A 72,089-nucleotide genomic window follows, 5' to 3' on the forward strand; every position below is an offset into this window, starting at 1 on the left:
TCCCCAAAAAGCTTGTTGGTGCCATATGTGCCCCCAAACAGCTTGTCTGCAATATATGCGAGATTCAGCTTTTATGGTCGACAGAATGATCACCAAATACTTCTTCTCTAAATGTTGTCCCTGTTTAGACATTTTGTTTAAAGTCCTACCAAGATCATTCCTCTTGAGTTTTGATAAATCCAGCAAGTAACCATTTACTTGATGATGGTCCAAGGATGGTCTGTCTATATCAAGTTCACCTCCTTAAAAATGGCTCTTCATTCCTCCATTTTAGCTTAATTTAAGCAGCCACCATCCACTTGGATCCACAGTTGGCTGGTTTAGCTTTTGGCACACAAGATCTGTTGTCTTCTGATTTGCATTATTATTGATAGAGCACCAGCAAGATTCAGTTTACTGTTACAATGAGGGAAATTACAAAATAAACAATAATATTAAGGCTGACAACATACAAAACTAACAATATGAGAATACTGTACATAAGACATACTGGCACGGTAGGAGAAGAGTTCTCTGCTCAGTCTATTAGAAGATAATATATCAGGAATTTTAGTCAACAGTTGCTTTCATCTGTAACTACAAATCTGGCTTCATAGAGTAGTTGTAGCCAAATACATCCCGATTTAGGCATTTCTCTTACAGTGTCATCCTGTTTATGGCCCTACTTTAGGTGTGGCACACGTCACAGCCTTAGGTTAACTGCTTATTGTTTGTTTGACACTATGCAATATGCATTAAGTTGGAACAAATCACTTAGAGTTGGGTTTAACACACGATTGAGGGTGATGGACAGAGTAATCGGATTCGGATCAGGCAGTGGTCTAAAATGACCTGGAAATGGCTTCTACACCAACGTGTTCCAGTGAATTATGCCAAAGTGCATGGACTTCTGCAGGTACAACAAACTCATGATCTAGAAGACAACTGTCCATGTTGTGGCATGCCAAATAATGAAAATATGGCAAATCAGGAAATTGCCGGGACAGTCAGAAGAATGACTCTCCTGTCCATTGCCCGGGTGGAGCTAGGGACCATGGTAAATAACCATGGTAAATATGACATCTAACGATTTAGAAATGTTGATATTTAACTAGTTAAAAAAGGAAGTAAGAACCTGGCCAAAATAGGCAAAACAAGGGTCAGGCTGATCCCTGCTCAAATGTATAGTGCTGCTGAGTATGCGGATGCTCTGCAAAAATGCTAAGAACAGCAACCCTATCTAGCCGTGTTTGCTGGAACACAAGCATTTTTGTGGTACTAACTCACTCTTAGACAATGAATGGCTTACGCTTAAAACTCATAAGCCCTGACAGGGTTTATCATCATCACATATTGGAGCAATTGTTTTATTTTCGTATTTATTTAATTTCATACACACAACATATTTTTGAAATGGAGAATGATGTGTTTGGGACATTTTGTTTTTTTTTTCTTGAGTCATGTGATGGAACATCTTATTGTGTTTGAAACAATGTCTATTAATCTTTCTGACTTGTATTATTTTAACCATAAATAGCCCTGGGTGTAAGGTTTTTAAAAGTATGTTCTTTTAATAAACCAAAGTCAATCATTTTAAGTAAGGCAGTAACCGACTGTTATATAGGAATAGCTATTCTCTGTATTTCACAATATACCACTGGTCTATAGAATCATTATATCCAGGGGCATTATTCAGATTAATAATGGGGCAAAGGGGACAATTGCCCCAAGGCCTCTGTGGGCAAGGGCCCCCACTTGCTGTGCAACTTACGTATTTGACGTCATTGAAGAATAGGAATAGTTATGCTGGCTGGTGTGGGATCCACTAGGTGACCCCTCTTCTTCAGCAGATGTGTTTGTAGAGAGTTAGACTCAACTTCTCAAGTACGATCAGAGTTGGCTTCCTACTTCATGTCATGTGACAGGATCAGCCAGTAAGAAGCTCCTCTTGTAGTCACAGGTCACAGTTAGTAAAATTGGAGACCACATGGCTCTTTGCTGGTAAAGCCATCTAATTATGCATTACACAGCGTCAACTCTGCCCTATTGCTGGAGAAACCTGCCAGATACCGTTAAGTATCAATACTCCAATATCAAGTTAAGGTCAATACTCCAATAACACATGTTCATCAATAGTTTTGTTTTTATCTATATTAGAAGTTTGAATTGCCTGTGGCCTTATTTTGTCTTCAAGATTGGTTTATTCTAATGTTCATTCTAATTACATAATTATACATTACTATTATATTATTATATAGCAATAATATACATTATTATTATTTAGGGGTTTTTTGGTGGTAGCAATACTCTAAATGAGGCTTTACTTAAAATGTCTTTATATAAGTTAAGGCATTGGAAAACTAGTGTGTGATTGCAGGACATCCACTGTATGAACAATATTCCATATCCGATACAGTCAGCAGGAAATTTTAGTGCGGAAACAGGGCAGCAGCAGGGATGGTGTCCCTGGTGCCAGTACACAGCAGAACAATGGATTTTATTAACGAAACTGGTGGAATGACTCAATCTCAGACGTCGTTTCCCACTGTATAAAATTATGCAATACTTATGTGAAAATCTCAGAAAACTGATGAGACCACATTGTGTCAGATTAGACTTTTTATCTCCTGTTATTGGAGAAGTTACCTCAAATGGGTTGACTCAACCTCTAGTATTAAGACACTTAAATCAATCATACAAAGGTTCAGCAAAACAAAATGTGTTATTGTACCAGTACATGTTCCAAATTCATTCTGGGAGGGTTCAAGAACCCCCAAAACAATCCCGGCAGGGGTTCTTTCTGCTCACAGGCAGTCTGGAATAGTCTTTTTCAAGTATTTACACAGCTGTTGAGAACTAGTGTAGCTACTGTTAAGCTTTCCCTTAAAACACCAGAAAAAGTTTTTGCCTTTTATTTATTTGGTACAGTCTGCCCACTTCCCGTTTAACCAAACCTTCCCATAACACAGAAAACACAATTTCTGGCATTTTCTTGTACTAAACATTTTTTGCTTATTTAAAATGTTAGCACAATATTCACATATTGCCAGCTGATGACATATTGTATATACCTCAATACCACTCAGTGAAAAATATAAATGGTCATACAGAGCAATTGGATTTTGAAGTAGAATGTCTGGTGTTAACCGCTCAGTAAAATATTGATGAAATCACAATGCAGCCGATAAACTGACATTTGCTCTAGGACCAGTGACTGCACGGAGAACCAATTCTGAGCTTGTGAAGCCTATCCATTTCTAAATGACAATAAGTGTCATAGAATTGAAAAACAGCAAAGAGAATTGTGATCAAGAAGTTAAATAGAAATAGAATAAATAAACACACACACACAATATGGACGAAAGTATTGGGACAACTGACCATTACACCTACAGGGACTTATATGACATTGCATTCTAAATACATGGACATTAATATGTAGTTGGTCCCCCCTTTGTAGCTATAACAGCTTCCACTCTTCCGGGAACAAGTATTTGGAGAGTTTCTGTGGATTTTCATCCAGTACAGCATTTGTGAGGTCGGGCACTGATGTTGATGAAGGGGGCATACCAAGACATTGCTTCCAACCTTGTGGGAACAGTTTGGGGAAGGCTCTTTTTCTATTCCAGCATGACTGTGTCCCAGTGCACAAAGTAAGGTCCTTAAATACATGGTTGGATGAGTTTGGTGTGGAAGAACTTGACTCGCCGGTACAGAGCCCTGACCTCAACCCCATCGAACACCTGTGGGATGAACTGGAACGGAACCAGGCCATCTCGTCCAACATCAGTGCCTGACCTTATAACTGCTCTACTGGATGAATGGGCTAAAAAATCCCACAGAAAAAATCCAAAATATTGTGGAAAGTCTTCCCAGAAGAGTTGAAGCTGCAAGGGGGGGACACTACATATTAATGCCTTTGTATTTAGAATGCAATGTCATACAAGTTTCCCAATATATATTATACACACACGCATATACTAACATCTGATAAAAAGTTCAAAGTTTGGTAATTCAGGTACATCACACTCAGGATTATGTAACACCAAGCAACGCTCAGTTAATGCAACACAATTTCCAATGTTTCAAAAAAAATACTTAAAATATATTGCTGCTGGACAATATCATCACAACACTTTGGAATCTATTTATTAATCCGCTCTTGCCTCACGTATGGACTGTTCTAGGAAATCAGTGTGTACAAGCTACGTTTTAATACTGGCGCTCCAGTATCACTGCACAATTTGGCCAGTGGTGGGGTAACTGCTCCATTGCCAGGGGTAGTGGTACCATATAGTCAGGTGCAGCAACTGCTTAGGGCCCCAATTGTCTAGGTGGTGAGGGAGGTCATGTGAAGATGTGATGCACGCACGGCAAGTGACAGAACCACTGGGTTCCTGTATCCAGGGGCCGTTCTACCAATGTGCAAAATCAGTGATTCACCTCTTGTAATGTCCGATTCATAGCGCACATGAATAAGAAAACTTCAATACCATGCACATCAGTGATTCCCCAAGTGATGTCAGGCAATGCTGAGAGTTTGTGCGTGTTTTATGGATATGGTGGATTGCCTGTTTATAGTGATAGCCAGCGGACAGGTGGTTTCCTGCTGAGTTTTAGTTGGAATAACTGCCGTAAAAATGCAGGATACATTTAACATTTTAAAAGGAGGGACAGATTTGTGTTATTTTTTTTTGTTTTTAACTAGCCATACCTTACATTAATAGTAAATGGCTCTTATGCTTTGCATCAGACTAGCCAATTAAATCTGAGTATTAGAACCCTACCTGGCCTGCCGAGAAATGTACTGAGCAAAGATCATTCTGAAGACAAATAGGCAAATTGTCCTCTACATTATAAAATGACATATAAACAAAATTAATCAGGCGGCACCTACTGGGAGAGAGCAGGGCCCTCTTCTCCGTCTTTACCAGTATGCCTTAAGGTGTTGATATTATTGTCTATTTTGTATATCGTCAGTTTTAATGTTATTGTTAGTTTTCTATTGTAATAAATAAAATATACTGTCAGACACTGCAGTGTGACAGAGTCTTGGCTTTACACCATAGAAAACCAAAAGAGGAGGTCTAGTCAGGGAGTGATCTTCAATAGAAAACATTTTATCTGTGCATGTAAGACAGGCTGTGTTTTAATACAGCAGCTTCCTCAACACTGATAAAGATTTTGCCACCTTAAAACACTGCCTGTTTCACAGAAGATTGCAGCTCCAGTTTCCATTTGGGAATAAAACTACATACACCATACTGTAATGTACTGACCTAAAACACTCCATGGGTTCATCTGGTGACAACCATCAGGCAAGCAATTGTCAAGTGAAATCATGAAAACACTTTATATTTAGGCAATGAATATAGTTTTCTGGTGGCTTCCCTTTCACCCAAATCCATCTTTTTACAAAACACGGTTACACGTAAATGCCAGTGTCACGTCTTTATTGAAATGACATCAGCAGAGGACAGCATAGCTAGACTATGCACAATGCAATAGATATTAGTATAGAACATTCAGTAGTACAAAATACAAAGTTTATACATTACTGGTCACATCAACATTAACAGCTCAATAGATTCAGTTACAACAAATTAGTAACCAGGACTGGTCACATGAAAAACACATGACACATGTCATGGTTTACTCCAGAACATGAGAAATCTCTCCAGGACACGGGAATCATGAGAGAACATGGCAACAACGTCAACTCTTCAGCAATGAGACAACAAAAAAAGCTCCATCTCTCCTCTAAAATGGAAACAAAATACCAGCCGTTGGCATCACACAACATTAGACAAGTCGTTTCCTCTGAAAGAGTGATTAAAACATAAGACAAATCTGCTGGTAACATTCAGAACTGCTGTTTTGTACAGTATACGGTCAATTACATCCACTGTGAGAATTCCTTCCACATCAATACCACTTGTAACCTGGGCTTTCCTTTAGCATCTGCTAAACCAATTCAACTCCCTCTACACATCTGATAAGACATTCACTCGCCCCATTAGTTGCATGCGCCATTCACTTATATGATGCTTTTATACTTTGAGTTAGTGTTGAAAGTTAAAATTATTTTGTAATTTACAGTTAGCCCAACTGTTGGCAACATAAAGGTCTTAATACTATACATTGATTAAAGAGAGAAATAAAAGTCACAAAAGTCTGCCTTCCATTAACAATTAACTTTGGCACATGAAGCTTCTGGGCAATGATCTAGCTTTCCAGACGGTTTCTTTCCAGCAGAGTTGCAAATGTATTCATAAATACGGCACAGGATTCCCATTGAGCCCACAGGAAAACAAGTCATAGTTGTCACCATTTTACGATTACAAAGCTGATATAAGTGACACAGAGAAGGAGACTGAGCTTCACGAGATGTTACTCAGAAAATGGGGGAAACATCCCCAGGTCAGCAAAGTCTTCAATGTTGTAATTACCGGTGCCCTGGGTTGGATCTCCAGACATGGGCAGCATGTCCTGTACAGGAAATAAATGTTAAGCATGAGTTAATTAAGCCATTTCCCAAACACCAATTCTCCGACATACATATTTCCCTAGTGGGCTACGTGTACACAAACACTGGCTCTTATATGCAGACACTTGCTATACATTGGTTTATACAGCTACACTGCTAATGAGATATAAATTCCTTCACTGCCAGAATTTATGTTGAGAGATTTGTTTAAACCTAAATCTACATTGATCTGCAAATACATTACACGTGCATACGTGACAAAATGTTTTAGTCAGTGTGAAAAAAGAAAAATCTAAACCCAATCAATATTTGGTGTGACCACCCTTTGCCTTTAAAACATCATCAATGGGATAACATGATGAGAGAGAAGCAACTGAGGCTGCCTAAATCTACAGAAGAACTGTGGTTAGTTCTCCAAGATGCTTGAACAACCTACATGCCGTGTTCCTTAAAAATGTGTGTGCGAGTGTATTTCCTGGGCAGATGCCCTTTTGTTAAAGAGAGTCTGGGCACAGTTAATGTGTCATGCGCGCTGGATATTTATGCAACAAAATGGACTGTTTACCTGGAACACTTCTGCCTGTCCTGGCTGCTGATGAGAATGCTGCTCGCTGCTCTGCTGGTTATGATGCTGGCTCTGCCACTGGGACCACACTTCAGATGCACGGCCCTGGAACTGACCACTGCTTTGTCCTGTTTCAGCTGCAAGATTTAGAAAATATTAGTAAAGTAGAAGAAAACAAAGATGAATTAAAAAAGGGAATGAAAAAATAAGAAAGATAAAAAGGATAAGAAATATACGTCGGGACATGGATGAAATCTTACAGCTGGTAGAGATGCTTTATGTACTGAAGAACTTGCAGTGGTCCTTTTTACCAAAAGCATGGCTTATACCATTTTAGCTTCTAATGGTTGTACGGAAAAATGCCAAATGCAATAGCTTCCCCTATCTGCAAATCTAGCAGTCGGCAATATAAAGCCATTTGTAAAACAAAATGGGTAGGCAGTTTTTGACACAGCACAAGGCATGGATGACCACCATGATGGAAATGGATAGGTATCAGTGAAGAAGCATGTTTTAAGAAAATTATATATTATATGCATGAACTCATTCTCACTAAATGCGGCGCTTCTCCCTCCTAAGCTGGAGTATGCATTGCCACTTGGTGACGAAGTGGTGGGGCTGGATAGCGGGCTGTATGTAGAGGGGTCCGATGTATACGTGTGGCTTGTTCCAATCCCAAAAGGAGAAGTCTGAGCTTTACTGGATTGTGAAGTGATTTGCTGAAATATTAAAGAACATGTACTTTTAATTAAGCACCATACACGTGTTCCCTTCACTGTCATTACCAACAATTCAGTGATGCAACTCTTATTGGCAAATGGTGGTCACTGTACCTGACCCTGAAAGGGTGGTCGGCTTCCTGTCCAGACCTGTCCAGCGTTAATCTGACGGGATATCTGAGACAAATTTTGTGCTGTACCTGTTGGTGACTGGATCTCATTAACTCCAGTAACATGGACCACTGAAGAGCTGCGAACATACAAACTCTAGATGTCATACAGCATAGCTAACATTACTTTCATTCTTCAATACAGGTTGTACGGCAGTCTAAGTACCTGAACGACTTGCCACTGTGTCCAGGCTGAAAGGGGCTGCCTGTTGAGTACAGCTGCTGAGTTCCACTGCCTGACGCCGACAACATTTTCTTTTCGGCTAAAAGATGACAGTAGTAGAGAGTGGACAAGAAACATAGGTGGGTATTTATGGTACCAAAAATCTTCCTTAAAACATAGTATTTTAGCTAACCAAATTGTACAACTGTCTTGGTATAACTAAATACCCATACCTTGCCAAGATATATAATGGTTTATTCATTTCGCACACATTCTGATGTTTTTTTCAGTGAATACTAAAACCATAGTATAATATGGTATGTGATGCAAAAAGAGGGCATTGATACGTTGGCAACAGAACAAAAACGTCTTCCTAGTTTTTATTGTTATTGTGCTTAAGCATTGTGAGGAAACAATAGAAATGACAGTTATTTTAATATTTTGTCCTTCACCTTTACCCAATATGTAGCATTCTAAAACCCAACCGTAAAAGGATGCAGACATGCAGACATTCTTATGGATGCTAAGAATCCTGTTAAAAAATAAATTAGATTTCCCCATAACTGTAACCTGAGATCACACCGATCGATATATTTTTAAGTTCTATAAATTCTGACTCTCCACCACATAGAATTCCAGGTTTATCAAAGTCCAAAGACCCCTCCTTACCCCTCCCCCCCAGCTATGTGTTATGGCGACAGGCAGACTCGCAGAAGGCACTTTAAATCAGTTAACGTTAAATTCCTTTTCAATGAAGACTATGCAGTTGACCCTCTCCCTACATTTACAAACATACCCAAGTTCTTATTGAAAACACACATAACCAGGTTCCCTGGGGCTCTTGAATTCAGCTCAGTGCTCTGACCTGTCCTGATCTGAACTTGGTCAAACATGTAGTGCCTCATCAGACACAATACATATGCTTTACTTGGAAAATGAAGAATGGCATTTGTAGTGTTAATATATGAATGAATACTGATGCTTAGCAGTACACGGGGATTAAGGCGAGAAATTGTTTCCTTATTGCAATGCACTGCATTTTCCAGTAATGAAGGTTTTGGGGCTATTCTGTTTTTTGCATTATGTTTGCTCCCAATAAAGATGAACAGATACACAACATACAGGCTGTGATTCCAGCAAACATCTCAGCGAAGCGTGGGTCCCGGTCTTGAGAAAAAATGGGATCTGGCTTATCAACCACGGTTTTCCCCCCTTCGTGAACGGTCCCTGCAAGGTTTGGTACCGGAACCTGTAACGACACAAGTTGTATAGTGCAGCAGAGGCTGAAGGGGGTGCTGAAAGATAACGCAGAAAGAGTACCGCAATACCCACCTGTGACAGGTCATAGGAGGACAGGCTGTCCCTTGGATGAACTTCCAGCTCGGCCTGCTGCTGCTGCACTTGCCTAGGAAGACAGAAACAGCTGAGGAAATACTCTAGGCTATGAGGGTCTGTGTGCGGTATGTGGCACCATCCCACCGTGACTGCAACACATAGGGTGAAATGATTTTAAATGTGGAGAACTTTCACAAATAAAAATGCCATGAGGCTTAGATTGTGTATCATTGCACATAGTTTCTTTAGCGGAAGTCAGTTATCGTTTATATAAGAATATATATAACCACTGAATGCTATCCAACGTGACACGGTGAACTATTAAGCTAAGGTTTCATTATTTACCCCTTAAGGACAATGGGCGGTCCCTAAACCCATTGAAAACAATGAATTTTGAGCCCGTACATGTACGGGCTTTGTCATTAAGGAGTTAAGTAAGCAGGTGAAAATGTCTTTAACATGGAGTTACAAAAATGTCCTTCTTAAATGGACGAAGCTATGGGCTATGTGCTGCTGGATGCAACTGCACTTACTTTACATTGGTGTTGGTACATATAATGTATTCGATCTCATCAGAATATGGGTTCTGGAAGGTAAAACTGCTGGTGCGAAGCAACATCCAGTCCCGTGTCTTTGTGTGAAATCGATACATCACTGATAACACCTGTCCTTTTAACTTCACCACCTGATGAGAGGAAGTACAAATGGCGGGATTCATCATAAACAAAGTTAAGTGAGGACTTGGCAATGAGGCCAAAAAATCACAGATCTCCATTATTAAGAATTAAATAGAAAATACAGCTTCTCTTCCTTCCTACATACATTTGTCCATCTTTGCTTGAAGCATCTCACTAAGCCACTAAAAGGTACACTGTTAGAAAGGGCTTCCACTGGGCTTTTGGCTAGGCACTCACATATACACACACACAAAGTCACACTAGAACAACTAGACACTCAACACTGACACACGCGCACCTAGACACCCACTAACAAGCCGACTCACACCAACACAACTATACATTCACACTAACAGACGCACATCCAGACACTAAGACACACTTAGACTATCATACATGCTCACAGGCTAACATACCCACAAACCCCAGACACACATACCCAAACACTGACCCCCCTCCACCCCGGATCCGACCATGGGGGGTGACTGTGTGCATATGGCATTCAAAGGCATTCGCAGTGAGTGACGAAGCAGGTTAGGTATAAAAAAGTGATTCTGGAGAAAAGGTTGAAAAGAATGGTCCTATCCCCATAGCAACCAATGAAAAATCACTGCTGATTGGACTACTATGGTGCTCTGCTATGATTAAAATTTTTAACTACAATCATATTTTATACATAACGTCCTGATAAAGGTTAGCAAGGAAATTTATGTGAAATAGTATAATCTAATCCAACCAATATTAATCCATAAAAGAAAACGTTGATTTTACCTGCTGGAAACTTTCCCGAAGATGACTCTGATCTTCAGGGTGACAAAATTCAATTATGTCCTTTCCCAAGAGGTCCTAGAAAAACACACAACACCGATACTACAATGGTGCAATCTAAAATAAGATCTGTACAGACTATTTAATTGATAAATTATTTGTTTATGACACCTCACAGTTACATGCCTGAAAGTTACATTCACTGAAATGCTCTTCTTACTGTGTAAAAAAAAAGGCCACAACCAAATAGCACCCCCGGCAAGAAGACCCTATGTCACTGCCCCTAAAAAACCCACATTTTCTTTTTTATATATTTAGAATGTCATCTGAGCACAGATCTTTTATGCTCGTCCCCCATGCATTGTCGATGCCTCTATTGTACCCCCGTCAGGTACCAGACTGACCACTGCACATCGGGGGTCATTTACTAGGGTAAGTTGAGGGTTTCTAGTGATTTATGAATGAGTACATAATGTTTTTCACAAAGCAACACTAAAAAATAAATTAAAATTCTAGGGGGTCCAGCTCAAAACCCAAAAAACAGCCCCAGACTATTACCCCCCTCCACCAAACCTTACAGTAGGAACTATACATTCTGGTAGGTAGCGTTCTCCTGGCATCCGCCAAACCCAGATTCATCCACTAGACTCCCAGATCTGGTCATATAGTTTATAATAACAAATATACAAAGAGAGCTGTTGCATTGAGCAAGGGGATGCTATTGCTCTCCAAAATATCCACCGGTATCTGCAGTTAATAAAGTGCACCTAGTCTTACTCTGTTAGATGCCTTTGTTTAAATGCTGTCTTGATCAAAGACATGTTCAGTTTTCATTAGACTAACAAGCACGTAACAATTATATATGTAATGTGATATTAAATGCTCCAAGAGAACCTGAGTTGTAATCTCAGCCACTTCAATCATAGGACAAGTAGGCCATGACAATAAAAACAAAGTCACATGAAACAAACAGACCATAAAATCTTAAACAGACATACTTCAGGAAGTCAACTCAGTCCAAGCACAATATATTCTGTATTGCTGGAATGAAGTCTTTACCACACAACATAAATATAACTCCTGGCCTCTGCCATAACACAGATGCTGGCCACCATTGAGCACTAACCTGTGGTTGGTACCCAATCACGCTGATGCACCGTGGATCCACAAAAGTGATGACTCCGTCAGTGCTGTGTCGTGATAAGAATTCGGTTGGAAGAGACATTCCGTTCATGTCCAAGCACCCAGGGGAACTTGTGACCTAAGGCAGAGCTTGTATTTTATTTTTAGTTTATTTATATTATAAACAGGGAGAGTGAATCAGTCCATGTGTGTAATGTATAAGGACAGCAGGAGAGTGATTGCCTGCAGTGGAAGCAATTGTTTGGGCAACTGTCAGGAAAGCAGGGTCAAAAGAACAATAAGAATTGAGTTGTAGAGTAATATGTTTCTTGAGAACATGACAGTATGTTTAATGAACAGGATTGGACACAATGGGAGACAGTGCTGCATATGCATATCTACAAACGAGGCTGGTTACTTGATGGATGACCACAAAATTCCACTAAGCTACATGGACCAATACAATGTGAGGCCAATGAAGGTTAATAAAATCCAAAATGTTTTTGGTGTACAGTATCAAAGTCAAAGATGATAATGTGACCCTACACATAGCAATTCCACAATAATATTTGTATTCAGACCTGTAGCCTCCCAATAGCAACCAAACAGTATTTGCTCCCTTGGCCCACCTCTGCATCTTCTTCGGGGATAGTCATACCTATAAAAAATGGATAAAGTCTGTATGTATAGATGCACAAAACACCATTACTTTGTCTCAAAATGTGCGCTTTTGTATGATAAATGAAACATGTTTCTCAACAAACTTCCAGACATTAATAAAGTTAGAATAAAGCTATTGTGTCTTGAAACAAGTAACAAAGAAGAAGACTCTATCATCTTGGCCTGGATGAGAACCTGCAACTGCCCGCTGGACCAATTCACTGAGGTTCCAATTCACGTGTCTATCCAAGACCATATACTCAAATAATCATAGGCTTTTTTAATAACTTACTAGTAAACATAGCAAAGCAATAAATGCAAGTCTAGTGACTACAACTAGAATTTCCCCCCTGAAAAATTTATGTAGAGTTGATGGGCAGACAAAATATTTGATTTGATCTTGAAGAACACTTTGGAAAGGGATTGGTTAACAAGCTGCATTTCCTTACTTTGTGCCATTTACTTACAACCCCGTAGATCAGACATGTATGTATCTGGAGGTTACATATGGCAAAAGGTATGGATGGGTGTTAAAACCATTAACAAAGATGTTTTGTCATCAAGGGAACCTTGATCAACATATTTAGTAAATGGACATGGTCAAAACACAAGGACTTCTTTTGCATACCCAGCCCTTATCCTTTTTACATTTTTGTTCCAGAGATTAGCAATCAGACAAAATGCCCATTTTAGGCACTCTTTAACTTCCCGTAATCACTTGCACTAACGGCTGGGTCAAATTATTCCTCACCACCATGTACTTTTGCCCTACTGTAATGTTGATGCCGTTGTAATAAATGAAAAATGAAGTGGGGATTGGATTGTCATGACATCAGTGGTTCTAAAATTAACTCTTAAAAACCACAGGAATGTCTAAACATGTGCTTGTTATGCGATCTGTATATGACATCACGCTGCTACATGGAAGTCAAGTGATGCATAAACTCTCTCTGCCTAGTCAACACTGAATAAGGTGAGAAAACAAGCTCGAGTATGTGTGCGGCACTCATGTGGTTAATACAGCCTCTGTTATGGATATTTGAGATGCTGCTGTCCCTGGTTCCCCCTGCTCTGCAGACACACAACACAGGAATGTTGTTTACTGGTAGCAAATCAGAGGCGATGGAGCACATTTGGGTCTCATTAGAGGTATTTTTATCGCATGCAATTCCGCACTCCTTGGAGCCATCCGAACTTCCTGTTATGGATTTGGAAAAAATGCGGCCGGTCTTGTGCAGAGCTGGTTTCGGCATTTTCCAAGATCATTTCACAAGGCTGGGTTTTATGTGACGACATTGTGAGTCACAGACAAGCCATCTTATTTATGACCCAAGTTCTACAATTCCAAACAACAGTAGCCATTCTATGTGACATCGGATTATGCACATCCCCGAAATTCATTCGCTAACTCATTCATAGCTGAATTATACGTAGCTGTTCCCATCATTACTGTGCTTCACTCTTTAACTCTCAGAAGGTGGCTTTTTGATTTATGTACCTGGAGAATTGTCACCTACAGCACTTTCAACATTTATTAAAACTGTGCATAGCTTGTGTTTTTGTGTAGTTCGATCAGTATAGATTTTTGGAAATAATTAAAGGTAAGAGACTATGTGGCACCCAGTGAAGCTGAGAAGTGCATAGCTAACATAAATCCCAAACTTTGGTGAAACAGTCCTGGCAACTGGACTAACACCCCAGCGGCCAGTCATGCAGAGTGCCTGAATCATTGATTGGGCAGAAAAGTACTAATTGGCCCATCTAGTCTGCCTTTTTTAATCACTTTTTTAGTTTTTCATTTTTAGGATAGATTTAAACACATCTGTGTTGCTGCCTGAACTACTTTCAATGGTATCCAAAGGGTATCTGTGGGTCACTTTAAAGACTAGCCCCCCCCCTGAAATAATCCTTTACTGGAGCAATTCTATAATTTCTTCTGGAGACACTTAATTGTCATGTGACACAAAAGCATGCTTGGGTAGGTTGTTGCATAGTGTCAGTCATGTATATTGTGTGGAACGATACATTTAAGGACTGTGTACATGGGATTATGATAATTGTGGTAACCGTCTAAATCTAACTAGAATGTTAAGGTTCACATCTTGAACAATATCTGCCGCTCTCAAGTATACCACAAATCAGGTATCAGGGCTATAAATATAATAATAATTTTTCCCCCTGATGGCAGAATTCGAAGTAGCTTAATTAGGGTTTTTTTGCCTTCTTTTGGATCAAGAATAGGAAGGTTAGGTAGAAGGGTTCAACTTAATGGACTTTTTTCAACCTTGTGAAGTATGTAACTATGTAACATAAATCATGTCTTATGCTTAATCATAGTGCTCAGCGTAAGAGTTTGGATCCTTCCATCTATAAATAACCCCAATCTGCATCGACCTCTACATCCACTTCTTGAGTTCGCACCCACACAGCCAAGTGCAAAGGGGTCCACGCTAGCCAAGCCACTGTCCTGCCATGTCTGTACTGTAATAAACACTGGGCAGCTTATGTATGAGCCAAATGCATGCTGGCCCCATCCATGACATATTGTTTCTCCATTCTGCTTATTGCAACCAAATGTTTTAAGCGACAAGGATTTGGCATTGAAATCTGCTCCCCCTAAAAGCAATAGATCATGATTTGAAATTCCCGACGTGATGGACTACAAGGAATCCAAATGAGAAGAAAACGGAATGATCCGAATAACAGAATAACAAATGAACAATACAGCATGCCGTCGTCTTAAAGCGGAAAAGTTCTGGGAAGAACTAAGGGAATTTTATTGGACTCTTTGCTGTTATTTGACCCCGTGCGGCTGCTAAACAAGGGACCAAAATTCACAGAAATGTTAACACCGTATTCTAGATCAGTACGCTGCTTTCTGGGTCTTGATATGAAAAGGTTAAAGCGTAAGGGGTTAATTAAGAATAGCAGCTAGGCCTTTGTTGAGTCTGCCAGACGTGATTTTAGCTATACTTCCCTTTTAAGGGACTTTCTTCACGCTACTGCTGAACAAATACAGGGCATTTACAGAGCCGCTTGGAAGCCGAGTCGTTGGCAGGACGGCCTCTGCTCACAATGTGGAATTTAGGGTAAAGCCATGGAAAATGTACAGCTCGCTGCCTGGAGCATGTAGCAAACAGGGCCAGCCAGATACGTATGATTATCGTAGTGCAAAGATGGACACAACGCAATCAGACATATTAAAAGGTTGTTGAGCGGTCGGCCTGCAAATGAGAACTTGTTTCCAGTAAACGGCAAACCGGAGAGTTAACTGGAAATCATAAAAATAACTGCCCGGTATTTGTGAAGCACACGTTCTCTCAGCTCCGTCCTTTGCTGAAAGGGTTACCGAGAGGTTGGAGTCTCTGGGGTGCGTCTGCTAAACAGGGCTGGAGGAACTGCTAGACACGGCACGAACTATGCATCTGAAATACACAAGGAAAACACAAACGCCGGGATAAAAGATGGCGTAGGGCTTCCCAAATATTAAGCCAAGCTTTACGGATATCGCTAAACAGAATCTGTTCCAAAGAGCTTGTAATCTGTATATCCGGGTACCCACCCGAGGTCTGCCCAAAGCCCGGCTTTAATGAATATCTACTAATAGTAACTAGTGTACCAAGTGGAGCCAAACCGTGCTTTCTTTGTAGCTGCATTGTAAGGCAGTCCCAAGTACGAAAGCCTGGAAACAAAAAAAGCTCTGATATTAACCTCAATGCATGCGATTAAACTGATGGGAATTAAGGCTTCTTGCCCCTGACTATATAGAGTCTGGCCAACAACTTTATTACACTCGCAGGCTGCGGCTTTCTGCAATTTCAAGAGAAAGTCCCTACAGTGAATGCTGCACCCAAAGGTTGAGTATGAAGGCCCTAAACGTTGCTCTGATTGTTCAGGGGACGTGTCCCCCTTTTTACAGCAAGATCTTTGAGGTTGCGCTGATTTGCCAAAAGGCTTTGATCACGTCCCTGTACATGGCGTGTGTAGCTAAGCTTCAATCCTATAACATTCATCTCCCCCTGCTAGGGCATGTTAAGAGTAGCTGCATATTACACATGTCCAAAAATAACATGTTTATCATTTTACGCAGTTATTATGGACTTTCACGTAATACGCCTTCCTGTATGGAAATCAGGAAATCTACGCACATGAAAAAGAAATGGCTTAATGCGTAAAGAACACAAAACTGAATGAATTCTGCATTTGGCATTTTGGAATTGCTTTGCTTACGTTTGGCTAGATTGTTTCCATTATACAATATTTAATTTGTTCCTTACAGTTTGAGCTGCTCGGTCAGGGGGTTTCAATCTTCGTAACCTCCAGTCAGTGGGCTTCTAAACACACAAACAAGCGGGAATAGCGGACCCATTGCGTGTGCTGGGATGCCGAATTCCCACCTGCCATACATTAGCCGAGGGTCTGCTCGCTGCGGGCTAAACAACTCTATATATAGAATTTATGTGCAAGATGACCAGTCCCACAGGACAAAACAACCTACGCCTGAGCCCAGGAATCTGCACAGGTTACTAAGAGGCAACGACGTTACTTAATCACCTCTGTTTCTGCATTTTCCTAACTGAAAGACTGTCCTCCTTTACTGTTATCCCACCTTAACCAGAGGGTGCTAGATAGAGTTATTTGCTTCTATACAGAGGTCCTTAAAAGCCCTCACTACTCTCATCAGGAAGCACGTCTGGACAGTTATAATACGCCAGAATTGTCATGTCATCCACACGTGTAATGTAACAGCGGCATACTGCGGTCAGAAGCAAAAAGACACAAGCACTAGCCACATGAGTGGACAAACACATCCAAACTAGTCCACCTTAAATCAACGGCCGTATTACAAATGTATCCCCATAAAACTAAACTAAGGCTCGAGAATGACCGTTATGATAAACCAAAATAAGCAGGTAATAAAGATATTTTCATACTTTTGGGCCAAGACAGACCTTGCTATGCCCTTGGGTATACATTAAAGCATATACGACAGATCAACTTCTCATCCTTATGACATCAAACAGCTCATCCTTATTATAACCCCTGTATTATGATAGCATCACATACTAGTTCCATTGACACAATAATAATCTTTTCAGATTGCGTTGATAAATAATGGTTTGTGTGGTTCTATGGCAAGATAACGCTCAGCAGGTGAACCAGAAAGCACTGAACGACTTTAGAAACTTAAAGCAATCTGTGGCCAGGTGTACGCAATGTCTGTAACTTTCCACCTTTGCAACTGAACGCATCATTAAAGAGAAGGATTTTGTCAAGTAAAATTTTGCCACGATGATATTGTCGGTCTGGGACAGTTAATTGTCACAAGCAGGGTAATGATAGGCTGCTGCCGTGGAAATATTTTTGCAATGATTTTATGTGATTACACCTCCAGAGGAAAGAATAAAACAAAGAAACTTAGCATACTAGTTCAATGATTGCTCTGACTAAGTGGAACATCACTTTTAAGTACTTATCACCAACGTACAGCAATAAAAAAATCATCAAACCACCAAAGCCAGCCCTTGCTAAGTGTCCCAATCTTGTAGCTGTACAACGTTGCCAAGGAGTCCGCGCTCCCGACGGCACTTCGCATTTACCATACTTCTTCCGTTCTTTCCATGTGACCCCTATTAGAAGGGAATTCTGAAACGCCTGTTTGGCAGCATCTGGCAATCAGTTTCCACATCCTTTATTGAGATCCTAAATGCCAGATTTTTTATTTTTTCAGGAAAAAGTCACATTTCTGTGAAGAACAGCCTATTCCGAACGGCCAAACACACCAATACTTCTAATACTAAACATATAACTTTTTTGAAAAGCAGTGAAATATTCTTTACATTGCTTCAGTGTTAACAGCTATAAAAAAAAATCCCTATTCATACTTTATAAGTGCTGGTTCTAAGCTCCATTATACCATTATTAAACAGAGGCACACTTCTCTTACCTGCAGGTGGCCAGGCTTTAATGTACCCGGTACAGTGAACCACAGAATACTGTGCTTCCCCTTCCTTCACTGGACCTAAGCCATTCCTGAAAGAGATGAGAGAGGAAGGGATAATATACATTATATATATATATATATATATATATATATATATATATATATATGCACAAATGAACATGGATTTTGGACAAAGGTAGAAAAAACACACAGAAAGGTTAAATGTGAAAGGATTACTATCTATATACTATATGATACTATATATTACTTATATACTATATATATATATAAAAAGAATATTTCTACACTTACCTGTATCTTTTGCGCATCGTACTTATTCTGTTAAGAGGTAAATGATCCAAGGGGGCATTACCACACCTGCAGTAAACCACAAACATGTCATCGTGTCATCCATTTATAGACAGTGGGAAGGCAGACATATACATTAATACGAGAAAAAGAACCTCATAATTAAAAACTAAAATGTGTCATTTAAGTTGTAATCTGGTAACAAAGCTGTACTCCTAGCCAGCATCAGTAACAAAGTCCCTTGAACGGTTCCCATTGTAAAAGTCTAGAGATAAACAAACTGTTGGTACGCAGGTAAATTACTACATAAAATAATAGAACTATTTAAATATATAAAGTGCTTCAACAAAGTGGGTAAGGGAAGAACATTTCACAGAAGAAGAAATGTTCAGACAAGAGGCCACAGCCATAAACTTGAGAGTCACAGGCTTTGACGTCATGTAAGGATGTTTTACTGAGAGGTTGGTAGGTAAATGCAATGGCCATCCAGCAGATGTGGTAGAGGTTAATACAGACATGTGATCTGGAAAGGCTGCAGGTTAACTTGAAGTAAAGTAGCAATTCTAGTGTACCGATGATTACAAGCTTTCACTTTAAGCAGTGGTCAATTGGCACTGATGAGATACGCACTCATTCAAGAACACAAACAGATATGAAGATCCTGGCAACAATGAAAGAAAGTACACATATGGTTAGGGGTAAAGGGAAACTCCTTTTGCTGTTAGCAAAGTTTAGTCTCTTAATGTAAGGCAAGTGCGACTTATCAAAACAACATGATTTTTTATGTTTTTTTTCACGCACAATGGCTGGGATTCCAGTGGCCGATGGAGTCCTTTGTAGTCACAAAATAGGAGCAAATAAGCTACAGAGTTGCTTTCAAATTGAAGCAGAGTTAAGGCTTAAGAACACTCTGAACAGTCACTCGTACGATGCGCTCATCAGTTAAAAGCAACGTATGGGCCCAAATAACACTGACCCTGCATGCCTATACCCAAATAATAACTACAGAGTCACGTATCACTGCTAACCCTCAAATCAGATGACTAGCAAACTCCGGGTTATAATAGCAGATAACCATGCTTTGCTGCCTTTCCTATCCATCAGAATAGAGTTATATTAGAAAATCATTTATCATTATTATTATGTATTGCTCGATATGGTGCCAGCATATTCCAGAGCACTGTACAATGGATAAAGATGACATAACAAGCAGTGCCTGTTAGATGAAGATCACTAGATGAGTGGAGCCGGTGTGTATTCAGAGATCAATGAGAAGATGCAGGAAGGGAACTGCTATGACGAGCTTTGTATTTTGAATCGAATCCTGGGGTGTACAGACTGTTGCATCTTGTGAAATATGTTTTTTACAATTAGCACCTTTCCTTTACCTTTTGGAGTGCCTGTTGGTTCACAAAAAGGCCCATGACCTTGAGCAATCAAAGGGTTAATGTGGAGTTATGAAACAAAATAAAAGTTTGACATAATTTATATTAGGGAATCAAAGAGAAATTAGAAGGGTTTACCTCATCCTGCATATGAATGAGCGTCTGGAGCCCATGCACATGCGCATCGAAGACTGCTGGCCCTCCTTCTTCACTGTCCCAGTTTTCAAATCCAGAATACGGCCTGGGCACAGAAAGATCACATGAGAATAGTATAATCCTAAACTCCTTCAAAGGGATTTATGCAGAACATTTTAACTTTCTAAAAATAAGTGTTGCAAAACCAATGATTGAACAATTTGTCCAGAGTAATATAAATATTTACGCGTTTGATTAACACTCCTTTGTTTGTCTCGGTGAGAAGGTTTCATTTAAATAATAATAATAAAAAACATACAGTGTTTTGCTGTAATCATTCTTGAGACTTTTGAGATGTGGACAAATCCGCACTTTTAAACAGCTCTGTAAAGACAGCATCATCCAGCACAGAATAGAGGAGGAAAACAAATAACAATAAAAGGAGACCATTCCTTGTGTGCATCATATGAAACAAAATGTGCACTCTGAACACATCTAGCATGCATTCTAATTAGACCTATATATAGGCTTGAGAAAGGGAGAAGAGCTCCCGAAAGCCTGTCATTCCAAAATTCTGTTAGTCCAATAAAAAAGGTATTATCACAAGATACTTATTCCATCTGTTATTTGATATTGACACCGCTGGACTAATACGGCTACAACCTCTACTCTACTATATATATATAGTATATGTATTCTGATTTGTGACTGGAAGATAAGCATTGATTTTCCCCCCCAAAACTTCCAAAACAGAAGCAAAAAAAAACAAGGCTTCAGGATTTGCAGTGTGGATCTGCAAGTTGCCGTTCCCACCAAGGTAACTATTGTCAGAAACACTCCATTTGTGTATACGTTAGTAACTAGATGGATGAGCGGCCCCGGTTCTAGTGCCAAGCAAGTTCATATTGCTGACATTGAGAGGCGAAGCATGTACATGCCTTTATTTGGTTGTCCCCTTTCTCTCCTTTCTGTGCCGGCTTTGAAATACACAAGTTGACGTGATCTCTGCCTTTCATTCAGAGTCATGGTACATAAATCATATCACAGTGAACTGATAAATCATATTACACTGAACTGATAAATCATATTACACTGAACTGATAAATCATATCACACTGAACTGATAAATCATATCACACTGAACTCATAAATCATATCACACTGAACTGATAAATCATATCACACTGAACTGATAAATCATATTACACTGAACTGATAAATCATATCACACTGAACTGATAAATCATATCACACTGAACTGATAAATCATATCACACTGAACTGATAAATCATATCACACTGAACTGATAAATCATATCACACTGAACTGATAAATCATATGACACTGAACTCATAAATCATATGACACTGAACTGATAAATCATATCACACTGAACTGATAAATCATATGACACTGAACTGATAAATCATATGACACTGAACTGATAAATCATATCACACTGAACTGATAAATCATATCACACTGAACTGATAAATCATATCACACTGAACTGATAAATCATATCACACTGAACTGATAAATCATATGACACTGAACTGATAAATCATATGACACTGAACTGATAAATCATATCACACTGAACTGATAAATCATATGACACTGAACTGATAAATCATATCACACTGAACTGATAAATCATATGACACTGAACTGATAAATCATATCACACTGAACTGATAAATCATATGACACTGAACTGATAAATCATATCACACTGAACTGATAAATCATATCACACTGAACTGATAAATCATATCACACTGAACTCATAAATCATATCACACTGAACTCATAAATCATATGACACTGAACTGATAAATCATATCACACTGAACTGATAAATCATATCACACTGAACTGATAAATCATATCACACTGAACTCATAAATCATATGACACTGAACTCATAAATCATATCACACTGAACTCATAAATCATATGACACTGGACTCATAAATCATATCACACTGAACTGATAAATCATATCACACTGAACTCATAAATCATATCACACTGAACTGATAAATCATATCACACTGAACTGATAAATCATATGACACTGAACTGATAAATCATATGACACTGAACTCATAAATCATATCACACTGAACTCATAAATCATATCACACTGAACTGATAAATCATATGACACTGAACTCATAAATCATATCACACTGAACTGATAAATCATATCACACTGAACTGCCTATCAGACTGTAAAGGGTGTTCTGCCCATTCCTCTTTCCTCTTAAGACTGTATCGCCTCAAATTGTATTCATTTTAAATGCACAGTCACCAGTATATTAACCCCCTTGGGGTAGATGATTGCTGATACATACATCTGATTCAAATAGCAGAACAGTAAGAGCTGTCAATACAAAAGGTTATAATTATTTCTATATTTTTGTATAAAATGTTTTCAGACAGTTGCATATTAGTATGTGTTATAGCTCTTTAAACTTAACCCGATCTACTAAACAAACACTCAGACTCCTGATCATACTGTCTCAATATCAATCACCCACCCGGACTCTCTGATGAATGAAAGTCTGGGGAGCGGCTGACTTCATTAGCATTGCCATAAAGCATCAGCTCAGTGTGGTGTTTGAGGAGCTAAAGTCACCCGAAATATGACTGCCGACAGCTTCCATGTCTGTAGATAAAGGGTGTTTATTGGAGCAAAATGAGATGAAACCAGGTTTTTCTCAAAGCTAAGATACATTTCTGTATACGGCACTTTATGCTCAGTGAGAAAACTATTTAGACTTTAATGCCAACTCCAGTGCTTCCCAGTCAGAATGTATGCACCTGCCCGCTGAGGAACAGGTTATTTTTCTTTTTTTAAAGAAAGTAATGGCGATTTTGTTGTTATCAGTGAAGCAAATTGCATAATACTTAGTGACAGCACTCATTTGATTAAGTGGTGGCTTCTGCCGGTCTCGGGGTCAGGCAGTACCGCCAGGTGAACAGATCGTGCCCTTCCTCCATCCCTCTTACTGCAATCACTCTCACACATCTGAATCCATTTGGACTTTCAGTAGCTGAAGACGTATGAGATTTCAGCTACATGCTTTGCCAATTAATTAGCAACTGGTCATAAAACCGGTGTGAGCCGGGCGCTTTTCCCGTTATGCGCTGTGCTTGTCAGAACATGTGTGTCTGGAACACATGCGTCCCATTATGAAAGTTCAGTCACTTCAAACTTTTATTTCAAATAACTCTGCTACTAACCTAATGTTTTGTACAGAAAAGAATGAGGCTCTACTTTGCCTGGCTCTGCTAGGAGTTGTGTGAAAACGCTGTCCAACTTTCAGAGATTCCACCTGTCAGCAAGTCAATCCCTGGACAGATCTAAGGATACTTTAACATCATCCAGCATGTGTGTATTCACTTGTACATAGTTAATCAATTTATTTATCCCTCGATTTATTAACAGTTCTCGGTCCTCTGGGCTGAAATCTCCTTGAAATTCTGAGATCAGTGAAATGCAGCTCAAGGTATGCTTTCACTGCTCTCTGACTGCTGGGAGTTGTAGTCCACTGGGGCTCAGTTGCCTATCCCTTGCCAGGAATATATATACCGTATTGGCTCGGATATAGGCCGCACCCTAAAAGTTTGGTGCTTTTTTTAAAGAAAAAGTTTTGTAAGGCTAGGTTTCCACTTGGGTTTTTGTCCTGCGTTTTTTTTCTTGATGAAAAACGCCAAGAAAACTGCCACTGCATTTTTCTGCGTTTTGGCGTTTTTTCTGGAGTTTTTTCTGGCGTTTTAGCCTTTCTGTGGAAATTGCTTTTTTTGACCTTAGGCAGTTTTTCCAGCCTTTACAAGTTAGAAGTTTCACCCAGCTAAAAGGGATTAGGATAAATGGCAAGTATCTGCCCCCGATGTCATTTACTTGGTAGAGTTCTACTTAAACGCCCCGGCGGACCCTTTTGTCACTTTTCTGTGGTTTGTAAGGCATGCTTTATTCCGAATGTCTGCTCCTCTAGGAAGATTGGCCCCAAATGATGGTGCAAATTGTTTGCTGTTGCTTTTGGCACGCAGGATCCAGTTGGGTATGTTTGTTTGTTTGTAATGGCATGTTTGTTCCAAATGGTGTAAAATTCAATATGAACTTTGTTTTGTGTGAAACTGTTTGTTTCCAGCCTATTTCTCGTAGGACACACAGATACTGGGTCCATCCTCTGCATTGTAACTGTGGAAAAAACGCCATAAAAAACGCCAAGGCAATAAACCCACATGGCTTTTTCATGGCGTTTTTTCTCTCCCATAGACTTCTATTGGAGAAAAACGCCAAGATTTCATTGCAAAAAACGCCAGAGTGTCAACATGCTGCGATTTTGAAAAACTGCCACAGAGCCCAAAAAAGCAGAAAAACGCCAAAGAGGACTGAAAAAACGCCAAACAGAAAAACGCCAAGTGGATATGGCATTGTGCGATTTCCTATTGAAGAACAGCTAACATCTGGCCGCAGCGTTTTTTCACTAAAAAAACGCCAGGTGGCGCTATTGGCGTTTTTATGGGCGTTTTTAGCTAAAAAAAACCAAGTGGAAACCTAGCCTAATAGATATGCTGCCACTCTGTCGTCCCCCCCCGAGATATGCTGCCACTCGGCCCCCCCCCCCGACTTACCAGAGCAGACTCCCGGGTGTCTTGCGGGGCCGGCGGGGGACTACCGGGAGTCTGCTATGGTAAGTCTTGGTGGCAGAGGTAAAATGCATCGTGCGGACGTTCATCGGCTGTGGCGATGAGCATAAACAACCTCCGCTGCCGGCACGTCTGCACGATGTGCTTTAACAATCTTCCTTGCCGGGACTCCCCTCGTGGGAATTCCCGGCAAGGGAGATTGTTAAAGCACATCGAGCAGCGGAGGTTGTTTACGCTCATCGCCACAGCCGGTGAATGTCTGCACGGGGATCTGTATCCTAACCCCGCTGCCTGCCCGGCGCCCGAAACTGCATGTCCTGAGCGTCGGGCACTAGACCCCGAATATAAGCCGCACCCCCACTTTAAAGACTTAAAGTGGGGGGGGGAGTGCGGCCTATATTCGGGCCAATACGGTATGTTGATACTAAGAAATAGAAAGGTATTCTATGTGTTTATCAGTAAGATAAAGCTTGTATGTTTTATCTGGAGGGCTGAGAAAATATGGTTCTAACAACTACAAAAAAAAAAAATGGAGTAGTTATAAAAACATGTCAGTACATAACCGAGCCAACCCTTAAAATGCTTTAGCCCATAAGTGCTTAAGGCTGACCGGTCCCTTTTCTTCATATAATAAATCTTGCAAGTAAATAAACTTATAATCTGTAATGGTGTTTACCGGTAAAATATTACGGTATAATGATTATTATTGATTTGCTTAGTGGAAACTGACTGGGAAATGGAAGATACTATAATAAAATGACTTGAAAGAGACTGACCACAAATGATAAATGGTTTCTAGAGCTGGAAATTATTCGGAGGCATCTACACAGAAAGCACTTCGAACGACTGGAACGGTCTTTGTAAGACTAGGAAGAAAAACCACCAAACTTTATTTTGGCATCAAAATCTAATAGAAAAAGCCAGATGAGGGCACAGGAAAAAAACAAGGAAACTAGTGGCAAGTTGTGTTTGATGCTGCTCCAGAAAGCGAGATGGTTTGCAAGCAAGACTATCAACACCAAACACATACTGTGCGGCAATGCCAAAGTCACATATCAATATTCCAAGCCGAGACGGAGCCGAACGGAAAAGAGAAAGGTCACGTGATCCCGACAAACTAAAGAAGGGCAGACTAAGACAAACCCATTTAACAGAGAATAATCATTCTTTTCTACCCTGCACATGCCTTGGATTTGGCCCTCCTGAGTAAAGTTAGCAGCAAACCCACTACTAGTAAGAAGAAGGCTATGGAAAGAATTCATATAGCACTGCCTATGGTCATACATAGAGTAGTGAGGCTGTCCCAACCATTCTATAGAACACTCAACTGCTGCTATGGATGACGTCTAAGCAAAGTAAACGTCTCCTATTTTCTCATGTATATCACAAATAGAAGTCAACAATGTGCCAAGGTGGACATAAACTCTAGAAAAAGTATATGACACGTAGCTCTCTCTCTATATAAGAGAGGTATTACTAATGGGGTGCATATTTTAGTCATTTCCAAAAGCAGGTACAATCATCCAGCGTACAAAGAAAGTATTATAATCCCGTTGGAAGATCCAGCTGATAAGGAATGTTACCTTGCCCTTTTAGGAAAAACAAGGAATTTTTGTTCTGTAACAAGTTAAAAAAAAGAAAAATAAACTTTTTTCCCCCCTTCTTCTTCTTAATCCAAGCACTCGGAAATATTACAACTAAAATAAAACAAAGCCAGAGAAAAGTTGCTGAACTTTAAACATTTTCGAGCACCATCAAATAGGGGAAAGCAAAACAAGGCAGGGTGAGCAAATATTTTACTCTGACGAGAAGCAGAATTAGATCCAGCAAAACATCTGCCATAACAAACTGCAGGAAGAAAGCGTGTAACTCTAAACTTGGGCTGTTGGGAGCCGTCAGCAGCGGTCCATTGCCAAGGCCCTGCAGTGCACTGTGGGACGAAAGCCGCTTAGAAGGAGTGTTTGGCGGTATACAATACTCAACTATGCCCATAGAATCAAGAGGTCTGGCTTTGTCTCAGTTTGAGATGCCAACAGGTGCTTTGTCTTCGTCCTGGGACCTGAAAAAGCAGCAAGTACCGGGCTCCACGTTCTCCAAGTGATAATGCTTTCATAAGGCTATGCTTAATGCAGTCACATCACATAATGGCACATATTCAACTTTGTTTTAAAGACTCCTTCGCTATGTATCGCTGCACTTGCTATGTAATAACATCAAGTCAGGAATTCACAGAGGCAGTGCCGTTGTCTCTAAGTTGTGGCTAGTATATCTTCTTACTTTTTAAGTGAGTTGACATAGTGAAGTCCTTTGTTAGAAAATGGATTAGAGAATAATCCTACTGAAGGTCTGTGAGGAAGAATAGTTATTGTTGGAATTTTTATTTCGTGTGCTGATTGCTCCAAATTTGCTATTTTTTTTAGTAATCTGATATTATATATTAAATATTAAACTATTTGATCAAAATACTACAAAATACTGCAAACTATTTCACATTCATCACAACTATCCCCATCTTATGTTTATCATAGTCCATGCTGAAACATTGCTCGCTATGAGAAAAGCATTAATAAAGATTGTGTGGTTAAGACACAGGAAAAAGCTAAAGGTAGAAGTTACAATCATCTAATATTTATCCAATTTTTTCCCCTAGCCCGGGACAAATGGAAGGGTCTATCTTATCTATCTAACAGGCAGGAAAGTGAGGGAAAGGGATTATTAAAATGAATAAGAAGGAACTGCAGTTAATATATGTATATATAATATATATATATATATATATATATCGTATTGGCCCGAATATAGGCCTTTTTCCCCCCAATTTAAGTCTTTAAAGTGGGGGTGCGGCCTATATTCGGGGTCTAGCGCCTGATGCCCGGGACATGTAGTTTCGGGCGCTGGGCAGGCAGCAGGGTTAGGATACAGATCTCCGCAGCAGTGCAGGGGACCCGCATCCTACTCCCCGATACGCTCAGACAGCCTCCCCTGCCAGCACTTTCCACGTGATTGTCTAAGCGCATCGTGCAGACGTTCACCGGCAGCAGCAATGCGCGTAAGCAACCTCCGCTGCCGGCACGTCTGCACGATGTGCTTTGACAATCTCCCTTGCCGGGAATTCCCACGGTGCGTTTTACCTCTGCCCCCAAGACTTACCAGAGCAGACTCCCAGGTGTCTTGCGGGGCCAGAGGGGGACATCTACGCAATACGCATATACAACTTCTGGTGCCGGCACATCCGCTGAGTGGCGGCACCGGAAGTTGTATACGCGTATTTCGTAGATGTCCCCCGCCGGCCCGGCAAGACACCCAGGAGTCTGCTCTGGTAAGTCCGGGGGGGACAGAGTTGCAGCATATCTCGGGGGGCGGGGGAGACAGTGGCAGCATATCTCAGGGGGAGGAGGACAGTGGCAGCATATCTCGGGGGGGGGGAGTGGCAGCATATCTCGGGGGGGGGAGAGTGGCAGCATATCTCGGGGGTGGGGGGGACAGAGTGGCAGCATATCTATTACAAAACTTTTTCTTTAAAAAAGCACCAAACTTTTAGGGTGCGGCCTATATCCGAGCCACACTTAAGCCTCTGATCCTTAATATATATGTTTTAAGAAATACATAAAGAGGTATATTTAATAGGCACCATAGAATAACTTTTGATACAATATAATACAAAGTATCCATAGTACAAAGCTACATTTCACCTATTTACCGTGCGTTGTACACATGGAACACACCTGTCATGGAGTTCTCGGAGGTGCACAGCTGTTCCCTGAGTTTCTCGATGTCGTCGGGGTGCGTCTGTTCGTACAACGTGCTCCCAAACCACTCCGACTGTGGCTGGTTTAACACAGGGGTGACAGAGTCCGATACATAGATCACTCTCCCGGTTTCTGCTGCCACCACAAAAAGGAAACCATCCGCGGCCTCCAGGATGAGATGCTTCAGCTCCTATGAGAAGTGAAAAACAAAAAGACTCATGTTCCAGAGATTTCTTCCGGGCCACCCCAAAACCTATTAATATTACCCATTCTTACCTGACTTAAGGTACACAAATGTAAAAGTACAAAGCGCTGAAGCCCTATATTACAAATCAAAGCCCACCTGAGTTGTCTTGTCCTACAGCGACATAGAAGTAAGGAATCCTGTATTGTTCTAATATTTTTATCTGATAAATACCCCAAACTGGGGAAATATATTTTTGGTTGCTCTTTTCTTCTATGACTTCCCCTCACTGTTCATCTACATGTCCCGTGCTAATCTGTATTGTCTGCTTTCTCACACCATTATGTGTCCTGATCATTATAGTAATTCTATCTCCCTGCATTGGTCCCTCTACACTTTCACAATGGGAGTCTTTGCTTGCTAGTTGTAGCTGATAAACAATCATGGTAATGAGAGGCTGTTAACCAGCGGCACCTGTTCTGTCAAGAAGGAGGGTTTATAAGCTCCGTCCGTGGATTTATTCCCTGTCCCCCTCATGGATTTCATGTGAGACACGGCCATGCGCAGGATGGTGAGCTTGTCGGGTTTACGTGCGAGGGCACTGCAGGTGGGAACCATGTCGGACAGCTCTGTGATGTACTGTGTCATCTTATTCCTCCGACGTCTTTCAATTTCACTGTGATTCTCTCTGAAAGCAGAATCAGAGCAGGAGAAAAAAACGGAAGAGTATAAGAATCAGCACCAAGCAGAGCCGTCCAGAGACACGGTCCCCGCAACCCAATGCACACACGTGTGACGGGTCGTCAGTGACAAGGAGAGGATGTGGGTATACAAGAGTCTTTGTGGCAGTCAATGTCTGTTCAGCTTCCAAAATAGTTTCATTTTTCAGACTTTTGGTTGTCTGCTCCATTTCAGGTCTTGCTAAATGATCTGCTTCTCCTTTGCTTGATTATTTAACACTTCGGCTTCCCTTTTGGTCTAAGTTCAAAAACTTTAATGCAAACTTAATTTTTACGCCATTTGCTGCTAACCTGCACCAGTATATAAACTTTATAAACTATATAGTAAAAAGTTTAAAAGTTAGATGTAGGACTTCTTGTTAGCAAATGGTCGCTATGTAATACTTACTCACTAGTAATTTATAAGCTATTAAGAGAGCTGGAGAGTTTCACAAAACATCAAACGGGGAAAAAAAATGAACTGGTTGACAAGCTGGACATCTGGTGACTGCTTCGATGTGTAGTGCGTGCTGGTCGTTCCTGCATGCAGAACATGTCAGCAGATCGCAGTGTGTGTCCGTGTGCCCCATCAAACTTAGCGTGACGCACAAACACACGTGCCGCTCACTGCTGAGCCGGAGATCCTGAATGCAGGAAATATTTGTGTGACTGTGACGTGACATGCATAGCACCAATCCAACTCCTTTACTGACCAACACATTAATTACAAAGGGATTTTGGCAGCCTGACGCTGGAGCATCCCATGCTATACACAGTGCGGCCGTCCTTTTATTTAACACAAGACAAAAAGCATACGGCAAGAAAACGAAAATCCCACAGAATATGTTTTTTCTGAATTGTGCTTAAATAAAAGGTATCAGGCCACCCCAGTGTTACACTGCACGGCACAGTTGGTAATCCATCTATCGTTATACTACAACATCGGTCGTCTGCAGCAGGGCATTGGGAGTTGGTGTCTGACACAAAACGAAGAACCAGCGGTCAGCTGCCCATGCTTTTGGTTGTAAAAGTGGCATCGGTTTTGGATAACCCGTTATTCACTATGTAGCTCTTCAATCGCTGTGTTCTAGTCCACACACAGGATAAAGGCAGGAGAAGTGCACACCAGGAAAACGCAAAAGTAAACGATTCTTTCTCCGGGAACAGCGCTAATCTGTGCGTTCTGTGAAGACGAAGTTTCAAATGTAAAGTGAACCCGTCTCCTGAAAACAGTTTCACATCAATCAGCAAGGCACACAAAATTACAAACAATTTTAAAACCCAATTATGACTTTCTTAGGACTGCTTTAAGCCATTCTAGGTTATAGCGGGTACGGTTGTATATAGCCATGGCTTTGACTTTTCCCCCACTGCCTGATGCCACTGTACTCCCCCACATTGGCATCTTGAACACCAATGTTTGAGGGGGGGTTCCTTCTTAACATGGGAAGAAGGGTTTAATAGTTTTTATTATTCAGAGCACCTTGGGGATTACCATGATGAGCTGTGAAAGGCTAGGGCCCTGGATCTTAGGTTCATAATGGCCAAGAAAATGTCTGAAGTCAGCCCTGGCTCTGAGAACATATAAGAGATGTCATTAAAATATGCCAAGTCTGTCAAAAGAATAATGACTTCCAATAACAGGAGGCTGAAGTATATACCGTACATAGTCAGTGATGGCAGAAAAGACGGCCCACCTAGTCCTGAATCACATTTTACTTATTAATTCTTTAGAAAAGCTTTCTTGAATGTTTTACTGTTTTTGCCTGTACTACCCCAACTAAATGTCAGATTCAGGTATCTACTACATTTTCTGTTAAGTGGAATATTAAAACACGATGCCTCTGTCTTCCATCTTCCAGCCTATTCGTATAAAAAAAATGCCTCCCTCTTGGAATTTATTTCCTTTTTAATTTAAGCTTTTTTTTAAAAAAATAAACACAACATACCTCTTTATACCTCTACATTCTGTTGATTAATATAAATTTGTTTTCTGTGCGGGTTCACTTATAACCTCAACCATACAACTTTAGCAAGAATCTACATACACACCAATATTAATACATAAAGTACTGCAATGAATCATTATTTCATTGAACTCATTAGAATTGTTTAGTTAAAGATGCTAATGAATTCAAAATGAAAAGTATCCTCTCTTCTAGAAACATCTTATTACCTTTTGTAAACTAAACTAAACATTTCATTTTGACTTATTATACTTTTTTTTTCCATATTGTGTGCCATAACGGGTTTATTTATTGTTATAACTGAGGGTTTTGGCTTTCGTTAAATATTTATACTGGTGTGCAGGTATTGTCTTGCTGGCATGGTTTGTGAAGGAGCATTTGCGTCAGACAGCAGATTAATGTCAGTACAAATATTCATGTGCCAGGCTTCCTTATGCTAATTCCAAATCCAGGCCTCACGGTGACTGAAAGAAAGAGGCGTCCACAAAGAGTGAAGTGGAGTTAATGGGAACGTTTTTAGAAAGAGCACTGGGTATACAGCTGTGAAGCGTCAACACTAACAATCCATCAACGCAGGGAGGCTGCCATCTTATTTTCAACCTTAGTCCTGCCTCAGCTGAGCAGAGCATTCTTCCTTTAGCCTTTTAGTGGTGAAAGGACCTGCAGAACATCAATCAGTTACATGACTTCCTGACATTGGAATGTAGGGCAGGACCAGATTAACAGTTTAACTGGTCAGCAATGAATGATTATTAGCTTGGAGTCCAACTCTAATGGTGATCTGGAACATTATACTATTTATTTGGCCTCATGCTGCACCTGTCACTCACTTACATGCATGCAGTCACCTAGTCATATAATATTATCTCTCTAATGGAGATATATATATATATATATACATATCCTGATACATAAACGCCTCAACAAACATATATGCAAAGCGTAATCTATCTCTACATTCTAAACCTGTATTCATTCCCTTATGCACAGGTTTGCAAGCACAAAGTATAAAATTAAGATGCATGGTCACATGATGCCAGAATCGGTGTTAAATACTAGAGCATTATGTAGGTCCATCTAGCAATAGAGTTCTGATCTATTAGCTATGAGTCAGCTCTTTTTTTTAGCAGACCAAGCAAAGGCTCGACATCCTACCTCGTCAGGTGTTCTCGCTCAGAAGGGTATAGGTCATCTTCCAACCTGGAAACAACCAGCTCTCTCTCAGCAGGGATCATCAACCTGCTGAGAAGATGAGGGGGGTCCTCCAGAAGCCCTCTCTTACCATATCCGTACATATCTGCAACCCATAGTCATACCTATGGAGAATACGAGAGGTTTTCAGAAAGCCTGTGCTACCAGCACATCACTCACATACATCACAAGACTCAAAGGAAAACAGAAGCCAGAAGATTACAAACCTTGAAAATTTACTGGGTCCTTCTCCGTCTTCATCATCGAACTCCATTCTACCAGGGAAAACATGAGAATCAATCGCACAGCTTGGAGTAGGGAAGGGTATTGCTCGGATTTATGCATCAATAGTGATTCTGCTACAATGTTTTCAAATTGGTCTTATCACCATAGCAATCAATGGAAGGGGCCAAATCAGTAGGTTCCTACAGTGATAAGACTCCTTTTTACATTTAGATTTTTGTTGATACCTAACCCACTGTAATCCCGCTGTGTTGCTTAGTCTACTGTGGTCAAAAGTTGATTTTTTTTAAAGGAATAGGGCATAGAAAAGACAACACTATAACGATAACTGCCGGCTGGGGAAGACATACTGCATCATATGGCATTCGGCTATGTTAAATACAGGTAGAGAACACTTCTGCTGGGGACAAGGTTTGGATGCCCGGTCTATACAACTGTTCCCACCATCGTGATTCAGGAAACAGGAAAAGGGAGATGTGAGGCATGGACTGGTGTTAAGCAAACACTCCCCTCTCTTCCACTGATAACCAGCAGATTCTTCTCTCACACGGAAGGGAGGAGAAAGCTTCACTCCCAAAAGGATGTGTGAAAGGTAGAAAGTGTTTGACGGCTCACATCCTTCTCACCAGCCACCAGCGGAGTGACGCAGCGTTCCTCTGTCAAATACACAGACCCACCTTGATTTGCAGATGCAAAAATACATCTGTCTCGTTCTTCCATAACAAAGGCGATCATTGCTCAGAAAAGCCATATATTAGCTACAACGTGGGCACTTTTTGGGTATACATCTCATATTTTAAACATACATCAGGATAGGACAATACAATGCATGTTAATTAAAGCAATCTAAAGGGGGACGACGGATGCACTTTTGTTGTTTTGACAGACAGATTGAAAGACGCATGTACATGAAATCAGTAGCATGCTGAATATTACAGATAAGAACCGTTCAGCCCATCTAGTCTGCCCATTGTCCTCATGTACAGACTTAGACTTTAATCGGTCCTTCACCTTGGACCTTGGAATTGCCCAGCATATCGGGAATTCTATGCAGAGCCCAGACATTCTGATTAGCACCTGTCTTCATTCAATATGTAAAAATATAAAGCTTTCTTTTTTTTTTCTGACAAAAAAATATAGGGCATAGACTCAAGAAGCCATTTGACACATTTCCCACATTAACGTATGGAGTAACTACACACCATAGAGGATTTCTCAATTGCAAGTGGAGACAACTGCATTTCTAAAAACATTCACAAAACATTCGTATTGCTTTTGTCCAAGTTGCTGCTCCTTTTACGAGGCCAATGGTTTGGTAGACTGGTTCTCTCATGCGCTGCGAATGAGCGTTTACATTTGTAGTGTAATGGCGCCCTCTACTGGTATCATCTATGTTCAAAAATCAAAGAGCATCTAAAAGATGTGCCATACTGTATAGTGTCCTTAAACAATGAGTTCAATAAGTAATCAAAAAGATAATATGTATTATAGAACATAGAAGATGTGATCAAACAGTGGACAGGGATAATTAAACTCTGGCCCAGCACAAAGGAGAAAGGCACATTTGCTGGGTTTTCTGTGAACAACCTTTTTATACACCTGAGCGTTAAGGAAATACATCAATCAGTCCTACCTGTGCAATAATCGTCCCCAAGTCATCTATTTTCTACAATTAACACATTGACAAGCCCTACATGTTGAATATTCAGTGGCAAAAAGCTACTAAAGTAAGTAGTTACAAATGTAATGCTATTAACCGAAAATGAAAACATGATCTAGCTGACTTTTCAATGAATAGATTTAAGTTTTATACTGTGTCAACTAATCCTCATTTATAGCATTTAAATGTATCTGTGCATGTGTTATTAAAACTTACCAACCCTGTATTTTAGTTTTAATAACATGCATAAGGAGATTGCCAATGTCACCATCAATAAAGAGATGTTAGGAGACACTTTCATTTGATTAATCTAGCAACGCCCAGCATGTATAATGGCATTTCCCATTAGGATCTATGTATACTGGTCAGTGCCGTCCAACAAACTGGCACTCGGCAAAACAAATCTTGGCATTAGAGCTGACGTAACAGGTAATTGTGCTACATTACATTTATTTATATAGCGCCAGATTCTGTAGCGCTTTACAATCAGAGTCCGTAGGATAAATGTAAAATCACACATAATAACAAACTGCTATGAAAGGAGAGGACGGGTAGTGTAGTTGAGGTGGGTCGGGGGCAAACTGTGAAAAGTAGACTTATTGCCATAGCAACCTAAGGCCTGGTTACAGTTAGCAGGAACATTTAAGTGGTTGTTATAGACCACTTTTCAAGATATTGCTCATTATATACTGTATAAACACCATTGTATTTTGTAAGACAAGCCAGAGAGTGCTTGTATCCAGATTTATATCAAACACTCAAAATGTTGTTTTTTTTAACAGCGGTTGTTCTTTTGACCTCAAGGGACTTGTTTGCATTGCTGTGATCCATTTTATATTTCATGTGAACCCGTCTGCAAAGATAATGATGTATTTAATCTGGGAGTTTCATACTCCAGGATTCTACCCGCTATAGCCACGTGGGACAAATGTCACTGTGATCTGTGCCAGGGCACTAAAGACTTCCACTCCGTCGTGGGCAGCATCACAAAGGGATAGCCACTCCTTTGGGATTACAATTCAGGTCCCACATAAGTCACTAGAGTCGGTACACACTTAAGAATGGTGAACTCAAGGCAATGCAGGAGGAAGTTTACCTCTGGGAATTGTGGACTTACCGGGACAATATACAGAGAAGAAAATAAATTCCAAAAGAGAGGGTGGGAGATATGCGGAACAGCCGCCCAACAGAAGCAGCAGAGGTTAAATACAGTGAGAATGTAAACATGGCTCCTTCATAGCAGGAAAAATAAGCAGACACAATGGGCTGTATGGTTTTTATCTGCTGTCAAATTCTGTTTTTCAAATACGTAATAAATGGAGAGTGCCTATCCTCACTAATTTTATGTGAAAAAAGCATTATTCGATGTTTGCAGAATGTATCCACATAGATCTCTCTCATTTCATGAATTACGCTGTTACACCGGGGTCATGCAGACTGCTTCCCATCAATTCCCATTGAGCTACAATAATATTTTTGCTTAAAGGCCAAATACTCTCATAAACTTTGTTCTATAGGCATAACTAGGTTTTCCCCATCTCAGAAGGGTTAATTATCAAATATGTGATCTTCTCATTGTTATATCACAGCCGAAATCCCTGTATGAACACAGATGACCTAATAAAGAATATATTATCCTATAATAACCATACAGTTGCCATCACAAGAGATTATAGCTTCTCTCTGTTAATATATCAAATACCATTGACATGAGGTATGCAGCGTACCCAAGAATATATTCTTTTTTGCCTACGTTGGATATTTTAATTATTCGTGATCATAGTGAGAGACTACGTATGGAAATCTATGTCTAATACTTGGCATTACAAGTGTAAAATCACATAACTATTATATGCATTGATCATCCACCGCTTGCAGAAGTCTTGCCTGGGCCGCAACTCTATAGCATGGACCCTCACACAAATTCGGATTTAAATCTGCTTACCCTGAGCGTCTTTTTCCTCCCCGCGCTGGCATAGCGGCTGCCATCCTCACTTGTCCAGCAGCCATTGTGGCCCCAGGCAAACTCACAGATCCCGGGATGTCTGTTGTCATTTCTGCGAATAACATAGACCGATTAGAGGCAAATCAATAGATTACTAGGAAGTACACAAAGTAAAGGCATTTGGCACATGGAATTACACCGGTCCGATCCGTTTTCTGTGGTATTATGAATCGAGAAAGCTGAGAAAGCCCTTAAAACAGATCCTCTCTCCAACCTGTAGCCCATACAGCAATTGTGCACAAGGAGATTCTGGAAGGCGGTGATCACGATTTACATTCATACAAAGCATTTCTGTTACGAACTAACTCGCACAGCAAATGGCCCCGGCCTGGACGTACCCAGCGAGCTTGCTGGCCTCTCTGCAGACAAATGCTTAGGAGAAAGAAGAGGGACATCTACTCGAAGGTTACTTTCACTACCTCGGTCTTTCATCGCAGAGGTCCGCTTTCCAATGAATGGGCAATTATGTAAACGGACTCAATCCTTCTTTTCAAGACCAGCAAATCTAGCAGAGGATCATCTACCCCCATTACTGAAAGCCACAGACAAAAGACTTTTGAGCGTCAATGTTAAAAAAAAAAAAAGGCTTGTGTTTAAAAGTGACAACATAACCAGACATGATCTACGCAGTTCTTAGGCCTTCGAGAGCTCCGGAAAAGTTTTACCTTTTCAAATATGAATCTGAGAAATATCGGGCAGTGATTCTTTCCAGAAGAGAAAGGCTTCTGGCGAGACAGAAGCTTCATCTGTATGCAGGAACCTCGGCACAAATGGTTGAGATGGAGAAGGAGGAGGGGGGCACGCATTTGTATTCAGCTCAGAACGAGACGACATCCCTATCGGCCTCTCTACAATTCAGTCTCTTGCATGAGTAACAGCAGCGATACAAGCCCAATGACGCAGGTCATGTATACCACGGTCCTACAGAAACCCGCAGAGTCAACCCCGAGGTCTCTTCTATACATCTTCGCTATTCACATCCAACGATTAAAGGCATATAGATAGCATACGTATATATATATAGCATACAAAACACTAAAGTATTGTCCCGGGCTGAGAGATCAATATAATTATAATAAAAAGCTTATGATGTTACATGTTATTACCAATTTCTTGTGGAACCTCTAGGCATGTTGCATGTCTTCATCTGGGCACACTTAGCAGTTTTAAATGGTGTACTTGTAAATTGTTGGTGCTATATAGATATTATTATTATTATTTAATAATTATAATAATGTGTCAAATAAACAAATAATTCTGCCTAACAAAAAACGGTGGATACGTGAAAATTCACAGGTTAGAGAAGCGCTGCGTAAATTGTTGGCGCTATATAAAAAAAAGATAATAATATTAATAATAATATGTCACATTTGCTACTATGTGATAGTAAACAATTCATTAAATGAAGGCCAAAGTGGCTTTCATCAGAAGCTAGCGTTTGTTGAAAAGGTTCCTGCTGCTCAACACTTGTTTTCTATTGAAGGAACAACCTTTATGTGCTGAAAGAAGTTAATTTATCAGAAATTTAAAACTAAAATATGTGCTCCTGTTTTTCTAAAGTATTATTTTAACATCTGACATGGAATGTGTCGTCGTATCTGTACCTTGTACATTTTCTGGTGATGGGACCGAATACATAAATAAGTTGCCCGATTAATATTATTATTATTATTATCTTTTATTTATAGAGCAGCTAAATAACAATAATGAATGTTAGTGGGGACTTGACTGCAGCACATTAAAGCTTAGCTGGGTAAAGTAGCGATGACCAGCACTCCTAAGCTTACAACATTTTCACTCCGTATCACCTCTCCCCATCACAAAATTAAACATTAATGCTTCTGGCATTGAAGCAGACAGGTTGCATTAACGTAATTCTCAATAGTCTGCAAAAAAGCAGGACAAACGTTTTTTTACTTTGAAAGATATGTGCGAGATATGTGCGAGATATGTGCGAGTGCAGTCACATATAACCTTGCTATGTGTTACTACTAAAGACTTCCATGTTGTCATTTAAGGGCTTGGTAGATAAATGATTATATAAGTATATAATGGTATGATATATATATATATATATATATATACATATATATGTTTCAGTAGAATGGATTTTATCCTTTATCGGTTACCTTGGTCCGTCATTATAACCAATTACGTCTAAGTTCTTCACTAAAGTTTTAAAGGAAAGGGAACCGACTGACAGACTTAAAGTTAGGGAACAAGAAGATCATTAACCAGATTAGTCTGCACTTTGGTGGCTACTAATTAGGCTACAGCCGGGGTTCTGTGGCCCATTGCCTCCGCCAGCTTTTTCTTTGGATGGGTAACCTTCAACAGGTAAAATCACACGACTTGTCGTACTCCAGTGTGCCCTGGGGCATTGGAAACGCAGCATTGACTCTTTGTGACAGGTATTTCCCGCCTACATGAGGACGGGTTAGGGTGCATTTTAATTGTGTTTTACAGGAACAATGCACACAATATGTCAGCTCTTGTGGCGAGTTTCCCAATTTCTGCATGCTACGTAATTGCTGAAAAGTGTAAAGGACATGAGGAGTGCTGTTCACTCACCGCTGGGGTTCACGGCCGTCGGAGTTGCCATTATGTCTGAAAAGAGTATTACCTGAAATTACATTAAAAATATAACATAAAAAACGGGATTTAACCAATAGTCGTATAGGAGATTATATATATATATATATATATATATATATATATACAGATAAAGAACTGTAAGGTGATCTGAGTGGCCCCCTGGTTCTGGGATATCCAGCAGGGGCCTGGGGGCTATTTGTGACCGCCAGGTTTTGTGTGCCCCCTTAAGCCTTTACTTCTTAACGGCCTATGACACGCGAGAGAACTCCTGCACAATGTATATCCTTGCACTGCATTCAGGGAGCGGGGTGACGCTGCACCGGTGTCCAGGTTAGGAAGCTGCTGACAGGCAGGGGCTCGCAGTGACAAAGTGCATGGCGATGTGCCAGTGATGCTGATGCAGCAGCGCGGATGTTCGCAGAGGGTGTCGGGCCCCGGTGTGGAGGAGGGGAGCTAACGGAGAGGGCGTAATGTAACGTTCATTGTGTGAGCGAGAAGGAAAGGCTGTTATACTCACGGAACCCCTCGCAGCGCCCGGTCCCTTTGTGCGGCCGGTGTCCGGAGCTGACAGGGTAAATACCGCGAGAGCTGAGAATTATCTTCAGGGGGGAGGAAACTGCGCTGTTACCATAGCAACAAGAGACCGTATTACTAGATGAAGGTGCGTCACTATGGCAACCTTGGAGGCTGAGGTGAAGGTCGCAGAAGGCCTAAAGCGCGCACGTATCAATCATATTCACGTCTGGTATGTGTAACCGACGTGGTTGTTAGGGAAAGAGGATAATGGTTGATGTAATAAAACGGATTTAGCAGCCTGTTTTGAAACTGTTTCAATAAACATAACGCCAGCCTTCTTGTAAGGTAATATGGTCTCAATGTACAATCGTATACAATTACCAATAAAAGCAGATTAATATACACAATAACGAAAATAAACGGTGCGAGCCATGATGTACATGCGTTAATCTGCCGCCTAAAGGCAAGCTGCGGTACTGCAGGTCACAGTCCACACATACTGTATGGGAAAGATGTGAAAAAGAAGGGTTACAATGGAGAATTATTGTATAGAAGCTTCATGCCACTTCCCCTCCGGCAATATATCACAAGTGTCCATTTTTGGGACCTGAATCTCAGAATGTTTGCTGGGTATAAGAATCTAAATGTTGCAAACGTGTGTTTAGAAACATCAGAAAATGTATTTATAAATTAAATAGCATAAAGAAATTCTTTATAGTACTGACTTTCTGTTAGAGTGTCTCTGTAATAATCTCCTGCACACAGACAATACTGAGGCTGGGTGGGATAATACTGGGAGATGATAGAGGGTCTGGGGGACAATTAAGGGGCTGGGTGATATTACAGGAGCTGGTGGCATAATACAGAGGCTTTGGACTAGTTCCACCACATCTGTAATAGCACCTGCTGGCATAACAACCTGATCTCGGCACCTCCGCACGCAGTGTGCCATTTTAACAATTTCCATTATGTCTATTGTTTCCGGAGTCTAATTTAACACAAACCCGATAATAAACACACAACAGCCGAGAATTCACAAAACTATTTATTACACACACATAATAGTAGATATAGAGGCAAAGGTGATAATTGTGAACCTTATTTGCATGTGCCTACCCAGAATCCCTTGTGGTTGTGAAAGCACCATGAGATTTCTGAGGGAAAAACAAGCCTTCTGGCTTGTCTGGTGTCTGTAGATGAGTGTTTAATAATACTTCTACTACCCCTTAAATTTAAGTGGAAGGGTTTCCATCACCTTTTACCCACCATAACTTATGTAATGGTATTACACACACATTACAATCTTGAAAACTATGCGCCTCGTGGGAGATTATTTCATGGGTATCCAGCAGGCTGATCTCCAGTGACTCTCATGATCCTCATACAGGCTTTGACCTTATGATGTCTCCATAAATATCGTTGGCGCTGAGGACGAATGAAGGACGGAGAACTACCTGCTCCCCTCCAATGATGTATTTACTTTCGGCGCTGACTTAGGCCTAAATGAGATAGTGTTTCCTGCCGCCCCATCCCCTTCTGTGCATCAGGGTATGACATCAAATTCTGGTGCCCGACTTATAAAGGAATCCAGGAAACTATGGAGGCCTGTGCCTAGGCCAGAACCCGTCGCTGTGCCCCCTGTGCTTTGTATTATATACAAGGACCGGCTCGATGGTATATGTACAGGAATAGCTGGCAATCTATAGTATTAACTATTCAGCATCTTCATATTGTCCTTAAAATTTGGGTTCTGACTCGTATGTTTAACATAAATACAATGTAAAGTTAATAAAAGAAACTGGTTATAACTGGCCGCAGCATTATCTTCCCCCTGCAATTGAGAGATGGAACATCACTGTCTTATGATGTCATAGTATTGACTTTCTGTTAGGGTGTCTCCTGCACACAGACATGCCGGGAGCCCAACATATACACAGCTCTCTGTAACACACATACATCATTCATCTTCCAGAGAAAACACAGAGCGCTGACTCTTTAACAGTCTCAGCTATAATCTTCTACACATGTATGTGCAGGGAGTTCAACATATATGTAGCTCTCTCTAATACATGTATTACTGATCTTTTGGGTAAAACACATTAGAACACATTTTAACATTCATCTTACACACCGCCTAAAACATACAAACACTGCTTAACATTATACTCCATGACAGGGGTTAAGGACAGCGATGGAGACTGATAAGGTACAGGTTGCAGCGGTTTAGGGCGGTTGTAAGTTACTTTAGCCAGTGTGAGAAGAATTTGGAGGGGTAGATGGAATGATGGCGTGAGGATAAAAATGGAAATGTAAAATAAAAACTCATACACATATCTTTAGACAAACAAAATGAGGTCTCATATATATATATATATATATATATATATATATATATAATACATGTATTAGAATTATAACATAGAAATGTCATATGACGTTCTGGTGACGTGACAGGTATCCATGTTTAATGCTATGTCCATGTGTAAAGCTATCTCCATATTTAATGCTATATCCATGTTTAATGCTATATCCATATTTAATGCGATCTCCATGTTTAATGTTATCTCCATGAATAGTTGTATGTCCATCTTTAATGTTATCTCTATGTGTAATGCTAAGCCCATGTTTAATGCTATATCTATGTTTAATACCATATCCACCTGTAATGCTATGTCTGTGTTTAATGCAATATCCATGTTTAATGCTCAATCCATGTTTAATGCTATGTCCATGTTTAATGCTATGTCCATGTTTAATCCATGTTATCTCTATGTTATCCATGTTATCTCTATGTTTAATGCTATATCCATGTGTAATGCTATCTTCATGTTTAATGCTATGTCCATGTTTAACGCTATGTCCATGTCTAATGCTATGTCCATGTTTAATGCCATATCCATGTGTAATGATATGTCCATGTTTAATACTGTCTCCATGTTTCATGCTATATCCATGTTTACTGCTATATCCATGTTTACTGCTGTCTCCATGTTTCATGCTATATCCATGTCTACTGCTATCTCCATGTTTAATGCTAGATCCATGTTTAATGTGATATCCATGGTTAATGTTATCTCCATGAGTAGTGATATGTTCATATTTAATGCAGTATCCATGTTTAATGTTATGTCCATGTTTAATGCCATATACATGTGTAATAATATCTCCATGTTTAATGCAATATACATGTGTAATGCTGTCTCCATGTTTAATACTATCTCCGTATGCAATGCTATGTCTATGTTTAATGCTATATCCATTTTTAATGCTATGTCCATGTGTAATGCTATGTCCACATTTAATATTATGTCTATGTGTAATGCTATGCTCATGTTTATTGCTATATCTATGTTTAATATCATATCCCCATGTAATGCTATATCCGTGTTTAATGCTATGTCCATGTTTACTGTTATCTCTATGTGTAATTCTATCTCCATGTTTAATGCTATGTCCATGTTTAATGCTACCTGCATGAGTAGTGTTATGTATGTGCAGGGAGTCCAACATATATGTAGCTCTCTCTATCACATGTATTACCGTATTTGCTCGATTATAAGACGAGGTTTTTTTCAGAGCAAATGCTCTGAAAAATACCCCTCGTCTTCTAATCGGGGTCGTCTTCTAATCAGACCTCAAATAGAGGTCTGATTATGAGACTAAGATCCAGATCCCCCACACCGCTGCAGGGGACCTGGATCCTCCTGTCTCCCCCCCCCCACACACACTTACCGGTGCTCCTGCCGGGGGTCCGCTGCAGCCGGAAGGAGGTGTGGCTAGCAGCGGGGGTTGTCTGCGTCCGTCGCGGATACCTTCCCCGACTGTCAGAGATCAGAGTTCCCCGCACTCTGATCTCTGACAGCCGGGGAAGGTATCCGCAACGGACGCAGACAAACCCCCGCTGCCAACTCCACCTCCTTCCGGCTGCAGCGGAAGGAGACATCAACCCGCTGCCTCGGCAATACAGCAGGAAATTGGAAGCACCGGTAAGTGTGTGTGTGTGTGCACCGGTAAGTGTGTGTGTGTGTGTGTGTGTGTGTGCGTTAAATGGTTGCATAGGGCATTTCTGGAATGCCTTATACCCCTATATGCCACTCTGGTACTTAGGGGGTTAAAAGGCACATTATGGGGCAGAGTGGCATATAGGGAGGTATAAGGCATTTCAGGAGGCAGAGTGGCGTTAAGGGGGCATTTAATAGAGCACTCTGCCTCCTGAAATGCCTTATACCTCCCTATATGCCACTCTGCCCCATAATATGCCTTTTAACCCCCTAAATGCCAGAGTGGCATATAGGGGTATAAGGCATTTCTGGAGGCAGAGTGCTCTATACAATGCCTTTTAACTCCCTTAATGCCACTCTGCCTCCTGGAATGCCTTATACCTCCCTATATGCCACTCTGCCCCATAATATGCATTTTAACCCCCTAAATGCCAGAATGGGATATAGGGGTATAAGGCATTTCTGGAGGCAGAGTGGCACATAGGGTGTCAAAAGGCATACCATGGGGCACAGTGGCATATAGAGGGTTAAAAGGCATATCATGGGCCACAGTGCCATATTGGTGTGGCAAGCCTGGGGGCAGATGTGCGTAACTGGGGGACAGGTTGGAAAATACAAGGAAATAAAAACAAAAAAAATATTTTTCTCAATCATAGCTTTTATTTAAAAAAATAGTTTACATGAATTAACATTTACTGGTAAAACTTTTTTCCTTTAGGGTCGTCTTATATTCAGGCTTTTTCTTTTTTTCCTAAGTTAATATTCAGATTTTGGGGGGTCGTCTTATAATCAGGGTCGTCTTATAATCGAGCAAATACGGTACTTGAAAGATCAGTAATACATGTGATAGAGAGAGCTACATATATGTAGCTCTCTCTATCACATGTATTACTGATCTTTCAAGTAAAACACCTTAGATCACATTGTAACATTCATCTTACACACCGCCTAAAACATACAAACACAAATCCATGACAGGGGTGAAGGACAGCCATGGAGACTGATAAGGTACAGGTCGCAACAGACTGATCTCGGCACCTCCGCACACAGTGTGCCATTTTAACAATTTCCATTATGTCTCTTGTTTCCGGAGTCTAATTTTAAACCATTTTACCTGCCGCCACCCTACAAGGCCCATACATTTAACACAAAACCAATAATAAACACACAACAGCCGATAATTCATAAAACTATTTATTACACACACATTACAATCTTGAAAAATGTTTTAACTGTTTATGTGCCTCGTGGGAGACTATTTTATGGGTATCCAGCAGGCTGATCTCCAGTGACTCTCATGATCCTCATCCAGGCTTTGACCTTATGATGTCTCCATAAATATCGGAGTTGATGACGGATGAAGGACGGAGAACTACCTCCCCCCCAATGATGTATTTACTTTCGGCGCTGACTTAGGCCTAATTGAGATAGTATTTCCTGCCGCCCCATCCCCTTCTGTGCATCAGGATATGACATCAAATTCTGGTGCCCCACTTATAAAGGAATCAAGGAAACTATGGAGGCCTGTGCCTAGGCCAGAACCCGTCGCTGTGCCCCCTGTGCTTTGTATTATATACAGGGACCGGCTCGATGGTATATGTACAGGAATAGCTGGCAATCTATAGTATTAACTATTCAGCATCTTTATATTGTCCTTAAAATTTGGGTTCTGACTCGTGTGTTTAACATAAATACAATGTAAAGTTATAAAAAGAAACTGGTTATAACTGGCCGCAGCATTATCTTCCCCCTGCAATTGAGAGATGGAACATCACTGTCTTATGATGTCATAGTATTGACTTTCTGTTAGGGTGTCTCCTGCACACAGACATGCCGGGAGCCCAACATATACACAGCTCTCTGTAACACACATACATCATTCATCTTCCAGAGAAAACACAGAGCGCTGACTCTATAACAGTCTCAGCTATAATCTTCTACACATGTATGTGCAGGGAGTTCAACATATATGTAGCTCTCTCTAATACATGTATTACTGATCTTTTGGGTAAAACACATTAGAACACATTTTAACATTCATCTTACACACCGCCTAAAACATACAAACACTGCTTAACATTATACTCCATGACAGGGGTTAAGGACAGCGATGGAGACTGATAAGGTACAGTTTGCAGCGGTTTAGGGCGGTTGAAAGTTACTTTAGCCAGTGTGAGAAGAATTTGGAGGGGTAGATGGAATGATGGCGTGAGGATAATAATGGAAATGTAAAAAAAAACTCATACATATATCTTTAGACAAACAAAGTGAGGTCTCATATATACATATATATATAGATATATATATATATATATATATATATAGAATACATGTATTAGAATTATAACATAGAAATGTCATATGAAGTTCTGGTGACGTTACAGGAATCCATGTTTAATGCTATGTCCATGTGTAAAGCTATCTCTATGTTTAATGCTATATCCATGTTTAATGGTATATCCATCTTTAATGCTATGTACATGTTAAATGCTATATTCATATTTAATGATACGTCCATGTTTAATGCTATGTCCATGTGTAACTCTATCTCCATGTTTAATGCAATGTCCATGTAAAATGCTATATTCATGTTTAATGCTATGTCAACGTTAAATGCTATATCCATGTGTAATGCTATTTCCATGTTTAATGCGATATCCATGTTTAATGCTATGTCTATGTTTAATGCTATATCCATGTTTAATGCTATTTCCATGTGTAATGCTATGTCTATGTTTAATGCTATAACCATATTTAATGTTATATCTATGTTTAATGCTATCTCCATGTTTAATGTTATATCCGTGTTTAATGATATGTCCATGCTTAATGCTATCTCCATGTTTAATGCTATGTACATGTTTAATGATATGTCCATATTTCATGTTATGTCCATGTTTAATGCCATATCCATGTGTAATGCTAACTCCATGTGTAATGCTATGTCCATGTTTAATGTTATATCAATGTTTAATGATATGTCCATGTTTAATGATATGTCCAGGTTTAATGCCATATCCATGTGTAATGCTATGTGCATGTTTAATGATATGTCCATGTTTAATGCTATCTCCATGCTTAATGCTATCTCTATGTGTAATGATAAGTCCATGTTTAATGTTTTCTCTATGTGTAATGCTATATGCATGCTTAATGCTATGTCCATGTGTAATGCTACCTGCATGAGTAGTGTTATGTCCATGTTTAATGCTATATCCATGTTTAGTGCTATATCCATGTGTAATGCTATGTCCATCTTTAATGCTAAATCCATGTGTAATGCTATGCCCATGTTTAATGCCATATCTATGTTTAATGCTATGTCCATGTTTAATGCTATGTCCATGTTTAATGCTAGATCCATGTTTAATGCAATAACCATCTTTAATGCTATGTCCATTTTTAATGCCATATACATGTGTAATGATATCTCCATGTTTAATGCAAAATACATGTTTAATGCTATGTCCATGTTTAATACTATCTCCATGTGTAATGCTATGTCCATGTTTCATGCTATATTCATGTTTTCTGATATCTCCATGTTTAATGCTAGATCCATGTTTACTGTGATATCCGTGTTTAATACCATATCCACATGTAATGCTATGTCTGCGTTTAATGCTATATCCATGTTTAATGTTATCTCTATATCTAATGCTATGTCCATGTTTAATGCTAAATCCATGTGTAATGCTATGTCCATGTTTAATGCCATACCCATTTTTAATGTTATCTCCATGAGTAGTGCTATGTCCATATTTAATGCAATATCCATGTTTAATGCTATGTCCATGTTTAATGCCATATCCATGTATAATGATATCTCCATGAGTAGTTCTATGTCCATGTTTAATGTCACATACATGTGTAATGATATCTCCATATTTAATGCAATATACATATTTAATACTATGTCTACGTTTCATGCTATAGCCATGTGTTCTGATATCTCCATGTTTAATGCTAGAGCCATGTTTAATGTGATATCCATGTTTAATGTTATCTCCATGAATAGTGCTATGTCCATGTTTAATGGCATATACATGTGTAATGACATCTTTATGTTTAATGCAATATACATGTTTAATACTATGTCCATGTTTAATGGTATGTCCATGTTTAATACTATTTCCATGTGTAATGCTATGTCTATGTATAATGCGATATCCATTTTTAATGTTATCTCCATGTTTAATGCTATATCCATGTTTAATGCGATCTCCATGTTTAATGTTATCTCCATGAGGTAGTGCTATGTCCATGTTTAATGTTATCTCTATGTGTAATGCTATGCCCATGTTTAATGCTATATCTATTTTTAATACCATATCCACATGTAATGCTATGTCCGTGTTTAATGCTATATCCATGTTTAATGTTATCTCTATGTGTAATGCTATGTCCATGTTTAATGTTATATCCATGTTTAATGATATGCCCATATTTAATGCTACCTGCATGAGTAGTGCTATGTCCATTTTTAATGCCATATCCATGTTTAATGCTATATCAATTTCTAATGCTATGTCCATGCTTAATGCCATATCCATGTGTCATCCTATGTCCATGTTTAATGCTATGTCCATGTTTAATTCTATCTATATGTAATGCTGTGTCCATGTTTAATGCTATATCCATGTGTAATGATATGTCTATGTTTAATGCTATAACCATATTTAATGTTATATCTATGTTTAACGCTATCTCCGTGTTTAATTCTATCTCTATGTGCAATGACATGTCCATGTTTAATGATGTGTCCATTCTTAATGCCATATTCATCTGTAATGCTAACTCCATGTGTAATGCTATGTCCATGTTTAATGCTATATCCATGTTTAATGCTCTGTCCATGTTTAATGCTCTGTCCATGTTTAATGCTATATCCATATGTAATGCTATGTCTATGTTTAATGCTATAACCGTATTTAATGTTATATCTATGTTTGATGCTATCTCCATGTTTAATGATATATCCATGTTTAATGCTATATCTATGTGCAATGATATGTCCATGCTTAATGCCATATTCATGTGTAATGCTAACTCCATGTGTAATACTATGTCCATGTTTAATGCTATATCCATGTTTAATGATATGTCTAGGTTTAAGGTTTTCTCTGTGTGTAATGCTATCTGCATGCTTAATATTATATCCATGTGTAATGCTATGTCCATGTTTAATGCTACCTGCATTAGTAGTATTATGTCCATGTTTAATGCTATATCTATTTTTAATGCTATGTTCATGCTTAATGTCATATCCATGTGCCATCCTATGTCCATGTTTAATGCTATATCCATGTCTAGTACTATGTCCATGTTTAATGCTATGTCCATGTTTAATGCTAAATCCATGTGTAATGCTATGTCCATGTTTAATGCCATATCCATGTTTAATGCTATGTCCATGTTTAATGCTAGATCTATGTTTAATGTGATATCCATGTTTAATGTTATCTCCATGAGTAGTGCTATGTCCATTTTTAATGCCATATACATGTTTAATACTATCTCCATGTGTAATACTATGTCGATGTTTCATGCTATATCCATGTTTTCTGATATCTCCATGTTTAATGCTAGATCCATGTTTAATGCTATTAGACATGTTTAATGCTAAATCCATGTGTAATACTATGTCCATATTTAATGCCATATCCATGTTTATTGCTATGTCCATGTTTAATGCTATGTCCATGTTTAATGCTATCTCCATGTTCATGCTATATCCATGTTTTCTGCTCTCTCCATGTTTAATGCCATATACATGTATAATTATATCTCCATGTTTAATGCAATATCCATGTTTAATGCTATGTCCATGTTTAATACTATCTGCTTGTGTAATGCTATGTCCATGTTTAATGCTATGTCCATGTTTAATGCTATGTCCATGTTTAATGCTATCTCCATGTTCATGCTATATCCATGTTTACTGCTCTCTCCATGTTTAATGCCATATACATGTGTAATTATATCTCCATGTTTAAAGCAATATCCATGTTTAATGCTATGTCCATGTTTAATGCTATGGCCACGTGTAATGCTATGTCCATGTTTAATGTCCATGTTCAATGTTATCTCTATGTGTAATGCTATGTCTATGTTTAATGGTATATCCATTTTTAATGTTATCTCCATATTTAATGCTATATCCATATTTAATGCGATCTCCATGTTTAATGTTATCTACATGAATAGTTCTATGTCCATGTTTAATGTTATCTCTATGTGTAATGCTAAGCCCATGTTTAATGCTATATCTATGTTTAATACCATATCCACATGTAATGCTATGTCTGTGTTTAATGCAATATCCATGTTTAATGCTCAATCCATGTGTAATGCTATGTCCATGTTTAATTATATGTCCATGTTTAATCCATGTTATCTCTATGTTATTCATGTTATCTCTATGTTTAATGCTATATCCATGTGTAATGCTATCTTCATGTGTAATGCTATGTCCATGTTTAATGCCATATCCATGTGTAATGATATGTCCATGTTAAATGCTGTCTCCATGTTTCATGCTATATCCATGTTTCATGCCATATCCATGTTTACTGCTATATCGATGTTTACTGCTATATCCATGTTTAATGCTAGATCCATGTTTAATGTGATATCCATGGTTAATGTTATCTCCATGAGTAGTTCTATGTTCATATTTAATGCAGTATCCATGTTTAATGTTATGTCCATGTTTAATGCCATATACATGTGTAATGATATCTCCATGTTAAATGCAACAATCAAATTTAATGTTATCTCCATGAGTAGTGATATGTCCATGTTTAATGCCATATACATGTGTAATAATATCTCCATGTTTAATGCAATATACATGTGTAATGCTATGTCCATGTTTAATACTATCTCCGTGCGTAATGCTATGTTTATGTTTAATGCTATATCCATTTTTAATCCTATGTCCATGTGTAATGCTATGTCCATATTTAATATTATCTCTATGTGTAATGCTATGCTCATGTTTAATGCTATATCTATGTTTAATATCATATCCCCATGTAATGCTATGTCCGTGTTTAATGTTATGTCCATGTTTAATGTTATCTCTATGTGTAATTCTATCTCCATGTTTAATGCTATGTCCATGTTTAATGCTACCTGCATGAGTAGCGTTATGTCCATGTTTAATGCTATAACCATGTTTAATGCTATGTCCATACTTAATGTCATATCCATGGTTTATGCTATGTCAATGTTTAATGCTATGTCCATGTTTAATGTTATATCTATGTGTAAGGATATGTCCATGTTTAATGTTATCCCCATGTTTATTGCTATATCCATGTTTAATGGTATCTCCATATGTAATGCTATGTCTCTATAACAGTCTCAGCTCTAATCTTCTGCACATGTATGTACAGGGAGTCCAACATATATGTAGCTCTCTCTATCACATGTATTACTGATCTTTCAAGTAAAACACCTTAGATCACATTGTAACATTCATCTTACATACCGCCTAAAACATACAAACACTGCTTAACATTATACTCCATGACAGGGGTGAAGGACAGCCATGGAGACTGATAAGGTACAGGTTGCAAGAGACTGATCTCGGCACCTCCGCACACAGTGTGCCATTTTAACAATTTCCATTATGTCTCTTGTTTCCGGAGTCTAATTTTAAACCATTTTACCTGCCGCCACCCTACAAGGCCCATACATTTAACACAAAACCGATAATAAACACACAACAGCTGATAATTCATAAAACTATTTATTACACACACATTACAATCTTGAAAAATGTTTTAACTGTTTATGTGCCTCGTGGGAGACTATTTTATGGGTATCCAGCAGGCTGATCTCCAGTGACTCTCATGATCCTCATCCAGGCTTTGACCTTATGATGTCTCCATACATATCGTTGGAGTTGATGACGGATGAAGGACGGAGAACTACCTCCCCCCCAATGATGTATTTACTTTCGGCGCTGACTTAGGCCTAAATGAGATAGTATTTCCTGCCGCCCCATCCCCTTCTGTGCATCAGGGTATGACATCAAATTCTGGTGCCCAACTTATAAAGGAATCAAGGAAACTATGGAGGCCTGTGCCTAGGCCAGAACCCGTCGCTGTGCCCCCTGTGCTTTGTATTATATACAGGGACCGGCTCGATGGTATATGTACAGGAATAGCTGGCAATCTATAGTATTAACTATTCAGCATCTTCATATTGTCCTTAAAATTTGGGTTCTGACTCGTATGTTTAACATAAATACAATGTAAAGTTAAAAAAAGAAACTGGTTATAACTGGCCGCAGCATTATCTTCCCCCTGCAATTGAGAGATGGAACATCATTGTCTTATGATGTCATAGTATTGACTTTCTGTTAGTGTGTACACAGACATGCCGGGAGCCCAACATATACACAGCTCTCTGTAACACACATACATCATTCATCTTCCAGAGAAAACACAGAGCGCTGACTCTTTAACAGTCTCAGCTATAATCTTCTACACATGTATGTGCAGGGAGTTCAACATATATGTAGCTCTCTCTAATACATGTATTACTGATCTTTTGGGTAAAACACATTAGAACACATTTTAACATTCATCTTACACACTGCCTAAAACATACAAACACTGCTTAACATTATACTCCATGACAGGGGTTAAGGACAGCGATGGAGACTGATAAGGTACAGGTTGCAGCGGTTTAGGGCGGTTGAAAGTTACTTTAGCCAGTGTGAGAAGAATTTGGAGGGGTAGATGGAATTATGGCATGAGGATAAAAATGGAAATGTAAAATAAAAACTCATACATATATCGTTAGACAAACAAAATGAGGTCTCATTTATATATATATATATATATATATAATACATGTATTAGAATTATAACATAGAAATGTCATATGAAGTTCTGGTGACGTGACAGGTATCCATGTTTAATGCTATGTCCATGTGTAAAGCTATCTCTATGTTTAATGCTATACCCATGTTTAATGGTATATCCATCTTTAATGCTATGTACATGTTAAATGCTATATTCATATTTAATGATACGTCCATGTTTAATGCTATGTCCATGTTAAATGCTATATTCATGTTTAATGCTATGTCCATGTTTAATGCTATCTCCATGTTTAATGCGATATCCATGTTTAATGCTATGTCCATGTGATATGCTGTGTCCATGTTTAATGATATGTCCATGTGTAATGCTATGTCTATGTTTAATGCTATAACCATATTTAATGTTATATCTATGTTTAATGCTATCTCCATGTTTAATGTTATATCCGTGTTTAATGATATGCCCATGCTTAATGCTATCTCCATGTTTAATGCTATGTACATGTTTAATGCTATGTCCATATTTAATGTTATGTCCATGTTTAATGCCATATCCATGTGTAATGCTAACTCCATGTGTAATGCTATGTCCATGTTTAATGCTATATCAATGTTTAATGATATGTCCATGTTTAATGATATGTCCAGGTTTAATGCTATCTCCATGTTTAATGCTATCTCTATGTGTAATGATAAGTCCATGTTTAATGTTTTCTCTATGTGTAATGCTATATCCATGCTTAATGCTATGTCCATGTGTAATGCTACCTGCATGAGTAGTGTTATGTCCATATTTAATGCTATATCCATGTTTAGTGCTATATCCATGTGTGATGCTATGTCCATGCTTAATGTCATATCCATGTGTTATCCTATATCCATGTTTAATGCTATATCCCTGTCTAATGCTATGTCCATGTTTAATGCTATGTCCATGTTTAATGCTAAATCCATGTGTAATGCTATGTCCATGTTTAATGCTAGATCCATATTTAATGCAATAACCATCTTTAATGCTATGTCCATTTTTAATGACATATACATGTGTAATGATATCTCCATGTTTAATGCTATATCCATGTTTAATGCTATGTCCATGTTTAATACTATCTCCATGTGTAATGCTATGTCTATGTTTCATGCTATATTCATGTGTTCTGATATCTCCATGTTTAATGCTAGATCCATGTTTAATGTGATATCCGTGTTTCATACCATATCCACATGTAATGCTATGTCTGCGTTTAATGCTATATCCATGTTTAATGTTATCTCTATGTCTAATGCTATGTCCATGTTTAATGCTATGTCCATGTTTAATGCTAAATCCATGTGTAATGCTATGTCCATGTTTAATGCCATATCCATTTTTAATGTTATCTCCATGAGTAGTGCTATGTCCATATTTAATGCAATATCCACGTTTAATGCTATGTCCATGTTTAATGCCATATCCATGTGTAATGATATCTCCATGAGTAGTTCTATGTCCATGTTTAATGTCATATACATGTGTAATGATATCTCCATATTTAATGCAATATACATATTTAATACTATGTCTATGTTTCATGCTATATCCATGTGTTCTGATATCTCCATGTTTAACGCTAGAGCCATGTTTAATGTGATATCCATGTTTACTGTTATCTCAATGAGTAGTACTATGTCCATATTTAATGCAATATCCATGTTTAATGTTATCTCCATGAATAGTGCTATGTCCATGTTTAATGGCATATACATGTGTAATGACATCTTCATGTTTAATGCAATATACATGTTTAATATGTCCATGTTTAATGCTATGTCCATTTTTAATACCATTTCCATGTGTAATGCTATGTCTATGTATAATGCGATATCCATTTTAATGTTATCTCCATGTTAAATGCTATATCCATGTTTAATGCTATATCCATGTTTAATGCGATCTCCATGTTTAATGTTATCTCCATGAGGTAGTGCTATGTCCATGTTTAATGCCATATCCATGTTTAATGCTATATCAATTTCTAATGCTATGTCCATGCTTAATGCCATATCCATGTGTCATCCTATGTCCATGTTTAATGCTGTATCCATGTTTAATGCTATATCCATATGTAATGATATGTCTATGTTTAATGCTATAACCATATTTAATGTTATATCTATGTTTAATGCTATCTCCGTGTTTAATGCTATCTCTATGTGCAATGATATGTCCATGTTTAATGATGTGTCCATTCTTAATGCCATATTCATGTGTAATGCTAACTCCATGTGTAATGCTATGTCCATGTTTAATGCTATATCCATGTTTAATGCTCTGTCCATGTTTAATGCTATATCCATATGTAATGCTATGTCTATGTTTAATGCTATAACCCTATTTATTGTTATATCTATGTTTAATGCTATCTCCATGTTTAATGATATATCCATGTTTAATGCTATCTCTATGTGCAATGATATGTCCATCCTTAATGCCATATTCATGTGTAATGCTAACTCCATGTGTAATACTATGTCCATGTTTAATGCTATATCCATGTTTAATGATATGTCTAGGTTTAATTATATGTCCAGGTTTAATGCCATATCCATGTGTAATGCTATCTCCATGTGTAATTCTATGTCCATGTTTAATGCTATCTCTATGTGTAATGATAAGTCCATGTTTAATGTTTTCTCTGTGTGTAATGCTATCTGCATGCTTAATGTTATATCCATGTGTAATGCTATGTCCATGTTTAATGCTACCTGCATTAGTAGTATTATGTCCATGTTTAATGCTATATCTATTTTTAATGCTATGTTCATGCTTAATGTCATATCCATGTGCCATCCTATGTCCATGTTTAATGCTATATCCATGTCTAGTACTATGTCCATGTTTAATGCTATGTCCATGTTTAATGCTAAATCCATGTGTAATGCTATGTCCATGTTTAATGCCATATCCATGTTTAATGCTATGTCCATGTTTAATGCTAGATCCATGTTTAATGTGATATCCATGTTTAATGGTATCTCCATGAGTAGTGCTATGTCCATTTTTAATGCAATAACCATCTTTAATGCTATGTCCATGTTTAATTCTATGTCCATGTTTAATGCAATGTCCATAGTTAATGCTAGATCCATGTTTAATGCAATATTCATGTTTAATGTTATCTCCATGAGTAGTGCTATGTCCATTTTTAATGCCATATACATGTTTAGTACTATCTCCATGTGTAATACTATGTCTATGTTTCATGCTATATCCATGTTTTCTGATATCTCCATGTTTAATGCTAGATCCATGTTTAATGCTATTAGACATATTTAATGCTAAATCCATGTGTAATACTATGTCCATGTTTAATGCCGTATCCATGTTTAATGCTATGTCCATGTTTAATGCTATGTCCATGTTTAATGCTATCTCCATGTTCATGCTATATCCATGTTTACTGCTCTCTCCATGTTTAATGCAATATCCATGTTTAATGCTATGTCCATGTTTAATACTATCTCCTTGTGTAATGCTATGTCCATGTTTAATGCTATGTCCACGTGTAATGCTATGTCCATGTTTTTTTGTTTTGTTTTTTTGGGGTTTTTTTTTTTACATTTTCCTTTTTATTATATAACAAAAAGACATTTACAAAAAGACCTTTCATTCTTATGATATACAAAGTAGTATTAACTAATTAATTTTATAGCATTCAAGTATAAGACGGTATCGAGACCAGGTTACTTCCTTAATCGTCTAGGGAGGAGAGAAGAGAGAGAGATATTGATAGTATTTGTATAAAAATGATAATTTAACTTAAAAATTGCCAGGGTTATATAGTATTTAATATGTTTAGCCATTTCCAAAAAACCATCTTTGCCATGGAGACCAAATGACATCATAATTTTTTGTATTATCATGAGTTTGGTAAAAATACTTCTCCATTGTATGCTGATAATTTATTTGAGCTATAATTTGAGACCAAAGTGGAGCTTGTTCCGTTTTCCAAGACCGAGCTATGCATATTTTGGCTGCTGCCAAAATGTTAATAGCCAAATACAATTTCGAGTTATTTTCCCAAGGCAGGTCGATATGAAAAAGAAAGGATTGCGGATTCGGTACCATGTCAATATCAAATAAACTCTTAAATAAAGTAATAATTTCAGATTTTACGTTTAAAAGTTTATCACACTCCCACCAAATGTGTATCATTGACCCCAGTTCTGATTTACATCTCCAACACTTGTTGGAGGTAGTATTATACATTTTATGCAATGAGGTTGGAACATAGTACCATCTGTGAAGGAGTTTATAGTACTGTTCATGGAGATTTATACAATGTATCGCTTTCCTTAATTTGTTCCAGGATTCACACCATATGTCAAAAGAGTAGGAAACACCCAGATCTCTTTCCCATTTCAAAATTGTATTTGGTTTATCTAACGTATTCTCTTGATCCAATATGTTCCTTAATCGTGTAATTAGATTTTTTTTGTGATGACTATTTATAAACCTATCTAAATTGGTCGAGAAAATTAGTGGATTACTTTTAATATAATTTCTAATTCTTAAGTAAGAAAATAATTCTTTACTTGGAAGATTATACTTAATTTGAATTTCATTAAATGGAACCAGATCAGAAAAAGTGCAAATATCTGATATTGTGTCTATACCATGAAGAAACCAGGATTTTAAATCAATGTCTTTTATCATATATTGTACTGCTGTCAATGGAGAAGATAGTGAACAAAGTTCCGTATTACCAAATTTTTTCTTAAAAGTAATCATATTACTTAATACGTTAGAAACAATTGGATTAAGAATATTTAATCTATTTATATCATTTTTATTAATCCAATAAAAAAGAAATGGGTCTAAATTTTGACATTTCCACCTCTCATAGTTGTACCAAGGTAGTTCCGATTTCCGTTTTATATCCCAAGCTAGAAAATGGTTAAATAAACAAATTTGTTGTAAAGTACACAAACTAGGAAGATTGAGCCCGGATCTCGAAAGATTCCTAGTAAGAATGGATCGTGAAATTCTAGATTTTTTACCCATCCATACATATGATGAAAAGGTTTTTTCAAATTAATTTAGAATTTTTGTTGGAACTGATAAAGGTATAGTTCTAAATAGATAAATCAATTTTGGCAAAACATATGACTTTAAAGTGTTTAGTCTGCCCATCCAAGAAATTTCCAAGTTCTTCCATTGGGTAAATTGAGTTTTAAAAAAATCTAAAAGAGTCGAATAGTTATTAGTAATAATAGCTGTAAGACTCTGATATATTTTAATTCCCAGATAATCAATATATTTTTGATTCCAATGTATTGCAGACTTATTCTTAATGTACTCAAAACAAGAGTGTTCCATGTTGAAATCAATAATTTGTGATTTGTCTAAATTTAGTTTATAGTTAGAATATAGTTTATATTTATTAATACATTCCAGAACCTCTGGGAGTGAGTTTTCAGGGGAAGCCAAAGTAAGTAGAATATCGTCGGCATATAAAGAAATCTTATGCTCATATGGACCAGTACTTATTTGTTTAAATTAGGCCCTGAAATTTTTGCTTGCAAATTCTTATATAACGCCATAGTAAGAGTTAAAAATTGACCAGTCAAACCAAGGGCAATTAAAGTTTGTTCTAAAAAAGACCAACTCACGCGGTCAAACGCCTTTTCGGCGTCAAGCACGAGAAAGATAGCTGGCGTTTTACTTAGATAATTTTGCGTGTGTTGTCTTCACCGCTTCGTTTAATGTCCATGTTTAATGTTATCTTTAATGTTATGTCCATGTTCAATGTTATCTCTATGTGTAATGCTATGTCCGTGTTTAATGCTATGTCCATGTTTAATGTTATATCCATTTTTAATGTTATCTTCATATTTAATGCTATATCCATGTTTAATGTTATCTCCATATTTAATGCTATATCCATGTTTAATGCTATATCCATATTTAATGCTATATCCATGTTTAATGCTATATCCATATTTAATGCGATCTCCATGTTTAATGTTATCTCCATGAATAGTTGTATGTCCATCTTTAATGTTATCTCTATGTGTAATGCTAAGCCCATGTTTAATGCTATATCTATGTTTAATACCATATCCACCTGTAATGCTATGTCTGTGTTTAATGCAATATCCATGTTTAATGCTCAATCCATGTTTAATGCTATGTCCATGTTTAATGCTATGTCCATGTTTAATCCATGTTATCTCTATGTTATCCATGTTATCTCTATGTTTAATGCTATATCCATGTGTAATGCTATCTTCATGTTTAATGCTATGTCCATGTTTAACGCTATGTCCATGTCTAATGCTATGTCCATGTTTAATGCCATATCCATGTGTAATGATATGTCCATGTTTAATACTGTCTCCATGTTTCATGCTATATCCATGTTTACTGCTATATCCATGTTTACTGCTGTCTCCATGTTTCATGCTATATCCATGTCTACTGCTATCTCCATGTTTAATGCTAGATCCATGTTTAATGTGATATCCATGGTTAATGTTATCTCCATGAGTAGTGATATGTTCATATTTAATGCAGTATCCATGTTTAATGTTATGTCCATGTTTAATGCCATATACATGTGTAATAATATCTCCATGTTTAATGCAATATACATGTGTAATGCTGTCTCCATGTTTAATACTATCTCCGTGTGCAATGCTATGTCTATGTTTAATGCTATATCCATTTTTAATGCTATGTCCATGTGTAATGCTATGTCCACATTTAATATTATGTCTATGTGTAATGCTATGCTCATGTTTATTGCTATATCTATGTTTAATATCATATCCCCATGTAATGCTATATCCGTGTTTAATGCTATGTCCATGTTTACTGTTATCTCTATGTGTAATTCTATCTCCATGTTTAATGCTATGTCCATGTTTAATGCTACCTGCATGAGTAGTGTTATGTCCATGTTTAATGCTATATCCATGTTTAATGCTATGTCCATGCTTAATGTCATATCCATGGTTTATGCTATGTCAATATTTAATGCTATGTCCATGTTTAATGTTATATCTATGTGTAATGATATGTCCATGTTTAATGCTATCCCAATGTTTATTGCTATATCCATGTTTAATGGTATCTCCATATGTAATGCTATTACAGAGAGCTGACTCTCTATAACAGCTCTAATCTTCTGCACATGTATGTGCAGGGAGTCCAACATATATGTAGCTCTCTCTATCACATGTATTACTTGAAAGATCAGTAATACATGTGATAGAGAGAGCTACATATATGTAGCTCTCTCTATCACATGTATTACTGATCTTTCAAGTAAAACACCTTAGATCACATTGTAACGTTCATCTTACACACCGCCTAAAACATACAAACACTGCTTAACATTATACTCCATGACAGGGGTGAAGGACAGCCATGGAGACTGATAAGGTACAGTTTGCAGCGGTTTAGGGCGGTTGAAAGTTACTTTAGCCAGTGTGAGAAGAATTTGGAGGGGTAGATGGAATGATGGCGTGAGGATAATAATGGAAATGTAAAAAAAACCTCATACATATATCTTTAGACAAACAAAGTGAGGTCTCATATATACATATATATATAGATATATATATATATATATATATATATATATATAGAATACATGTATTAGAATTATAACATAGAAATGTCATATGAAGTTCTGGTGACGTGACAGGAATCCATGTTTAATGCTATGTCCATGTGTAATGCTATCTCTATGTTTAATGCTATATCCATGTTTAATGGTATATCCATCTTTAATGCTATGTACATGTTAAATGCTATATTCATATTTAATGATACGTCCATGTTTAATGCTATGTCCATGTGTAACTCTATCTCCATGTTTAATGCAATGTCCATGTTAAATGCTATATTCATGCTTAATGCTATGTCAACGTTAAATGCTATATCCATGTGTAATGCTATGTCCATGTTTAATGCTATTTCCATGTTTAATGCGATATCCATGTTTAATGCTATGTCTACGTTTAATGCTATATCCATGTTTAATGGTATATCCATCTTTAATGCTATGTACATGTTAAATGCTATATTCATATTTAATGATACGTCCATGTTTAATGATATGTCCATGTGTAACTCTATCTCCATGTTTAATGCAATGTCCATGTAAAATGCTATATTCATGTTTAATGCTATGTCAACGTTAAATGCTATATCCATGTGTAATGCTATTTCCATGTTTAATGCGATATCCATGTTTAATGCTATGTCTATGTTTAATGCTATATCCATGTTTAATGCTATTTCCATGTGTAATGCTATGTCTATGTTTAATGCTATAACCATATTTAATGTTATATCTATGTTTAATGCTATCTCCATGTTTAATGTTATATCCGTGTTTAATGATATGTCCATGCTTAATGCTATCTCCATGTTTAATGCTATGTACATGTTTAATGATATGTCCATATTTCATGTTATGTCCATGTTTAATGCCATATCCATGTGTAATGCTAACTCCATGTGTAATGCTATGTCCATGTTTAATGCTATATCAATGTTTAATGATATGTCCATGTTTAATGATATGTCCAGGTTTAATGCCATATCCATGTGTAATGCTATGTGCATGTTTAATGATATGTCCATGTTTAATGCTATCTCCATGCTTAATGCTATCTCTATGTGTAATGATAAGTCCATGTTTAATGTTTTCTCTATGTGTAATGCTATATGCATGCTTAATGCTATGTCCATGTGTAATGCTACCTGCATGAGTAGTGTTATGTCCATGTTTAATGCTAAATCCATGTGTAATGCTATGCCCATGTTTAATGCCATATCTATGTTTAATACTATGTCCATGTTTAATGCTATGTCCATGTTTAATGCTAGATCCATGTTTAATGCAATAACCATCTTTAATGCTATGTCCATTTTTAATGCCATATACATGTGTAATGATATCTCCATGTTTAATGCAAAATACATGTTTAATGCTATGTCCATGTTTAATACTATCTCCATGTGTAATGCTATGTCCATGTTTCATGCTATATTCATGTTTTCTGATATCTCCATGTTTAATGCTAGATCCATGTTTACTGTGATATCCGTGTTTAATACCATATCCACATGTAATGCTATGTCTGTGTTTAATGCTATATCCATGTTTAATGTTATCTCTATGTCTAATGCTATGTCCATGTTTAATGCTATGTCCATGTTTAATGCTAAATCCATGTGTAATGCTATGTCCATGTTTAATGCCATACCCATTTTTAATGTTATCTCCATGAGTAGTTCTATGTCCATGTTTAATGTCATATACATGTGTAATGATATCTCCATATTTAATGCAATATACATATTTAATACTATGTCTACGTTTCATGCTATATCCATGTGTTCTGATATCTCCATGTTTAATGCTAGAGCCATGTTTAATGTGATATCCATGTTTAATGTTATCTCCATGAATAGTGCTATGTCCATGTTTAATGGCATATACATGTGTAATGACATCTTCATGTTTAATGCAATATACATGTTTAATGCTATGTCCATGTTTAATGCTATGTCCATGTTTAATACTATTTCCATGTGTAATGCTATGTCTATGTATAATGCGATATCCATTTTTAATGTTATCTCCATGCTATAAATGCTATATCCATGTTTAATGCGATCTCCATGTTTAATGTTATCTCCATGAGGTAGTGCTATGTCCATGTTTAATGTTATCTCTATGTGTAATGCTATGCCCATGTTTAATGCTATATCTATTTTTAATACCATATCCACATGTAATGCTATGTCCGTGTTTAATGCTATGTCCATGTTTAATGTTATATCCATGTTTAATGATATGCCCATATTTAATGCTACCTGCATGAGTAGTGCTATGTCCATGTTTAATGCCATATCCATGTTTAATGCTATATCAATTTCTAATGCTATGTCCATGCTTAATGCCATATCCATGTGTCATCCTATGTCCATGTTTAATGCTATGTCCATGTTTAATTCTATATCTATATGTAATGCTGTGTCCATGTTTAATGCTATATCCATATGTAATGATATGTCTATGTTTAATGCTATAACCATATTTAATGTTATATCTATGTTTAATGCTATCTCCGTGTTTAATGCTATCTCTATGTGCAATGATATGTCCATGTTTAATGATGTGTCCATTCTTAATGCCATATTCATGTGTAATGCTAACTCCATGTGTAATGCTATCTCCATGTTTAATGCTATATCCATGTTTAATGCTCTGTCCATGTTTAATGCTATATCCATATGTAATGCTATGTCTATGTTTAATGCTATAACCCTATTTAATGTTATATCTATGTTTAATGCTATCTCCATGTTTAATGATATATCCATGATTAATGCTATCTCTATGTGCAATGATATGTCCATGCTTAATGCCATATTCATGTGTAATGCTAACTCCATGTGTAATACTATGTCCATGTTTAATGCTATATCCATGTTTAATGATATGTCTAGGTTTAATACCATATCCACCTGTAATGCTATGTCTGTGTTTAATGCAATATCCATGTTTAATGCTATCTCCATGTGTAATGCTATCTCTATGTGTAATGATAAGTCCATGTTTAATGTTTTCTCTGTGTGTAATGCTATCTGCATGCGTAATGTTATATCCATGTGTAATGCTATGTCCATGTTTAATGCTACCTGCATTAGTAGTGTTATGTCCATGTTTAATGCTATATCTATTTTTAATGCTATGTTCATGCTTAATGTCATATCCATGTGTCATCATATGTCCATGTTTAATGCTATATCCATGTCTAGTACTATGTCCATGTTTAATGCTATGTCCATGTTTAATGCTAAATCCATGTGTAATGCTATGTCCATGTTTAATGCCATATCCATGTTTAATGCTATGTCCATGTTTAATGCTAGATCCATGTTTACTGTGATATCCATGTTTACTGGTATCTCCATGAGTAGTGCTATGTCCATATTTAATGCAATAACCATCTTTAATGCTATGTCCATGTTTAATGCTAGATCCATGTTTAATGCAATATTCATGTTTAATGTTATCTCCATGAGTAGTGCTATGTCCATTTTTAATGCCATATACATGTTTAGTACTATCTCCATGTGTAATACTATGTCTATGTTTCATGCTATATCCATGTTTTCTGATATCTCCATGTTTAATGCTAGATCCATGTTTAATGCTATTAGACATATTTAATGCTAAATCCATGTGTAATACTATGTCCATGTTTAATGCCATATCCATGTTTAATGCTATGTCCATGTTTAATGCTATGCCCATGTTTAATGCTATCTCCATGTTCATGCTATATCCATGTTTACTGCTCTCTCCTTGTTTAATGCCATATACATGTTTTATTATATCTCCATGTTTAATGCAATATCCATGTTTAATGCTATGTCCATGTTTAACACTATCTCCTTGTGTAATGCTATGTCCATGTTTAATGCTATGTCCACGTGTAATGCTATGTCCATGTTTAATGTCCATGCTTAATGTTATCTTTAATGTTATGTCCATGTTCAATGTTATCTCTATGTGTAATGCTATGTCCGTGTTTAATGCTATGTCCATGTTTAATGTTATCTCGAAATGTAATGATATGTCTATGTTTAATGTTATATCCATTTTTAATGTTATCTCCATATTTAATGCTATATCCATATTTAATGCGATCTCCATGTTTAATGTTATCTCCATATTTAATGCTATATCCATGTTTAATGCTATATCCATATTTAATGCGATCTGCATGTTTAATGTTATCTCCATGAATAGTTCTATGTCCATGTTTAATGTTATCTCTATGTGTAATGCTAAGCCCATGTTTAATGCTATATCTATGTTTAATACCATATCCACCTGTAATGCTATGTCTGTGTTTAATGCAATATCCATGTTTAATGCTATCTCCATGTGTAATGCTATGTTCAATGCTATGTCCATGTGTAATCCATGTTATCTCTATGTTATCCATATTATGTTTATGTGTAATGCTATGTCCATGTTTAATGCTATGTCCATGTTTAACGCTATGTCCATGTCTAATGCTATGTCCATGTTTAATGCCATATCCATGTGTAATGATATGTCCATGTTTAATGCTGTCTCCATGTTTCATGCTATATCCATGTTTACTGCTATATCCATGTTTACTGCTGTCTCCATGTTTCATGCTATATCCATGTCTACTGCTATCTCCTTTTTTAATGCTAGATCCATGTTTAATGTGATATCCATGGTTAATGTTATCTCCATGAGTAGTGCTATGTCAACACATATTTAGTGTGATATCCATGTTTAATGCTAAGTCCATGTTTAATGACATATAGATGTGTAAGGAAATCTTCATGTTTAATGCTATCTCTATGTGTAATGCTATGCCCATGATTAATGCTATTTCTATGTTTAATACCATATCCACATCTAATACTATGTCCATGTTTAATGCTATGTCCATGTTTAATGTTATCTCTATGTGTAATGCTATGTCCATATTTAATGCCATATCCATGTGTAATGCTATGTTCATGTTTAATGCTATCTCCATGTTTAATGCTATCTCCATGTTTAATGCTATGTTAATGTTTAATGCTATGTCTATGTTTAATGCTATATCCATGTTTAATGCTATGTCCATGTTTAATGTTATCTCTATGTTTAATGCTATATGCATGTTTAATGCTATTTCCATGTTTAATGTTATCTCTGTGTGCAATGCTATGTCCATGTTTTATGTTATCTCTATTTGTAATGCTATGTCCATGTTTAATGTTATCTCTATGTGTAATGCTATGTCCATGTTTTATGTTTTCTCTATGTGTAATGCTATATGCATGTTTAATGCTATTTCCATGTTTAATGTTATCTCTTTGTGTAATGCTATGTCCATGTTTTATGTAATTTCTATGTGTAATGCTATGTCCACGTTTAATGTTATCCTTATGTGTAATGCTATTTCCATGTTTTATGTTTTCTCTATGTGTAATGCGATATCAATATTTAATGCTATGTCCATGTTTAATGCCATCTCCATGTCTATGTGTAGTGCTATTTCCATGTTTAATTCCATGTCAATGTTTAATGTTATATCTCTGTGTAATGCTATGTCCATGTTTTATACTATGTACATTTGTAGTGCTATTTCCATGTTTAATTCCTTCTCCATGTTTATTGTTATCTCTATGTGTAATTTTTTGTCCATGTTTAATGTTATATCTATGTTTAATGCTGTGTCCATGTTTGATGCTATCTCCATGTTTAATGCTCCCTATGTGTAATTCTATGTCCATGCTTAACGTTATCTCTATGTTTAATGTTATCTCCATGTGTAATGCTATGTCCATGTTTAATTCTATGTCCATGTTTAATGTTATCTACATGTGTAATGCTATATCCATGTTTAATGCTATATCCATGTTTAATGCTATCTACATGTTTACTGCTAAATCCATGTTTAATGTTATCTCCGTGAGTAGTGCTATGTCCATGTTTAATGCTCTCTCCATGTTTAACCCCTTAAGGACAATGGGCGGTCCCAAAACCCATTGAAAACAATGCATTTTCAGCCCGTACATGTATGGGCTTTGTCATTAAGGGGTTAATTATATATCCATGTGTAATTCTATCTCCATGTTTAATGCCATATCTATGTGTAATAATATCTCCATGTGTAATGCTATGTCCATGTTTAATGTTATCTCCATGTGTAATGATATGTCCATATTTAATGCTATATCCATGTTTAATGCTATCTCCATGTTATCTCCATGTGTAGTGATATCTCCATGTTTAATGCTATATCCATGTTTTATGTCATCTTCATGTTTAATGTTATGTCCTTGTTTAATGTTATGTCCATGAGCAGTGCTGTGTCCATGTTTAATGCTATAGCCTTGTTTAATGCTATGTCTTTGTTTAACGCTATGTCCATGTGTAATGCTATCTCCATGTTTAATGCTATGTCCATTTATATCAAACTGGTGATGTTAAGGCAGTCTATTTAAGGGAATGATCTTGCGGTGGTGGCATGATTATCCACAGGCTGTTTGTGCTTCTGTGTTAAGCTATTTGTCAATTACGTTTTGCCATTTCTTCTCTACAGGTGTAAATACACAGTTAACCTCTTAGTGTCCAGAGGGAAGGACAATCTTTCAAGCCATGGTTCCCCAGAGGTTTCCTCTTATTGGGGTTTTTCCTCTCCTGTGCGCTGAAAGATGACTCTTCGTGAGTCCAGAGGTAGCTGTCACCATGATCAGCTCTTTGTAGCCTAATTAATTGGACTATTAATTAATTAATGTTGTAATTAATAATAAATAAAAACAATTTAATCACAATTTTTTCTGTTGTGGTTTTTGATACTATTGACTAAAAGTATTTTGTAATAACAAAAATGAACGGCGTTTATCCAGACCAATGGATGGGGCCCAACCAGTGTGTACGCTAAAGGGTTACAGGGCTGGCTTCCTTAGGGTCCTTTGCCAGGCATTTCATGCTTCATTAAAAAACACCAGTCCACAGGTGTACAAAAAACGCACAATGTATGAATTTAAAAGGTTACAAAGTTGCATCAGTGCATCTTTTTTCTCATGTATAAAAGTAATTTACATCTTCACATACATCATAGTTAAGTATTTAGCATGAGTAATGTTATAAAAAATACTAATACCCCACAATTTTTATATATATATATATATATAATCCCTCACAAAATCAGTTAAATTGACAGAACATACCCCCAACAACAATTCAGGTGTCCAGAGTTTATATGCATTATAAGGTGAATATTGCTGTTTTGGAACTGTTGTTTTTTTTTTCATTTAGTATTTTGGGTTTGTAACTGGAAATTTTAAACAAAGCAGGCAAAAATACCACCCAATCTAAGATATGTCACTAGTGGCTTCAGAACACACATGCCAGGCAGCCATTTGGCCACCAATCACTGCCAAAATTAGCTATAGAAATAATTTCCTGAACGCTTCTGTGTTGTTTAGAATTTTTTGGCACAGGTTATGTGTTATGGCAGATAAATGCAGTATATATTTTTTGGATTATGGAAATACCCCGCATGCATAGGTTTTTTTAGATTTTTTTTATGGACTTCGCCTGGAACAAACTTTTTGATAGCTGCTTAGAGTTTATATGTAGGTTATGTGCCATCAAAATACCCCAACTTTTCCTCTTGTTTTACTTAGTTGCAGCAATCCTACTGTTAAAGCAAAAACAGAACAATATATATATATTATTGAAAACATTTCCAATTCCCTACTTTTGTATGATACTCCGTGAAAAACAATTCTCAATACAGAGTCCTGGTAGAGACGGACAGGAAGGGCAGTAGTACCTAAGGAGTCTGTCCTAATACCTTTTTTATAGCAGAGTTTTTGGTGGGGACATTGTACAAGGAAAATGCCCACCAGTAAGAGATGACATTTTTGTCTTTGGATCAGAGGATGTTTCTCAAATAGCTGGAACTGTAGGAAAGTGTAGCTCTTTCCAGTTCCAAATTTATCTTAAAGGTAGATTACAACTTTTGTATACCATGTTGTGGTCTTGCCTAACACTAGGTAGGGCTGTTGACTTTGATTGGAAATGTATACCCCACCATGTTTTATTGTTATTGATAATGCACTGTGGTTTTTGGAACTGTACATCACCCTTACCTCTGACATGTACCAGCACCAAACTTTCATTGTATATGGAGGAGAGAACAAACTCTACATGTATGGCTGGGTACCTAAAAGCCAGAATGTCTTCACAAAGCACTTTTGTTTGGGGTACACCAATTGGTGGAGGGAAGCTTTTTCAGGCTGGGGTGTCATATATAAAAAATTAAACAACTCCAGGCTGGTATCGGAATTATCTACCTGGATACCTAAGGTACATACATTTCTAGTTTCCTATTTTTCCTTCTTGCTACATAACCCTGCACCCACTGATATTTATACTTTTTTTAACCTGTTTCATGCTATAGGCACATAAGCTTTCTGGACCTCAGAGGTCTTTTCGTCAACATTTCTTCAATAGGAGAGACCACACCTATCAATATAAATCTTACAACTTATGCAGTTAAGTGTCCATTTTGCTTGTGGAGCTCTGTAAGAACAATACGAAGACTTTGCTACACCTTTATCTTTATTTCAAATATTTAAATACACAATAGATACTTAACATAGACACAACTGTACAACTGAAAAAATTTTGATTTTAAAGATTCTGGCTTCTTCAAAATATACATAAATAAAAATACATTAATTCAATCTGAATCCCATTATGAGAAATGTATTCCTGATTTTCATCACATTGACTACAGATCTTCAATTTTATCTGCCATGGCAAGTGGGTCCAATACAAAGGCCCAACAGATGGAGATATGTTTATATTGCGAAACCTTGAACAAGTTTTCTAGTGTGAACTCTTTATTCAACTCTTTCTTATTCATTTATTGAATATCAATGGATTTTTTTTTCACTTTTTTTGATTGTTGTTTCTCTCTAATTAATGATATAATTCATTATGTCTGCTATTTTTTCGACATGGTAAGACGTGGTAAGTGGTGACTAGGTACGGGATAATTTGAAAGTTCCTCTAGACATATATACACACTGTCCCAGTGTCCTTCAACAGCTTGGTGGTTTCATGGGAACGTGGAAGTGGCCATACTAAGTGGTTTTTGGCCAACCAAGTCAGGATTCTAGGAACAATTCTTAGAATCATGTTGATGCATTGTCATCTTCAAAGAGTTTCTTCTGAATCAGTGTCATCAGAGAAATATAGAGAAGAGCATCTCTGGATAGCTTCACCCTACTGATGGTAATCTCGGAGCGTGGTTTCTCCTTCTCTGTAACATAAGTTATATGCACCGGGCCTTTGACCCTTGAGTCACAGCCACCCCGACATTTGTACGACGGACAAAGAACCATTTAAACAAGTGATATTCACAGAAAATGTTACATCTGAAGAAGAGACCCATGCCTTTCTGAAAACCTTTGTAACTTTACATCGTTTTGTATGTTGGTCCAATAAAGTATCGACTTTGACGTAACACCCCACTATCACCCTTGCCATGGAGTAAAAGCACATTATGAACAATCTCAATGCTCGCTTGACAGTCTTATCATACCAACATCAGCACTCACAAAAAAAAGACTGTAAACTAAAACCTAGATTAGATCTAGGCTTTCCTGTGTATTGGACATCTCATTAGGCACAGACCGCCCTAATGCCCCTTCGGCCAACCTGTGTGACCTCTGGAGGTGTTATTATGCGAAGTCATGTCCTTGTGTACTCAGTACAAGGATGAGGAGGAAGTGTATGTGTCCCTCCCAAATACCGTATTGGCTCGGATATAGGCCGCCCCCGTGTATAGGCCACACCCTAAAAGTTTGGTGCTTTTTTAAAGAAATTTTTTTTTTAATAGACAAGCTGCCACTCTGTCCCCCCCCCGAGATATGCTGCCACTCTCCCCCACCCGAGATATGCTGCCACTCTCCCCCAGCCGAGATATGCTGCCACTCTGTCCCCCCCGAGATATGCTGCCACTGTCCTCCCCCCCGAGATATGCTGCCACTGTCCTCCTCCTCCCCCCGAGATATGCTGCCACTATCCTCCTCCTCCTCCCCCCCCGAGATATGCTGCCAGTGAACGTCTGCACGATGCGCTTGGACAATCTCCCGTGCCAGCACTCCCCCCGTGGAAAGTGCTGGCAGGGGAGGCTGTCTGAGCGTATCGGAGAGTAGGATACGGGTCCCCTGCACCGCTGCGGGGGATCTGTATCCTAACCCTGCTGCTTGCCCGGCGCCCGGATCTGCATGTCCCGGGCGTCGGGCGCTAGACCCCGAATATATATATAAAGACTTAAAGTGGGGGGAAAAAGTGCGGCCTATATTTGAGCCCATACGGTATGTATAAGACCGGGGCAAAACTAAAAGCCTAGCTACATTTAAGTATAAATACCCCTTGAGGGCATACATATAATTACAAGAAAAAAACAAACAAACAGAAGGTGCCGGTGCATTACCTCACATCATGAGAAATAAGTAATGGGCATCAGCTGGTCCCCCATCCTTAAAATCACCCTTATCTGTCTGGGTCTTCTGCAGAATCTTTATCAATGCCACATGACGTACCTTTTCATGATTGCCCGCAATAAGATAACGCCAGATACCAGCATAATACTTCCTGTGATAGACACCATGATGATCTACTCTGCTATAGAAAGGGCATTAAAAAGTAGTAATTTTCCTCTTCCCATACCGCCACTCAAGGGTAATACGCAAACATGACCTTTTACAAATAGGTTATAGAATATCGAAGTCCCTGCGCTCCTGAGTTAAAAATCACACAGCTAGCCAAGCATAGTCAGAAACCTTTTAGCTCAAAGGCCATTATTTTACACGTTTATAAAAGGTTTTATTGTATAAGTGAATTAGCATACCTTTTAACTTTTCTCTGAACAGCTAAACTCATGAACATTAATGAAACATACCCCGGCTTGAGTACGGGTGACTTAATTCAGAAGTGTTGTATTTGAGTGCCAAGCTAGTTCCCAAGTGTCTATATAACTTATTATTAAAATCAGAGCCGGCCTTAAGTGTTCTGGCACCCTGTGCGGACTACTCCACTGGCGCCCCCCGTCCCCAAAAAAAGAAAGGAAAAAAATCTCCCCCCTTTGCCCCTTATCACTATCTACTCCCTCTCCCTATCCTTACTTACCTTGTTGCTGGAGTCCTGCGGTTGCTGAAAACTTTACGAGCGACCGCTCAGCGCCCCTGCCCGGGACTTAAATTAAAACACCGGGGTTTTTTGTTTTTTTTTTACTTTATTTAACATCCTCCGTTGTAAATTAAGTTTAAAAAAGTAAAAAAAAAACAAAAAAACCCCCCGATGTTTTAATTTAAGTACTGGGATGGCACCCCTGTTGCCATGGCACCCTGTGCAGCCGCACAGGTCACATACCCCTAAGGCCGGCCCTGATTAAAATTAATCAAATCTTGGTTAAGCCCCTACTACTTCATCTGGAAGGCTGTGCCATGTATCAACCCCCCTCTAGTAAAACTATTGTTGTGTTATGTTTTGGTAACAGCTTTTTAGAATGTTGCCCACATTGTGGTCTTCCTCTATTAAGCATTTAATATTTCGGCCCACAAAGAGAAAAAGTCTTTAATATAAAGATGTCCGTACCTTTATCGGAGTCTGCAACCATCTCGCTTCCAGAGTTATCCAGAACCATTCTGTAAAAAAGCAACAAAAACATAACATAAAACATATTAGAAAATATATATATATATCCCATA

The 72,089-nt window shown here is 38.0% G+C and overlaps 1 protein-coding gene across 3 annotated transcripts; it reads right to left on the minus strand.

Moving 5' to 3' along the window:
- Nucleotides 1–6,369: 6,369 nt before the first annotated feature.
- LOC149299988 (aryl hydrocarbon receptor nuclear translocator 2-like) lies at nucleotides 6,370–39,404 on the minus strand. Of its 3 annotated transcripts, none has more exons than XM_089485630.1 (19): nucleotides 39,374–39,404; nucleotides 36,743–36,854; nucleotides 33,122–33,169; nucleotides 29,492–29,705; nucleotides 28,810–29,023; nucleotides 20,422–20,524; nucleotides 18,902–18,967; nucleotides 18,593–18,678; nucleotides 12,567–12,643; nucleotides 11,990–12,124; nucleotides 10,867–10,941; nucleotides 9,952–10,103; nucleotides 9,416–9,488; nucleotides 9,206–9,332; nucleotides 8,087–8,183; nucleotides 7,865–8,000; nucleotides 7,585–7,750; nucleotides 7,032–7,168; nucleotides 6,370–6,468 (listed from the first exon to the last, which is right to left on the minus strand). In XM_089485630.1, the coding sequence occupies exons 1-19, from the start codon at nucleotides 39,402–39,404 to the stop codon at nucleotides 6,370–6,372; spliced, it is 2,148 nt and encodes a 715-aa protein (XP_089341756.1). The 3 variants fall into 3 exon arrangements, with proteins under 3 accessions (XP_089341756.1, XP_089341755.1, XP_089341754.1); XM_089485629.1 differs by having other exon boundaries at nucleotides 18,584–18,678; XM_089485628.1 differs by having other exon boundaries at nucleotides 7,032–7,179; nucleotides 7,581–7,750; nucleotides 18,584–18,678.
- Between the last annotated feature and the right edge of the window lie 32,685 nt (nucleotides 39,405–72,089).

This window comes from Sceloporus occidentalis, unplaced genomic scaffold, assembly GCF_023333645.1.
Source record: "Sceloporus occidentalis isolate IW3139 unplaced genomic scaffold, rSceOcc1.0.p SCAF_26, whole genome shotgun sequence".
Lineage (NCBI taxonomy): Eukaryota > Metazoa > Chordata > Lepidosauria > Squamata > Phrynosomatidae > Sceloporus > Sceloporus occidentalis.

Bases quoted from the DNA above. Each gene is read 5' to 3' on its own strand.
- LOC149299988 (XM_089485628.1), bottom strand. From the start codon at position 39,404: ATGGCAACTCCGACGGCCGTGAACCCCAGCG. The intron at 10,104-10,866 runs GTAAAATCAACG...TCCTCTCATCAG, and splicing joins TTCGGGAAAGTTTCCAGCAG to GTGGTGAAGTTAAAAGGACA. The intron at 9,333-9,415 runs GTGGGTATTGCG...GTGTCGTTACAG, and splicing joins CCTCCTATGACCTGTCACAG to GTTCCGGTACCAAACCTTGC.